We start from the raw sequence: 71,898 nt of genomic DNA, 5'->3' as shown, positions 1-71,898 counted from the left end.
GAAAGTATATAAATCCATCCAAAAACACTCCTCGGTTGAAAGGGCAAATTATTACGACATTAGTTCAGGCATCTGTTTATTGTTCCATTGTTTAGATGTTTTGTGTCATTCCTGCACTCTCCTCATCTCGTGCTTCATTCACTTGATACAGGACAGCTGTAGATTTCAGCATTAAAATGCCATTGACGGTTTTCACATTGTACATTTTTCACAATGTACAGTATGTCCATGAACTTATTGACTCCTGAGCCGAGGGGGATCCAGTCATTGTATTGCAAGTCACAAGTAAGTCTCAAGTGTACACACTGTACAAAGTAGAGTCCTAAACGTTGAGTTTTGAGTCCTTAGTCTTACTACTTGTTGCTTACAAGTATTGCTCTTTTCACAAAGTGTAATGCCATTTTTCGACCCGCACACATTGCATATTCTATTAGTATTCGCTCTGCGGCAGGAATCAAGTATTTTCATGTCAAAAAGCGAGGTCTAAATAAAGCCACAAGTCATGGTGATAAAAATCAAGACAATTTCTCGACTCCAAAGTCTCTGCTATCTGCTTCTGAGATAATTAACAAGGAAACATAGTTTGTAGTCTTGTTGAGTAATTAAAACTGTTTCAATTATTTTTTATATAAATGTCATTTTGTGGTCACACCTCTAAAAATGTCTTGCTTCTGGAGGATCTGACCGAAAAGGTAATTCCTTTGTAAACTGTAGGATGACAAATCCCAGTGTTTTTAGCACTTAAACAAGTGTGGCTCCTTGAAAGCTAATGTACTTGCAGGATTCTTGTTCTGAGTTTGTTTTGTTCGTGGTTCAATGCAGCTTTTATCAATCACTTTGGAAAAAAACGTCCACTAAATAAAAAGTGATTTAAAATTGTGCGTATAAAAAGCTGATAAAAAAAGAACAAATATCTGCAGAAAACATCCTTCAGTGCATCCTGGCAGCTTTTACTTAAATGTTTCTGGTATCAGTACTTTACTCCACTACTTATTTTTCTGACAACTTTTTACTTTTACTTCTTACATTTTGAACCCAAATACCTGTACTTTCTACTTCTTACATTTTCCAAACAGGCTGGTTCCTTTAGTTTGAATGTGTGTTTGGTGGCGTGATCATTATTATTTAGAGTCATTGCGTGCCTATTGATTTGAACACGATCCGTGTATCCATCACTTCCTGGTCTTCTCTAAAGAAGAGGGACCAATGAGAACGTTGTCATGTTGCCGTTGTTCAGCATGGAAACATTCATTAGCTAACAATGACATTATTGTTCTATTAATATAAAGGGAGGTCAGGTACTCTTTAAAACAGTTGGTAGTTATGCGTACTTTTTACTTAAGTACATTTCAAGTAAAATGTTCTTAAGTACCACCCGACGCGAAAGGAGCCAGTTGAGGTGGTTCGGGCACCTAGTAAGGATGCCACCAGGGCGCCTCCCTAGGGAGGTGTTCCAGGCACGTCCAGCTGGGAAGAGACCGAGGGGTAGACCAAGGACCAGGTGGAGGATTATATCTCTTCGCTGGCCTGGGAGCGCCTTGGGATCCCCCAGTCAGAGCTGGTTGATGTGGCCAGGGAAAGGAACGTTTGGGGCTCTCTGCTGGAACTGCTACCTCCGCAACCCGACCAGGGATAAGCGGGAGAAGATGGATGGATGGATGGACATTTCAAAGCCCATACTTATTTACTTTTACTTGAGTAAAGAAGTTTAGTCAGTACTTCTACTTTTACCAGAGTATTTTTAAACACGAGTATCTGTACTTCTACTTGAGTAAAGGATGCGTGTACTTTTGCCATCTCTGCACAGGCAACAGTTTTATCTCTCTTTACGTAGACACTGCTCTGGTGCACAGTATGTCCCGAAGAGGAGGTCCCAGTGGGTGAAGTAGGGGGCGTAGTTGACGTTGTGCAGAGCATGGTGGGCCTGGTGGGAGGGGGCTCCTCCCAGGCAGGGCAGCAGGCGGTGCAGAGCCCACGGCAGGTCGTATCCGCAGTGGTCCTCCACCGCCAGCCAGCTGTTGAGCAGGTGGAAGACGGCATCGCTGAGCGGGTGGCAGCCGACCAACCAGGAGCTGCACAGGGCCAGCAGCAGCAGGGACAGGAGCTCCAGAGAAGAGCTGTCCTGAGCAGCCAGGGCGAAGGGGAGGTGGTGCCGGTGGTGGTGCCGGTGGATCCTGCGGTACAGCCAGGGCACCCTGACGAGAAACACACAAACACATTCAACTCTCACTGCTGGGGAAAATCTGTACAAAAATGGGGCGAAGCTACTTCAGGCGCACCTCGTCCCTCTTACAACCAACCAAACACATTCTCCTAAACTTGCCGCTCTATTTAAAGGTCACCTATTATGCAAAATCCACTTTTTCATGTCTTTTATACATAAATATGTTCAACTCTCACTGCTGGGGATAATCAGCACAAAACTTGTCGTGGATCCGAAGTAACACTCACAACATTAAAGAATAAGACAAAGAGGAATCGATAAAACACAGACACAGAGATGGTTGAAGTCAAATACATAAGAGACACATTACCTTGCACCAAAGCAGTCAATAATGTAATGCCCTATAGACCAAGAGAATCTTACAGCTTACTGTATATACAATTCAAACTCCATGCGTAGTTGAACTCTTCCTTACCTGATACAGTATTATATTGGTTTTTCTATCCCCCCAGACTTTAAATAATCCTAAATTAAATTACCCTTTTCTGCTTCTCACAGAAATAGGTAGGTCGCATGAAACTAAATGAATACTCACTAGTATGGCTTAAAACACATGATTATATAAAACAGATTCTACAAACTCCCATAATGTCAGTGTATCTAGACTTCTCAATTAAGTTTATTTGTCTCCACTGTTTCTTATTTTTTATTTTCTTTAAATACTTAAAATAACAATACATGTGGCCGGACATGGGACAAAACGGATTCACTGTTTACATCAATATATATATGAATAATTATGAATAGGCTATGTAAAATAAATATACATGTAAAAGAGAAAGTCCAAGTTTGTACAATAGGCTACAGGGCAAGTTACATTAGGTGCAGGTTGTTAAAAAAAATCATTATTGATTAACTACGTAGACTTACTTAAGTATTGTACTCGAATATAATGTTTACTAGATATTTCCATGTTATGCTCCATATATGTTTCTACTCTACTACATCTAAGAGGCACATGTTGTATCCAGGTACAACAGCATCACTGATCAACATTGGAATAACTGACAAGATGTTGCAGACTGCTCACCTGTGCATGGCCACGTGACATATGAAGAAGAGCGTGTCAAAAACCAGCAGACACGCGAACACCTCCACGCACAGCTCCCAGCAGGAGGGCGCGAGCAGGGGGAGCACCGCGGGGCTGCACAGCGCGTGCAGCAGCGCGGTGGCGGGCAGCACGGAGCTCAGGTATCTGCTCAGCACGCGGAGGAAACACTCCCCCCAGCGGCGGAGCGAGGGCGGGGGGCCAGAGCCTGCAGACACTCTCCACGAGCGTACCCGCTGACACACGCTGCCCAGCGCGTCCAGCGCGAGGAAAGGTGTGCAGAGGAGCACGTGCGTCAGGAAGGCGTAGGAGGCGGGCAGGTAAGGGGAGAGCAGCACCTCGCGCTGCCCAGCCTGCACCGCCTCCCACAGACCCTGCAGCACGGGAGCCTCCGGGGGGGGGACGAGCATTACGGAGTTATTTCCCCAGCTGCTGCATCTCCAGCGTCCTCCAAGTCTTATACAAGGGTCCCTTTGAAACAATCTTTTACAAATCCGTTTATAGACGATATCCTCAAGAGGTATCCACCTTTAAAGTACCTGCAGAAAGATCAGTCCTTTGTAAAATCTCTGCCATACATGTTTTATTAAAAGGTAAGTTAAGGATAACTTTTAAAACAAGCTGTTTTTATATCCTTTACAATTCTGTATCCTCACATCTCTTTTTTGATGTCCTCCCATAAAGATGAGTCCTTGATAACATCTAATTTATCGCCATATATTTTTATAAAAAGGTGAGTGAGGTGTCTCTCCTCGGGTGCTGCCTCTCACCTCTTCCTGAAGGAGCTGCTGCTGGAAGTCTTTACTCTCACTTATGGAGGAGGAGGAGGGGGAGGAGGAGGAGGAGGAAGAGGAGGAGGAGGAGCCCCACCTCCACATGAACACATATAAGGCTTGTTTGAGACAAGCGAGACCTGCGCAGACCTGCGCAATTGCGATCAACGTCTTGCTAGTGCGTTGCATGATGGTTAGTCATTTTGTCCGACTTGCTCTGGAGGCTCGCCTACATGAGACGTTGAAATCTCGCGGGACAAAGACGCCCGCAGACTTGAGAGCGAGGCGCGGCGAGGCGGGGCTGCGGAAGCGAAATGCTTGATGGGAAACGACTCGCTGGTATCTCGAGCTGAGCGCTCATTGGTGGTTTGCTGGTGATGAAACTCTCCATTGGCTCGGCAAAAGTGTGTTGTTGTTTTGTGTCAGTTTTACGTCGCCACTTCCATTCACATTTTTCATCATTGTTCCACAATGTTTATCATCATTAAATTAATATCTATATATTTGTATACTATACTTGCACTGCTTACCGTTGTCATACTTTATATATCTTAGCATATTCATACAACACACTGTTCATACTAGGCTAGGCTACTGTGTATATAGTGTATTCATACCCCTCACTGTTTATTCATCATTCAATTCATTCTATATTTTATTCTGTAGATTGTGTACATTACTTTTCACTTTACTGCTTTATGCACTCCTGGTTAGAAGCTAAACTGCATTTCGTTGTCACAGTACCTGTAATCTGTGCAATAACAATAAAGTTGAATCTAATCTTGAGCAGGAACAAATGTATTTACTTAGTACATATCTGACATTAACGATTAAACACATTTGTCCATTCTTTATCAATCAATCAATATGTTTATTTATATAGCCCAATATCACAAATGTTACATTTGTCTCAGTGGACTTCACAGTTTGTACAGAATATCAGTATGACAATACGACACCCTCTGTCCTTACGTTTCACATCATACAAGGAAACACTTCCAGAGAAAAACCCACAGTTTAAAGGGGAAATGGGAGAAACCTCAGGGAGAGCAACAGAGGAGGGACCCCTCTCCCAGGACGGACAGACGTGCAATAGATGCCGTGTGTATTTATAAATGCAAACCGAGTCAAGCCGACTCCAGAGGTGGCAGTATGCACCTTAAAGTTGTTTGAAATCCGCCAAAAAACCGAGAGAAGAAGAAGAAGAAGAAGAAGCCGACTCCGAGCTGTCCGACTTCAGGCGAGCTTTTTGAGACCTCCCCCGGCTGCAATCGGCTATTCTCGTCTACTTTCGAGGCGAGCCGCAGCTCGTCTCAAACAAGCCTAGTGGCTGCGTTTCACTTCGGTTAAATGGATTCCTTGCGTCCCTCACTTGCGTCGTTTCCCTGCGTCTAGTCCCTCCCACCAGGGAAGCATGGAGAGACGCAAGGAAACAACGAGAAGCAGGGAAATGAGTTTTAAGAGCAATGGGACGTCCTTTCCTCCGGAGCGTCACGTGAAGCGATGTCCGTTTGTGATGACGCTGCACAGCTGATCGTCTGACAGCAGCCAGCTCTAGTACACATTTACTGACACAAACATTTGTATCATCTGTTGTAGACCCAAATAAATCAAATCAAATAAGAACTCATTCTCAAAAAAGATAAACGCCATTCTTAAAATGTATAAACGAACAATAGTTAGATTAATATTGATTAGAGTGCACAATAGAAATAAAATAATTGAGAGAAGAAAAAGAGATATGTTATCTATCAAAACCCAGTTAGATTAACATTCATTGGATTGCACACTTTGTCTGTTTGTGTGGATATGTAGCAAATTAACATGTTAAATAGCACTTAATGACTGACTGAATGGAAATGACAATAAATGAAGGACTGAGGAGTGAGTCCCGTGAGCAGGGGCGGACTGGGACTACAAATCAGCCCAGGACTCTCGACCGGCCCACTTCGGTACCGCCGGCCCACCTCGGTAAACCATCAACACGGGGGGGGCACCCCGGTGCCGCAAGTACATACCGCGAGCAAATTGTCGACGGGGGGGGGGTGCTAGTGAGTTATCCGAGCGGCCCACATCGGGATTCGTCCCGAACGTCCCGATGGCCAGTCCGCCCCTGCCCGTGAGTTTCATGTGTTTTCTTCACTCCGCTGGGAAACTGCTCTCATGTCAAGACGCATCAGATCAGTGCATGCGCTGCATCGTCCAATCAGTGAGCGATACACAGTAAGGGGGCGGGGCGAGTGTCTGAGGATTTCATCGAAGGATGGTCTGGTGGTTCCTCGATTATAGCTCCTCCATTATCACTCCTCGCTCCTCGCTCCTCGGTCCTCCGGCATTCTCAAGATGGCACTCCGACGCTACTCAAGATGGCGCAGACAAATCAACTTCCGGTGAGACAGAGACCGAGGAGCGAGGAAATGAAAAATAAGAGAAGTGAAACGCAGCCATACAAAGCGATTTATGAGTGACTTGCTCGCCCACGTCTTGTATGCAGTGTGTTACACAGTAGGTACATTTACTCAAGAACTTCACTTGAGCACCATTTAAGGGACCTGTAGCCTAAATTCACTTTTTTCCTTTTATACTACTTTGTAGTCCTGTACTTTTACTCCACTAAATTCACTTGACAGCTTTAGCACCCCCTTAACCAGATGTGATGAACACATTAATGCATAAATAATACAGTAATATAATTTAAATGATTAGATTTTAAATGGGCCATTACACATCATTTACTTTTTAAGTAGTTTTGAAGCCAATACTTGTTTTACTTTTACTAAGACTTTGAATGCAGGACTGTCACTTGTAACAGAGTATTTTTTACAATTTAATATATTTACTAAATTAAAACATTTGAGTCCACTTGTTCAAATATACAAAGCACATTTTAAGTGTTCAGCTCGCCTATGTCTTGTTCGCAGTCGTACACAAAGTACATTTACTCAATTACTGTACTGCATTACAGATTAAGATTATTATCTTAAACAAAAAAGAAATGAACAATAAATAAACATTTATGGGTTAAAATATCCCACAGCAGTTTAAAATGACCTTTTGTAAACACGTTATTGAATTAATAATCATAATTTGTATATCATAAATGATTGTGAAATGTTCCATTATGCGTAAGGAAATTAGTACTTTTGGTACTTAAAGGGGACCTATCATGCTAAATGCACTTTTGTACGTCTTTTATAGATGAATATGTGTCCCTGGTGTTCCAGGGAACTCACCAAGTGTCAGAAAACACAACCCTCTCTATTTTCCTCCATACCCAAATCTCTAAAAAAGGGGCTGCAACGGATCTGATAAAAACTGATCCAGATTTGAACACTGTCCTGACGTCAGGACGGTGGCGCTACGGCTATTGGGCCAACTCCACCAATCAGGAGGAGACAGCCACGGCCATTGCCGTTCGAAAGCGCTGGAGACGATGTAGTACATATGCCAGGCCTGTAGATGGTGCTGTTCTCACTGAATCTGCCCAGAGCTAGAAATGGTCAAATTGAGCAAAATGAGGCATGGCTAAAATGCATGATCTGTTTGGTATTTTGAAAAAAAGAAAGTATAAATATGCCTTATATAGGTATGGTCCGACACTATATTATTCAAATATAGCATGATAGGTCCACTTTAAATATGTTTTGACGCCAATACTTCCGTACTTTTACTTCATTAACGTTTTGCATGCAGGACTTTAACCTGAAACAGAGTACTTTAACAATTTAGATGGCCAGGTTTACTTGATTAAGAAAATTGATTCCACATTTACTTGTGCAAATAATCAAAGCAAATCTTAAGTGTCTTTTGCTCTCCTATTTCTTTGTAATGTTGACTCTAAGTAACTAAATACATGAAGGAATCCCCTGACGCCAGAACCAGCTTCACGCTCCACTTCCATGCCACGCTGCTGGAAACACAGGGGCTTTCTGGGAGCTTTTCTCTCAGTGATGGTGAGCTCTGATTACACTGCAGGTTGCAGATAGTGGCAACTTAGATTTGGATAATGTCTCAAGGGAAAATAGACAGAAGAGGATTGGTTCTCAAACTGTCAGAATATGAATGAATGATGCAGAGGGATAATACACATTTTAACATCTCAATGATCTTATCATCATTGTTCTTTCGTTTCTTTTGATTTCACAGCTGGGTATTTGTTCTCCTTGTACTACATCTTGTTCTTATGATGACAAGTACAAAAATAAAAATAAATCAAGATGCCAGAAAGGATTCCTTCAATACCTACTCTCAATATGAATCTAGAAAAGCAAGCGAAAGCTTAAATTCGTTCAGAGTTTCCTGGAAAACAACCATTTGAAAATGAAATGAGACAGTAACTCCTGTATGCCATGGACAAAAGTCCTCAAAAAAACAAATGTTCAACACCTAAGGGTACAACTCTACAAAATAGCTTCAGTAAAGTTACAATAATGATATATGATAATAATAATAATGAAGTAATGAGGGTTTCATTAAGATTCAATAATGCCATTAATGATTGAATTTTGAAACTCTTGTTGCACTTGCCTTCATACACAAGTTTCAAGGAGAAAAATAAACAAAAGTGAAATAAAAATGACTGAAACTGCCATTAAAAAGAAAAACTCTTTATTCCAAGGTATTATTTATCGTGGAAAGGTATATTTTAAGTGTCATTCAGTTCTATGTAAACTTGACTTTGTTGTGGTTGCACGGCTTTGTTTCAAACCTTTAATACTGGCTAACTTCTGTTCTATAGCATTTGACAGAGAAGTGTGCCACTGTGACAAATTATTATACGGATGTTGCTTGTTACAATTAACATGTATACTTCCCCACCATTTCAATAGAGTCTGTCTAGACTGTAATGTGATCACGCTTTGATTTGCTGTTCCCCTTCCCGTCCTTTGTTTTCTTCCCTTTAAGAGTTTTGTCATTTGTTTGATCGAGGTTCAGATTTCTTTAGCACTCACTTAACTGGCCTTCCAGCTGGAAATAGATAACATTTTTTTAATGATTTAACTCTTTATTAAACAACACAACTTTGCTTTAAACTTGTAGACGTGTTCATTTCTTACAACAAGGTGATTAAGTGTGGAATCTCCACCACATTATCAAAATGTACACATAGTATTATCAAGTGATATTAACATCAAGGCTGGATTAGCACTCAGTTAAAGGTGGGGTAGGTAATTCACTTCAGAAACACTTTTTGTTATATTCCATGGAATGCTCTTAACATCCCGATAGCAATATTAAATGCTTTGACAATAAATACATTTAATCTGTGGAAGCCGCTGTAAAAAGCACGACCAATCATCTGAGCCGGCCCGGCTAAAATAACTGGATGGCCTACCTGCCTGTCAGCCTTCCATCTGTGCACAAACTTATCTCGTGCCCTCATTGGTCATGTGCGCGTTCGTGTGTGTTGGAGGAGGGGCTCTGTAAGGAAGTCTGAAGGAAGGGGCAGATTTTTTTTTTTTCAAATTCTAGCGCACCCGAGCTGGTTTCTCCATTCTTACCCCAGGGCCCCACATTCCCAATCAGTTGACTGTAAATAATGAGTTAAACTGTGGGATCGGTGCAGCAATAAAAAGGTGTGAAGTGGAGTAATCCCCCATGAATAATAATCCTCTCTGCCCTGAGTCAAACAGTAGTAAAGACTTTAAAGCAGCTATAAGCAAAACTCTTATATTGACAATGAACCAAATGAAAAAGGAGGTTGCTCCGGCTCCTATCCTCTCAGGAGCTTCATATTGAGTTTCAGCTCATTGTTTATCTGTCGACTGCAGCTGTTGTGAATTAAAAAGCTCTAAAACGGCCAGTTAGCAAATAGCTGGTGAACATGGTGGAGCATTTTGCAGCTAAAGAGATGTTTCCTGTAAAGAGAGACACATACTATATTGATCAAAAGTGGAGAAATGCGTGTGCTTCTTGGTAGAAAGAAAAACACAAAGCAATCCCTCTGACCTGCAGGATAAAGGTTGAGGACAGTGAAGAGTTTTCCCTTACTGGTGCCCTTGAGCAAGGCTCCTAACCCAAAACGCTTCATTTGTGCACACATTAAAGTAATTGCTTAAACAATTTAAAGCAAAATAAGTTCTGCAATTAATCGTTTATTACAAATGACAAATTAAAGCCATGTTTTGGCTCTATGGGACTTTCTTTTAACATCTTTAAGTTGAGTTTACGCACTTTCTCTAGTCCTTCAAAATTAATTTGTTTTGGTTCTTTTTTCGTACAAAATATTCTTTATTTTGTTAGTTTTATGATGTATAAGTAAATCAGTTAAATGTCATAAATACTGGCAAGATTAAAACCACCTGCATGTTCTAATCTAAAATCATCATCACATCAACACTTACATTATGAATCTTAACAGATAAAAATCGTAAAAGTAAAATCGGAACAATAACTCCCATATTTGTTATAAAGGTTTCAATATACAATATATATAATTAAGGTTACAGGGTACAACTTTGCAAAGAAGCGAATAGTTATTTGATGGGAGTATCTAGGAACTCCTCAATATGATCATTTACTTGAGCGGGCTCAGACGTTTTTACCCAGTAATTCATGAGTAACTATTAGTTGTGGGCCCGAGCGCAAAAGGTTGGAAACAGTCAGAAGCAACTCATAGAAAGAGGGACATCTAAATCCAATGACCCAATAACGAACTCCAAATATGTCCGCATCCGTCTCTGTGACTCATGGATATAGTATTACCCGGTCTCTTTTCCTACTTATCGTAAATGGAAATGCAGTGATGCATGTTGATTGGAAACACATGTGAAATAAAGCATGACTGAAGTCGGTACCCTGATATGTTCGATCAGATCAAGGTGTGGACAATATGTTTAACTAGCAGTATACTCTTTAGTCTTCAATGTAAATATCGTTTACTGTTTTAAAGTGTGTGTCAGATAAGAGTTGCCACACCTTCACAACCTGAATCCTGTTCAAAAAAAGTTAATATTGATTTGTGTTGCTCAAAAGAACAGTTTTTCTCAACATGTTAAATAATCTAATAGGATTATTACTGTGTATAAAACTTAAATTCAAACTGGTTCAATTATTACTCCAAACTACTTTTTTCAGATTTATTTTTAAAGGGGCTTTATTATGCTAATGTTCAGCTTTCATTATTGTATTTCGTCCCTCTGGCTCTAGAGGGAACTTTGGGATTTTAGGCTTTGCAGACCATTTACATGCACACAATCCTACAGGAGAGGGAAAACCCCAAAAAGCACACCAGGGCCTCTTTATAAATCTGACTCGCAATTACAACACTTCTTTAGATACAAAATGTTTGTGTTTGAATACACTTTTAATGACACACATCCTACAAGTCCCATTTGACCTGCATTGTAAATACAACTCTTAATAATGCCATTAATTAGTCAAAGTATAACCCACAGTTCTTTATTGCCAAATGACAATATCTTGATTGCATATTTACAATTGAAATCAGTGCAAATACCTTTGCGTTTCAAGTCATTGTTAAATCTCAATCAATTAGAGACATTTGTATTAAAATAAAAACGGAAAGGGACTTTAAGACTAGCTTCAAACGACAACAAAGAGCAGGGTCAATAACACATAACATAATCACTGTTTGTTTAGAAGTTGGGTGTAGGTTAATTTTGGACACAGGACATTTAGCTTCAAACTCCAAAATGTTTTCTCTCGTGTGAAAGTGTGTGCCCAACAAACTAAGTGGCAGCCTCGATGTCTGAACACGCAGCTTCCCACAAAGCCTGAATCCACATTCTACTACTTTGAAGCTAATTTGTTTCTGTGAACGCATTACTTGGTCGTAACTCACAACCATGTGTTCTTGGTTGTGCAATGCCACAACACTCAGTATAAACATTCAAACTTAACATTTGCTAAATGCTGGGAGACAAAATGATATTGTCAACATTTGCATTTTAGTAATCTAAGACTGAGAACATGTTTGGTCCTGATCAAGCCAAGATTTCTATACAAAAGATTATGAGTTTTCCAAAACTGACAAATGACAGACGATTTCGACGTACTATTTCTACATACTATTTCTACATCAAGTCCCTCAGTATACATCTAATTATAAGCCGATTCACTAGTGTAAATATCCTGTAACTACTCCTACAGGATATACGTTAAATAGTTATTTTAAATCATCCAAAATGCTGAAAATTACCCTTTGAGAAAAGCTTATGTCACGTCTGTAAAACTAGAGTACAAAAGTTGTTTAATTGTTTTTGTCATAACACAACATAAATCGTTTAAAGTGGGCGCTGATTTGAATAAAACTGATGCAAAATAGATATGAACAGTGAACATAAGCAGCCACACAGATGTCTTCTCCCCTCTGAATGCACGGAGAGAAAAACAAAGTGCTACACACACACATACAGCAGACTTCAGACAGCTGCACAAACTCAGTTAATATTCACCAGATTAAACAAACAAAAGGAGCGATGACGTGACATCTGACAGGCAGCAGCGATTAGCTCCTTCGTCCTCTCGTCTACTGTGAGGTTACTTGGAGAGGGCCCGTATTTTTCAAGCAGTTCAGAATAGGAAGTCTAAAATCCTCAGAGAGACAAACATGTGGTCCTTCCTTTGAGCAGCAGGGACCAGTATTTTAATAACTTTCTTGATCTTGACAATTACTGTTTAGGATTTAATGTATAGATTTAGTATATCTGCTAATTATTAATGTAACTAAAGGACAGGGGTTAGCAAATGGCAAATGCATGCAACAAGAACAATTACTGATTAGATTCATTGCACCTAAAATAATTCCTACATGACAAATATCCCAGCTTCAAATTAATGCCCTGGACACATGCATGTGGGTGCATGACAAATATAAACTGGACATGAAGAGTCACTATTTGTCTAAATATAGCCAATCAATAGAAAGTCTACAATCTACAGAAATAACTTGTATCCATTTTGATCTATTAATAATACCAGTCAACTGTAATGTTTTTTATTCCAGCTTCTAAATTGAAAAGATTCCCTGCTTGTAATGAATCATTGTAAACTAATATTTATGGGTATTTTGGTCAAACAAAACAAGTAATTTGAGTATGCTTTTTTGACTTAACAAAACTTGATAAATTGAGAAAAATATTGGCAGATGAATTGATCATTTAAGAATCAGCAGTTGCAGCCAAAAAAACACATAAGTAGTTTTGCATTTCAGATTGTTGTCATTTCCTGATAGATGAACTGTGTACACTAGATGCACATATGAAAAGATTTTTGCTAAACAGAGCTAATTAGACACGTACAGTTGATGCTATCTCATCCGCTTTATCTGCAACCCAATTGACTGATTCCAGACCATCTCTAAGAACTATGCAGAAGTGTATGCAAACCTCAATAACTCAAGTCCTGTGCTCTGCTGTAGGAGAATAATATCAAATCCTTGTAAAACCTTCAGTGTGATATCTAGCAGTTATTCTGAGGTGTTTGAGAAATACGGGCTCTGTTCAGCAGGAGTTCTCTGGGTCAGGGGGTCAGGCTCCTGCCCCCCTCCCCTCCCCCTGCAGACAGACCTCCACCTCCTCCTGAGGGCTTCGGTACTTCTTCTTTAGTGATCCAGGTCCATGATCTGCTCGGCTACAATGTCCATGGCTGCAGACGCCTTCACTGACCCCCCCGCGGAGCCCGAGTCCACGAACATGTGTGGGATCTCGGACCCAAAGTAGATCTTACTGTTGGCGGAGATGGCCTTGAACTTCATGAGCTTCAGGTACTCCGGGGTGAGCTTCAGCTGCGGGAGAGAAACACCATTTTATTTACAGAAGAGCAGGCTGGACTTTCCGGTTCCAGTCTCAAAGTCAAGTCAAAGTCAACTATATTGTCAATCTTTCAGTTTGTGTGTACAGACAGAGAGATTGAAATGAAGCTTAGCGCAAGTTCAACCAGGAAGACCGTCTTGAGTCATTCATTCACATATTCCCAGTTTACTGGAACACTGATCTCTCAATCAGTGATCGGGGGCGTCACTCCTCAGCTAAACCTATCACTTCGCTTCTATTCCCACAAGCCTATCATAGTACGTTGCTAAACCTTTAAATCTGCTCTCTCCCCTTCCTCACAGTTGTCATTTCAGGTGACTCAACGCAGCCCTCCTCCCCTCCTTTCTTCCAAATCCAGGGTCAAGCTTAAACCACTACTCTTCAGACCTCCATCAATCCCTTCATGCCTCCACCACCTCCAGTGTCTAGACCCCAGGGGGGGATTCATCGGCTCGGTTTTCCCCCTCCCGAATGACATTCCAGCACAACGGGGTCTAATCGCCAAACACCATTACATGCATCTGTGTATTCCCGGCAATAAATATATATCGTTACATCAAAAGAAAACTTGTCTCTCCTGATTGAAATACCGTTTCCCACAATCCCGAATACAAACATATATTAAAATATGTATAAAATATGTATATCCTATATATGCACAATCAACAGACACATGTATACACACACATTAAGACATAAATAAAAGCACAACAATCAATATATACAAAATAACAGTCACTTCAATATCTTTGGGAAATGTACATTAGTGCAAGATTGTCCGTAGCAGAGTCTGTCCTGGATGAGGAGGGGGGGGGGGGGGGTTTGAGGGGTTTTCTGCAGCCTAATTCCCCTAAAACAAGCGTGGGTAGAGAATAATCTCATGCGGTGCACAAGATAAGAGGATGTTTTTAAAAACCTCTCCTGGAGCTATTCATTGTTTTCTAAAACGTAATAGTTAAGCATTAGTTGTATTTCTGTTTTGTACGGATTACTTTGATCATTCTTTTAGTGTCAATATTTAAGCAGATGTCAGCAGTTCTCAATGTTTTTGCTTTGCAGGGAGCTTCTTGATTTGAGCATCTATTGGTGGAAAGGTGGAGGCGGATTTTGGCACCAGAAAGGTTTTTTTTTTTTACCAGGGCAAGAGAGGATGTAAAAGCCATTGTTCCTTGTTTTGCTTTAGTTGAAACCTGAGAAAATAAATGTACAAAAGTAAATCTTGCCTGGAGAATGAACGTCATTGTGCTTCAGCGGCAGTTTGAGATTGTTTTCTGTTGTGTTTGTTATTGGTTTGAGGACAAATACCCGCAGCACTCTCTTACAAATGTACATTTCCCCTCTGTGGGATGAATAAAGGTATTCTGATTCTGATTGTGTTCAGCTCTCAGTATTTTTGCAGCTTTTAACTGAATCTGCATAGTTTGGAGTTTAGGCTGCGTTCCAAATAACACACTTGTTATTTTCACTTATTGTATGTCCTGCCGCTGCCCTTATTAAGTATGCACGCTTCCATGGAGTATGCATGCTTTTGGTACTAGGGATGCCAGAAACTGACCATGATCAAATTCGAAAATCGGACAGCCCTGGCGAATATTAATCGATTATTCGACTGATTGACCCCCCCCCCGCGGGAGAGAAAAAAAAAAGTATTTTCGCAGAGCTTGCATTTTACTCCACTTGTCAGTTCGAAGTAGTTCCACGAGGAACGAACACTTCTTTGTTCATCTTTAGTTGTGTTGTTCTCACTGTTCTGTATATCGCCAATAAATCAATCGCACGTGTGACGGAGAAGGGGGGGGGGGGGGGGGGGGGGGGGGGGGGGGGGGGGGGTCGGTGTGTAGCAGGCTGCAGCAGGCAGCAGCAGTCTGCACTCTGCGCAGCCTGCGCTGCTGGCTTCCTCCAAGTTTACAGTAAAACTGTCTAGTCTCCTGCATGAGAGAAACAAGGCCTGGGCAAAGGCTAGGAAATCAGGCTCAGAGGTACAATGGCTGCGTTTTAGGCAGCTAAGGAATAGCTTCACTTCACATGTCAAAAGTGCTAAGTCGAAGTACTATTTGTCAGTTACTACAGAAAACCTAAATAATCCTAGGAAATGTTAGAAAGCCATAAAATCGATATCCACCGGTGATATCCGTAATGAGCTACCTCCGTGCATTACCACAGCATCTGGCTCGATATCGGACAGGGCCACTATGTTAAATTGCTTTAATAAGCATTTTGTGTCCTGTGGCTCTCTGTTTGATTCTGTTTTCTAACTCTGCTTCTGTGAACACCCCAATCCGTGACTCTGAACAATGTGGTCTGGAAAACCCTTTCAGTTTTACTCCTTTTACTGTTAATGTTGTTCATGAAGCATTATCTAAGTTAGACCCTAAGAAACCGGCCGGCCCGGACAACGTAGAACCTTTCTTTTTAAAGATAGCTGCAGATTTTATTGCTCCACCTCTCACTTCTCTTTTTAACCTCTCCCTCAGCACAAATGCAATTCCAAAAGTATGGAAGTCAGCTTGTGTCTTGCCTTTGCTAAAAGGAGGGGAAGCAACGATTTTAAATAATTATAGGCCCATCTCTAAATTGTCAGTTCTGGCTAAGGTTCTTGAACGCCTAGTGAGTGAACAGGTAAAGGAGTTTTTATGTAAAAATTATATCCTGTCTAAACATCAGTCAGGTTTCAGAAAGAAACATAGCACCATCACTGCGACAATGAAAGTGGTGAATAACATTACAAGTATTTTAGATAATAAGCAGAGTTGTGCAGCTCTATTTATTGACCTTTCTAAAGCGTTTGATACCGTCGATCATCGCATCTTGAAGCAGAGGCTACTCAGTATTGGCATATCCAGCCATGCAGTAGGGTGGTTTGTGAACTACCTCTCTGAAAGGTCCCAATGTGTTCACTTTGATGGGCTGTCATCTGAGTGGTTGAACATTGCTAATGGTGTTCCTCAAGGTTCTGTTTTAGGTCCACTTTTATTCTCCATAGATATCAACAGTTTAGATAGATATCAACTGTGCAGGTCCCTCCATTAAGGAGGCGGTTGTTAAATTACAGGCTCTCTGAACTTAAGCTTCTTTTAAATGTTGATAAATGTTTTCAAAAGCTAAAAAGACACCAGAGACTGCTTTGGATATTGTTACTATGCAAGGACAAGTACTAGAAGTGGTTGCCTGTTACAAATACCTAGGTATCTGGCTTGATGATTGTCTTACTTTTAAACTTCATGTCAATAACCTGCTTAAAAAGCTGAGGGTTAGGCTAGGTTTCTTTTTCAGAAACAAGTCCTGTTTCTCGCTTGAGGCCAGGAAAAGGCTAGTCACTGTGACCTTTTTACCTGTGCTGGACTATGGTGATTTGTTGTATATGAATGCACCTGCCCATTGCCTGAACAAGTTAGATGCCGCCTATCACAGCGCACTGAGATTTGTCACAAATTGTAAAGCACTTACACATCACTGTACCCTGTATGCCAAGGCAGGTTTGCCATCACTTACTGTACGGAGGCTCAGTCATTGGTACACGTTTATTTATAAAGCTTTGTTGGGTAAACTCCCGTATTATATCTGTTCTCTGATAACACAGAGAGTTGCAAGCAGCTATTGTCTGAGATCGCATGATGTAGTCTTGTTAGATGTGCCAAGAGCAAGGACTGTCTTAGGTAAGACAGCTTTTATGTGCGCAGCTCCACTTGCTTGGAACAAGCAACTTGCTCCTCCTGATTGGTGGAGTTGGCCCAATAGCCGTAGCGCCACTGTCCTGACGTCAGGACAGTGTTCAAATCTGGATCAGTTTTTATCAGATCCGTTGCAGCCCCTTTTTTAGAGATTTGGGTATGGAGGAAAATAGAGAGGGTTGTGTTTTCTGACACTTGGTGAGTTCCCTGGAACACCGGGGACACATATTCATGTATAAAAGACGTACAAAAGTGCATTTTGCATGATAGGTCCCCTTTAAATAAGGTTAGTTAGACCATGAGTTAGACCCTAGTCTTCCTGACAGTTCAGTGTGCCGCTGGCCCGGTGTAATTCAAATGTACCACCGCACAGACACACAGCTGCTGCCCAGCCGCAGCACCGGAAATGGAACTGCTGGGAGAAAGACTGACTATCATGTAACGTTATCTTTGACAATATTTCGTGCTTTTGTGTAATCTATTTACCTTATTGGCTTCTGCTGTTCTCTGTGACGTATAAAACTCTGCATCAGCTCGGGCTCTCATCCGGGCGAGGAAAGCACCATCTGTGAATCAGAAACAAACAGTCTGAGTTCTGTGTAATAAAAAAAGTCCAAGCTGCTTCGCCGCTCAGAGAGGAGGGAGCTGGTGTAAATACTGCAACCTACAAACATGAGCCCATCTAAACAAATGGTTTCCCAGACTTGAAAACTGAAAACAAACACACTCGGAAAGAAGCGGTTCTGATTGTACACAGCTGCTGAAAACCACATGAGGTTTTACTCATAATCCCAACAGGTTTTCTTTGCATTGAATTCTGACGCACTCTTTCACATCTCTACTTTGTCTTTATTCAAGTAAGAATGTAAACAAGCTATAGTGTGGTTTGCAGACGTCCACGGGTTTGACTTCAGATTAAGTCTGAAGTCATAGACGGTTTATATGTGTCTGTCTTAAAAAAACACATGCAAACAAAATATGTAAAAACGATGGCATGTTTGTAAACCAAACGGGGGTCTCGGGGCAAGAAAATAAAGCAAACCACAAAAAACTTTTTCCAAATTGAGTTGTCTTTTGGCCTGTACAATAAAATCTTCTACTTAATACATAATAATACATTTGATTTATATAGCACACTTTAAAGACAACGTCATCTCAAGGTGCTTCACAAAGCTATAAGGAGAAAAACATATAAATATATATATATATATCTAAAGGAGCATATTGGATAAAATATGGCAATATAAAAAATTAAAATAAAAGGTTAAGAGCATAAAAGGTTTAAAAATAAATAAATAAATAAAAGGACAGTCAGTAAAATGCGGTGTGGAACAGGTGGGTCTTGAGGCATTTCCTAAAAACTGAGAGTGATGCCGAGGTCCGTATGTTCTCTGGAAGCTGATTCCACAGACCCAGGGAGGAGAAAGCACGGTCTCCCATGGTGACCAGTTTGGTCCGCGGAACAGCCAGGAGATTGGAGCTGGCTGACCTGAGTGTGCGTGAGGTATGGGAATGTTTTCTGATTAGCAGTTCCTGTGGGTAGGTGGGGCCAGTGTGGTTGATGGCATTGAAGACCATTATGAGGACTTTGTAGTTGATCCGGTGTGTTACAGGGAGCCAGTGGAGTGAGTGAAGGATGGGGGTGATGTGCTCTGATTTGCGTGTTTTTGTGAGTATCCGGGCGGCACAGTTTTGTACATATTGTAGTCTCTTGAGTGGTTTTTGCTGGAATGCCTGCAAGCAGAGAATTGCAGTAATCAATGCGGGAGGTGATGAAGGCATGGACCAGTTTTTCTGCATCCGGTTTGGTGAGGGAGTGTCGCATTTTGGAGATGTTCCTCAGTTGGTAGTATGAGGCTTGGCAGACCATCTTTATGTGTGCTTGGAATGAAAGGGATGAGTCCAGTTTGACACCTAGGCTCGTTACAAGTGGGGAGAGGCGAATGGAGTGGCCATTGATGCGGATATGAGGGATATCAGTTTTTTGTGTTTGATGTGGTGTTCCAATCAGAATGGCCTCTGATTTGCTGCTATTCAGTTGGAGGGAGTTGTTGCTCATCCAGTGGTGTATGTGTTCCAGGCATCTTGAGACATTTGAAAGTGCCATATGTTTATCCGGGGCAGTTTGGAAATAAATCTGTGTGTCATCGGCATATGTGTGGAAGCTGATGTTACTTCCAGTCTAGAAGTTCATGTGCTGGCCACTTGCAAGCCCCGCCCCTCTAAAAAGATTCGCTGACATATTTCGATTCAAAATGGTGAATTTTGCAGATAAGCGACTAGTTTGCAGGTATGTAATATAACATGTCAAAGCTTGAATATACTAAACAGCTGGGGTCTTCTAAACATGATACTCTACTCTGAAATGCATTTCATTTGTACCATTGCTTTCCCCTTACATAAATGTTTATCATATCTTATCTATATTAAAACCAATGTTTAAGGAAAATTCAGTCGTTCGGGTTAGATTCATTTAGATCTGGTTAGTATAACACATATTTTTAAATACTTCTGTTCAGTGTCTTACCCCCTATTCTCACGCCTCAGATAGTTTGATGGAAATTGCCACATCGCTGAGCATGTTTGCTTCTTTGTCTTAAAAGGATTTTGACTTGCCCTGGCAGGAAATGCACATGTTGTGATAAACTGTTTCATATCCCTCTGACCTTTTCAGCGAGTCAACATGATGACAGGAATAATTGCTGTTTGCTAATCCTCTAATCCTGTTAGAACATGTGAAGACTGACTGGGGTACTTTAGGAAAGTGTTTTTACGTTATGGAAACAATGTTGAGTCAGCTGCTGCTGGTAGTGCCCAAGACCAGGCTTAAAACCCGAGGGCACCGAGCATTCGCAGCAGCTGGCCCTAGGCTCTGGAACACTCTGCCCCTCCATGTGAGGTCGGCCCAGACCCTAGGGGTTTTTAAATCTACTCTTAAGACACACTTCTTCTCTCTGGCCTTCTAGTCAGAGCGGAGCGCGACTCCTGACATTTCCCTGTGAGTGATTTTTAATTTTTGCTGTTGTAATTTGTTGTCTTCTGTTTGCTATTGTTGTAAAGTGTTTTTATTGCATGTACAGCACTTTGACTCGACCAAAAATCGTTTTAAAAATGTGCTATATAAATAAAACTTGATTTGATTTGAACGCATTGTTTAGATAAAGCCATGTCTTTCACTTTTGTTGATTTGTGGCCCTAGTTGCTCAGTCTTTGGCTCTAACTTACTTTAAACTGATTATTTTTTCAGGCTGTGTTTAGATCATTTGGTACCACCCCTGACTCTTCAAAGTTTATTCAAATCGAAGTGTATTTATACAGCCCAATATCTCAAAATTGTCAGTGGGCTTTACAGATTAACAAACACGAATGAGAATGCTCAAAGATAAATATTAGTCGGTATTAAAAACTAATTTAAGTTAGATTGGGTATTTCTTTTACTTAAGATCATTTAAGAATATTTAGCTGATAAAACTTTTGTTCTGGATACAAACCTTCAATTTCAGAGATCCTTTTCTCCGTGTTCTTCTCCATGACTTTCTGTCCGTATTTGATCTCTGCCACTTGTGCCACTTTCTCAGCCTCTATAACACAAATAAGCACCTTTTTGTATAACAATATTTTGTATAATGAACTTCTCTTCATTGTTTTCTTTGTCTTTGTCTCACCTATTATAGCTTTGATCCTTTCTGTCTCCGCCTCCTTCTCCACCACCTTCTGTGTCTGCTGAGAGATCAGCAGCTTCGTCTTCTCGCTCTCCCTAAAACACAAACACACACTTTACATTAAAACACACACATCTAGGCATGTACAGAGCAGGCTTTATACTGTTTAGGTGGGATATCTAACACTTGTATTATCCTGCGTGTGTTAACATTTATAGAATAATTCCCCCCAACCTCGACATGTGCAGAGGCGTCACCTTTGTGGGTCTGCACATTTTCCATGCATCCTTAGAAGCACAATTAGTATTTTAGTTGGATGTTATGGGTCTTTATTTTAAATTTCTGGACCAACTTCAGGAATCAGTGCTTCTATAGTTTACTTTAACGAGACATTCATGCTTGGCTTGTAGGTTAAAAGTGTTTACCCTGCATAGCAGCTGGATTCCATAAAACAAGTTTACACAAGAAATGCAGAATCACAAGATAACATGGACATCCATCTTGTCATGCTTCAAGTAATGCATTTGTATTCAAAAAAGGCCCCCTATTATGCAAAATGCACTTTTTGATGTCTTTTATACATACATTTGTGTCCCCGGTGTGTCGGGTAACTCACAAAGTGTCCGAAAATACAACCCTCTCTCTTTTCCTCCGTACCCACATCTCTGAAAACGGGCTGATCCAGATTTGCTGCCGATATGACGTAATATGTGAAATGTGGGCTGGCTTTACGCCCACGGCCCTATCAGAAACGTCGGTGTATCAGAAACAATGCGTTTTGGAAGTAATATGGTCTTTGTTTACATTAGCTACGGACCCAGAATCAGCAGTTCTCTAACAGGGCTGAAACAGAGGGGATGGAGGCTAGAATGGGTGATCTGTTTGGTATTTTGAGCAAAACACTTCATAGACGTTTTTTTATATATCTGAGACCTATAATATATGCCTAAAAATAGTACAATAGGAGACCTTTAAACCAAACGGCACACTGTGAGGAACTACTGGGTTTATGTGTGTGAGGACACAGGAAGACGACTGTTTGTTCAAAACAACAATGGTGTCTCCTAAAGAGGTAGGCCTAAATACTTCAAAAGCATCAGATATTTAATAACTTGACTGTTCGTTAGAAGAACAGTAAGTAAACGGCATCATTTTGTGGGCAACATTTTGATTGACTGATGATTTTTCCAATTCCCTGCGAACACATTTTTGAACAGTATGTGCCTGCCTTTTTCTAGGGTTCCCACACCTTCTTAAATACATTCGAGTACTTTTCAGGCTTAATTTCCTCAATTAAAAGGACCCAACACTTGAGCCAGGTTGCATTTTCAAACAATGATCCAACTGCAGGAAAGAAACATGCAAGAGAGAGTGGGACATAGCCAATTTAGAAAATGTTAAATAGCAAAGCCCTTGATTTTTTCCCCTTAAAACTCACACATTTCAAGGATTTCAAAGAGCTTGTGCAACCTGTTAACCGTAAACAACTAACTATTCAATTAAATTGACAATTGGACTTGTGCTGTTTAGGATACATATTAATACATCATAGAAATGTGGATGCATCACAGATTTCATAAACATCTAAGTCCTTTGTAATTATGAAGTGAATGGTACTTATTCATAGGCAATAAAACAATATATTGTCATAAAATAAACATAGAACAAGCCAACACACTTCACTTTGACATCACAGGCGTTTCTTTGGAGGTGATCAGGACTTGGTTTTTTACAGATTTGCATGAAAACTTGGTCTCTGAAGCTTTTTTCGTGTTTCTTTTAGGATTCCTGGTTTCTGACATAATTCTCAACTCTCAAACAGAAAGAGAAAGAAAAACCTTCAGACTTTTAACAAGTGAGCAGAAAGATGCAGAAACATAAACATGAGACAGCCCGGAGACTTGGAAAGCGTTTGGGAAAGTCTGAGCCTGTCAGAGCAGGCATTTGGAGTGGGCATAACATTTCAAAGAATGACATCCAAACCCTGTGCCATCAGGACACATTGACAACAAATGCTCTACTTGTGTTTTCAATCTTGGCTTTGCATCTTCGAGTCTTTGCCTCATTGGGAAGACTTCCTATTACTTAACGAACCACATCAATCAGTGTCTGTTCATCCCTCAAGTAATCCTTTTAAAGTTAGAACAATACAACTGCTGGTTTGAAGGGAAATTGGCTTAATTTAATAACCTGGGGCTTATTTCCATAACCAGGGTAATCTACTCTCTCATCACATATTTGCTGGGATCTGTTTGTATTACTGGCTTTCAGTCAAGTAAGCCACACACTTTCTCACAGCCTGAAAAGACAAAGGTCAACATTTACTGAACCATTTATGAAAAAGTGAAACCAAAAGTATGTCTCATGGTCCAAAGCCTGTTAAATTAAAGGCAGTATTTGCAGTAGATAGAGATTAAGTGTAGCTTTGCTGAGTGGAAAGTTTTGCTGCCATAAAACATGAATTTTGAAAACTTTAGAAACTGGTCACAACCTCGTGCGGTCGTCTGACTGCTCATGCTGTGCCTCCATTTACAGTAAATGATGGCACTGCTTCCAAAGAGCTAGGAAATTGGGGTTAGTGAGTAATTGTTACCGTGAACCCTAGGTATGATGTCAAAATCCCCCCCCCCAAAAAAATCTTCAAAAGTGAGCGCTGCCTCACCGCCCCAATACCAACCAACAGAGCATGTATCCAAAGATAACAATTCTAATCAAGAGGCTACAATTCAAATGAACATTCAATTATATTATAGTGACAATAGCCATTGAACACAATAACCAAGAAGAAGAAAAGACTGAAATGTATGAGCAAAGAAAGACAGAAACATGGAGAAACTATGCATCAGCTGGTTGGTGTTTTGTTTAATCCTAGACTCCCTTGTCAAATACATTTTAAACTGTATTGTAAATACTCCTGGTAAACTCAAACAGATCTAAAACCCTAAGGTTCTCAATTTAAAGCAACTCAGCTTAAACACAATAAAGTAAGGCAGCGTTTTCAAGCAACTCATGGAAGCAAAGCAACGTTAGCTTCGATGGCTAGTTAGCTAACGTTACAAACGTCAACAAAACCTGTGTGCTTGCTAAATATAAGAAAGCCTGCTTTTTTTCTACCTTTGTCTGAAAACATGTAAACATTATTCAGAGCTTTAATGAGAACGTGCTACTATATTAATATTAAATCTGGCCCGTCTTATTCAATTTTTTCATTTACATTGTATATACACAAGGAGCGTATGGCACCTTATTCATGTATTTTCACCACACAACTGTCATAACATCCTGTCACTGCATCCCAAAATAAATTTGTTTTAGCAGATACTCCTTATAAAAAGGTGCTTCAGACGGTCTGAAGATGCTAATGATTTCTATGTTACTGTTTGGGGCTAAAACACTGATCTTTGTACATTTGCAATGAGGCTCATTTGCAAAAAAAAGGTGTTTTCCCAAAACGTCTGCTTAAAACATTCTTTAAATATATGCAAATGTCACAGGAGCACAAACACTGTGCTGTTATCTGCTTAACAACACAGATTATTACACAGGAGTATTTCAACATTTGCAGGTGCTTTCATTAGTTCTCGCTTCCTTTGTTTGCACAGGTTGCACAGGTTTAATAACTACAAAAGCCTCGCCCTTCTTTGGTTTAGTTACCTCTGCACCTCTGAAGTCCCAGTAGATTTAATCGGTAAACAGCGTATGTGCTGTGCAGGCAGCAACAGCTAGCTTTTGTGGAGGATTATGAAATGTTCCACTTAAAGTGGACCTATCATGCTATATTTGAATAATATAGTGTAGGACCATACCTATATAAGGCACATTTATACTTTTTTATTTTCAAAATACCAAACAGATCATGCATTTTAGCCATGCCTCATTTTGCTCAATTTGAAAAATGTTAGCTCTGTTTTTGCAAGGGCTGATTCTGTGAGAACAGCACCATCTACAGGCCTGGCATATGTACTACAGCGTCTCCAGCACTTTCGAACGGCAATGGCCGTGGCTGTCTCCTCCTGATTGGTGGAGTTGGCCCAATAGCCGTAGCGCCACCGTCCTGACGTCAGGACAGTGTTCAAATCTGGATCAGTTTTTATCAGATCTGTTGCAGCCCCTTTTTTAGAGATTTGGGTATGGAGGAAAATAGAGAGGGTTGTGTTTTCTGACACTTGGTGAGTTCCCTGGAACACCGGGGACACATATTCATGTATAAAAGACGTACAAAAGTGCATTTTGCATGATCGGTCCCCTTTAAAATATTTAAAATAACAGTAAGCTGTGATGCTTTTCTATAGTTGAACACATGTAATGCTGATGCCTGATAATGAACAGCTGAAAAGATACTCCTGGGAATGAAGACGCTATCTAATATGAAACAGACTATTCAACACATCTGTAGGGAGACATGTGTGTTGCATTAACTCGGCTTCGTGTGGGTTTCTGGCTAGAAGTCAGGCACGGTGCTTTACTTTTATACAACATCTAAATGATTTCCTTTGTCTTACTTGCAGACTGTGGCTGGTTCCCCGCTGTGCTTTTATGAACCTTACTACAACTTACTGTCGAAATGTTGCCTTTTAGTCAATCACATAACTTGGATATCAGGCACTGTTACTTTTATCCTAGAATTTGTACCCGTGCTACTCTATTTTACACACAGAGACAGACACACACATCCAGCACCAGCAGACACTTTCTACGCCGTTATGGGCACTCTTTTGCAATAATGAGCATTTTTTACTGTAATATATTCATCCACCTCCATTTTGAAGTGACTGTTATTTTGTATATATTGACTGTTGTGCCTTTTATTTATGCCTCTTAAAGGTGGGGTAGGTAAGTTTGAGAAACCGTTTCAAAATTTTGAAAATACACAACCGGAGAAAATCTGCCACTTCCTTACAGAGCCCCTCCTCCAACACACACGAACGCGCACATGACCAATGAGGGCACGAGATAAGTTTGTGCACAGATGGAAGGCTGACAGGCAGGTAGGCCATCCAGTTATTTTAGCCGGGCCGGCTAAAATGATTGGTCGTGCTTTTTACAGTATTACGGCTTCCACAGATGACATTTTTTTATGGATTTTTTGTCAAAGCACTTCAGATATTCATTGCTATCGGGATGTTAAGAGCATTCCATGGAATATAACAAAAAGTGTATCTCGCCGGTTTCTCAAACTTACCTACCCCACCTTTAATGTGTGCATATGTATATACGAGTCTATGTTGATTATGTGTGTATAGTGGGTGTACAGGTGTGTATGTATATGTATGTATGTATGTATATATTTTTATTTAAATATACAATTGCATTTTTTTTATCTTCGGGATTGTGGGAAACAGTATTTCGATCTCTTTCTGTACACAGAAACTGAAACATTTACAATAAAGTTGACTTTTAGCATGTTTTATTTCTGTTCTCTTAGCTCTTAAGGGGGCCCTTTTCTGGTTTTGGACAGGTATGAACCTGCAAATGAGAATTTGAGACCCTTAACATGCGCAACGTAATGTTTTTTCTGGCACTTTTCTTAAGTCTGTTCATGTTTTTTGTAAAGCATTTTGAATAGCCTTTTTGTTGAAATGTGTTTTATAATACACTTGCCTTGCCTTACTGGAAAGCCTCCTCTCTTTATCACAGTTGCTGTTACGGAGCACTGATAATATATGAGTGAGATGCTCACAGACCGACCGGAAACAGCAGAATCTTACAGGACTTGGCAGGGAGGAGGATCCACTTGGGAGGGAAATGATTGCACAACACAGGCAATGGGGGCCAGGGAACATTCCTCTGTTGGCAGGGGGACAACAAATAAAAACTCACATGAGCTCGTAGTTCCTGCGAATGCTCTCCGGGATGATAGGCTTTGTGACACGGACCGCCTGCGGATCAAAGACAAACAGAGAAAGAGAAAGAAAAAGTTTAGTCCGAAGCCGGCAAGAGGGACATTTATAGAAACATTAAACCCCCGGGGGAGATATCAGAAGAATGAGAAGCTGAGAGAAGCCAAATAACCTTTATTATCCCCAGTTGGGAATAGAAATGTTGAAACAGTTGCTTCAAATAAAATATATAGTATTATTGTTTTACTTATTTATTTCACCTATAACAACAAAATATTCCTTTGTCTTAAAATTACTTTCATTTTTTTGTTTGCTTTTATAATCACCTATACTTGTACTCTGAAAAACTGTTTTATGTTAGGATAAAGAAAAAAACAAAAACAATAAAACAACAGATAAAATATGTACAAATATGCATTTAACAATGTATAGAGTAGTGTATTCATATAAATAGTGATATCAATGCTTAAAATCAGATTAGAGCTCAAATGTCTTGTGTAATTCAGTAATAATGTTAAAGTATTATTGCCCAGTAAATGCTCTCTGACCTGTGCGCTTACTGGTTTCCCAGAAACAGCCATTGTTATTTTAACTGTACCTAGAGAGTTACAGGAAACATTAGCCAAGAGTATTAAAGCCCAGTGGAGCGTTTTAAACACTAAGCAGGGTAGGGATTTTATCTCTGTGGGAGGATTTAATGAGAGGGGGGGGGGCACTCAGGCTTCTTTTAAAGTCAGTCAAAATATTGTCTTTTATAAAAAGAGGTCTGGTGTTGTTATGATAAGCTCTGCAGGACAGGGGCTTTACAGAAGGTTGTGAACTGCTATAAAAAGACTTTTGAGAAGAAGAAGAAGAAGAAGAAGAAGAAGAAGAAGAAGAAGAAGAAGAAGAAGAAGAAGAAGAAGAAGAAGAAGAAGAAGAAGAAGAAACACTTTATTAATCCCTTACAGGGAAATTTCTTTCCCCACTCTGTTGTGTTTACACACATTACACACACAGGGGAGGATATACATGCACAAACACAGAGGATATACATGCACACACACACAACCACATGCAGATAGGAGAGGTGGCAGAGCAGAGAGGCTGCCAGGTACCCGGCGCCAAGGGAGCAGTTTCGAGGTTAGGTGCCTTGCTCAAGGGCACCTCGGCAGTGGCCTTGGAGGTGAACTGGCACCTCTCCAGCTACCAGCTCACTCCAACTTTGTTTGGTCCGATCGGGACGTGAACCGGCGACCCTTCGGTTCCAAGACCAAGTCCCTACAGACTAAGCCACTGCCGCCATCACTGCCGCTATCATCTCTTTATAAAGAGTTTCATTTTGTTTGTCGTTATTATTTATAACTTTAATACCCTGGTTCTGTACCGCAGTTCATTCTGAGTTTAGATGCCTTCAAGCTTTAAAGAGACTTTTTAAAGAGAGACGACACGGTAACCATCTTTTTAAGGTAAACCCAACGTTTGTTTAACACTTTGTCAGAGCAGCATGTCTGGATTAGAACACAAATTGTGCCTCAACAGTGAATCACCTCGAGTAGGACATTCCTGTAATACTCATCTTAGATAACGTAAATGATTGGTGAAGAGTGCTTTCCTTAGTATTTCTATGATGAAATCATGTAATTTTCTCACTCTTCGTGATAAATAGTTTTCCTCCAAAAACCCATGAACAAAGATCAGAAAATGCGCTTCCAGTCAAATGTTTCCTTATGAGGATACATATAAAGCTGTGATGAGAAATGTATCTTTTTGGTGTTATGACCCCGAGTCATTGGGTCCTGTGTGTTGTTGTTGTGTTATGTATTTTCTCTCCTCCTGTGTGTGTGTGTGTGTGTGTGTGTGTGTGTGTGTGTGTGTGTGTGTGTGTCAGCAGATTTGCTGTCTCCTAACTAGTCCACCCGAAGAGACAAGACTATTTGAGCTGCACCTCTCCTGCTCCCAACAGTGTGTCTGTGTGTGTGTGTGTGTGTGTGTGTGTGTGTGTGTCAGCAGATTTGCTGTCTCCTAACTGGTCCACCCGAAGAGACAAGACTATTTGAGCTGCACCTCTCCTGCTCCCAACAGTCTGTCTGTCTGTCTGTCTGCGTGTGCGTGTGCGTGTGCGTGTGCGTGTGCGTGTGTGTGTGTGTGTGTGCGTGTGTGTGTGCGTGCGTGCGGGTTCAGACCCCTGTAGTAGAGTTAGTAGATCTGTAGGCCTCTGTGGCAAATTAGATAGTAGCAGTATGTAGCAATCTTTTTGTCCCTTTTGTAAACATTCTTATAAGTATCAAGCCAGAAGTGTGAGTAAGAAGCCCTTTTGTTTAAACCCCGATTTCTCCTGTTTTGGGGTAGGAGCCCGGTAAGAAGCCTGTCTTCTGTTTGATTGGTTTCATTTAGTTAGGTAAGTTGAGGGTCCTTGTTGAACAGACGTTGTTGTTTGTTGTGTTGGCTATGTCTCACGTCCGAAGTAGTAATTACACTGCTAATGGTAATTTTCTTTGTCCCTGACCTTTTCTTGGGAGTGGGAAGATGGGGAGCGCGCATTTTAGTGCTATGCCTAGGTTTCCCTAGACAAAGGTGGCTCTATAAAGAAAGCTATTCATTTTGGTAGATGGCTGTTCCCACACTTTCCTTAAAAACACCATGTCAGATCACATGTGTTACAAGCACCATAAGCAAACCTTTGAGCTTATATGTTCATTAATATTGTCTTTTATAAAAAGAGGTCTGGTGTTGTTATGATAAGCTCTGCAGGACAGGGGCTTTACAGAAGGTTGTGAAAGTCAATACAAGGCTGTGAACTGCTATAAAAAGACTTTTGTTAAGAAGAAGAAGAAGAAGAAGAAGAAGAAGATACACTTTATTAATCCCTTACAGGGAAATTTCTTTCCCCACTCTGTTGTGTTTACACACATTACACACAGAGGGGAGGATATACATGCACAAACACAGAGGATATACATGCACACACACACAACCACATGCAGATAGGAGAGGTGGCAGAGCAGAGAGGCTGCCAGGTACCCGGCGCCAAGGGAGCAGTTTCGAGGTTAGGTGCCTTGCTCAAGGGCACCTCGGCAGTGGCCTTGGAGGTGAACTGGCACCTCTCCAGCTACCAGCTCACTCCAACTTTGTTTGGTCCGATCGGGACGTGAACCGGCGACCCTTCGGTTCCAAGACCAAGTCCCTACAGACTAAGCCACTGCCGCCATCACTGCCGCTATCATCTCTTTATAAAGAGTTTCATTTTGTTTGTCGTTATTATTTATAACTTTAATACCCTGGTTCTGTACCGCAGTTCATTCTGAGTTTAGATGCCTTCAAGCTTTAAAGAGACTTTTTAAAGAGAGACGACACGGTAACCATCTTTTTAAGGTAAACCCAACGTTTGTTTAACACTTTGTCAGAGCAGCATGTCTGGATTAGAACACAAATTGTGCCTCAACAGTGAATCACCTCGAGTAGGACATTCCTGTAATACGCATGCTTAGATAACGTAAATGATTGGTGAAGAGTGCTTTCCTTAGTATTTCTATGATGAAATCATGTAATTTTCTCACTCTTCGTGATAAATAGTTTTCCTCCAAAAACCCATGAACAAAGATCAGAAAATGCGCTTCCAGTCAAATGTTTCCTTATGAGGATACATATAAAGCTGTGATGAGAAATGTATCTTTTTGGTGTTATGACCCCGAGTCATTGGGTCCTGTGTGTTGTTGTTGTGTTATGTATTTTCTCTCCTCCTGTGTGTGTGTGTGTGTGTGTGTGTGTGTGTGTGTGTGTGTCAGCAGATTTGCTGTCTCCTAACTGGTCCACCCGAAGAGACAAGACTATTTGAGCTGCACCTCTCCTGCTCCCAACAGTGTGTGTGTGTGTGTGTGTGTGTGTGTGTGTGTGTGTGTGTGTGTGTGTGTGTGTGTGTGTGGGTTCAGACCCCTGTAGTAGAGTTAGTAGATCTGTAGGCCTCTGTGGCAAATTAGATAGTAGCAGTATGTAGCAATCTTTTTGTCCCTTTTGTAAACATTCTTATAAGTATCAAGCCAGAAGTGTGAGTAAGAAGCCCTTTTGTTTAAACCCCGATTTCTCCTGTTTTGGGGTAGGAGCCCGGTAAGAAGCCTGTCTTCTGTTTGATTGGTTTCATTTAATTAGGTAAGTTGAGGGTCCTTGTTGAACAGAAGTTGTTGTTTGTTGTGTTGGCTATGTCTCACGTCCGAAGTAGTAATTACACTGCTAATGGTAATTTTCTTTGTCCCTGACCTTTTCTTGGGAGTGGGAAGATGGGGAGCGCGCATTTTAGTGCTATGCCTAGGTTTCCCTAGACAAAGGTGGCTCTATAAAGAAAGCTATTCATTTTGGTAGATGGCTGTTCCCACACTTTCCTTAAAAACACCATGTCAGATCACATGTGTTACAAGCACCATAAGCAAACCTTTGAGCTTATATGTTCATTAATCAATGTATTAGTGCTGATGTGCAGCATCTTTCAAGATAAAGTCACATTAATCAGTTTTGCAGAGGAATAAAAAAACATGCCACCAATGTCCAAAACGTATCCGGGCTAGCTAGACATGAGACACTTGTAAAAAGGTACGTGACTTGACTGCAGCTTTTGTGGGTTTCAGTGTACCTGAATGATGAGTCCAGGGGCCATGGATGTTAGATCCTCCTGTAGAGTCAGCTTCAAGTTTTCATCGATTTGGTCTGTGGGGGAAAAGTACGAGAGACACAAGGCATGTAGGTGAGCTAGTGAGAATAACAATAAAGATATCCTAGTCACATTGGTTTAGTTTGATTTGAATGTCTCTACAGATGTCAGATTTGAGTCTAGCTCACCAAACATAAAATTCACTTCTAAAACGGTATGTTTCAAGTTATCTGACAAAGAGAGTACGAAGACATTTCATTTCAGACTTTAAATGAAAACATTTTTTGAGAAAAATCTGAGAATATTACAGTCAATGTATATCTGCCACAGCAGTTATAAACATCAATGTTAGTCAACTAGGCCTGTTAAAGAATATTTAACATGTCAATATATATTTTGAATAAGAAAACAAATAGACAGCCAGTGGAATATGAAAATCAAAGTTGGATTGTAAATTAAGTCAGACTAGTATTTATTTCCACCTGTTAACCTTAAAGTATTCATTTTGAAGAAAAGGTAGTTTTACCGTCTTAAGTGTTGTCTCATGTGATGCAAATACAAGAAGAACATAATTAAATGTGATGAAGTACAATATGGTTATTTTAAACCATGTATTAATCAAATTCAAGAACTTTGCATGGTATCTGAAAGACAAAACTACTGCTGACCAACTATCAGTATTTGAACATAAGTCACTTGAATGATCTGTAACACAACTTGAGTAAATGATAAATAAAGTGTTCTCTCCGTCATAATGAGGCCAGGTGTATGATGAGACACTTGCATACACATCCTGTGTTTACCCAGGTGTATGATGAGACACTTGCATACACATCCTGTGTTTACCTCGGTGGACATTTGTAAGATTGATAGTTGTAACAATGTGGTTTCACTTAAAGTGGACCTATCATGCTATATTTGAATAATATAGTGTAGGACCATACCTATATGAGGCATATTTATACTTTTTTTTTTTCAAAATACCAAACAGATCATGCATTTTAGCCATGCCTCATTTTGCTCAATTTGACATTTTTTAGATCTGTTTTAGCAAGGGCAGATTCTGTGAGAACAGCACTACCTACAGGCCTGGCATATGTACTACAGCGTCTCCAGCGCTTTCGAACGGCAATGGCCGTGGCTGTCTCCTCCTGATTGGTGGAGTTGGCCCAATAGCCGTAGCGCCACTGTCCTGACGTCAGGACAGTGTTCAAATCTGGATCAGTTTTTATCAGATCCGTTGCAGCCCCTTTTTTAGAGATTTGGGTATGGAGGAAAATAGAGAGGGTTGTGTTTTCTGACACTTGGTGAGTTCCCTGGAACACCGGGGACACATATTCATGTATAAAAGACGTACAAAAGTGCATTTTGCATGATAGGTCCCCTTTAAATTAAGTGCATATGCAGAGCAGGTGTTGTCTGTGGCACTCGTAACCTAGTTAGACGAGACATAAAGATGTAGGCTCTTTTGAACCCTTTCATGTAGGCTGATTACTAATGAAGATGTTTATGAAGATGGACCATTAAAAAGGAGGGGGAAGGTGTCTTAAATGAGCAGTTCGCTAACACCCAGAGTGCAGGACTCACCGAACAGCCCGATGTAAACCTCCTGCAGCGAGTGCACACTGCAGAACTGGTTGAGCTCGTGGTGAACTTTGTTGAATATCAAAGCTTTGTCGTAGTCCGCCGTGAAGTTCTTCACTATGTCGAAAACTGCAGAGACAGAAAATGAGGGCTCGCTCAATTTAGGAAATACAGCACAGAACACACACACAGTCTGCAGGTGGGCTGGAGCCGGCTGCAACCCAAGCACGTCTAATGTGTCAGTCAGTGCCAAGATGTGTTCAGACGTGAGAAGAAATCACAGGGAGTTTAGGATTACATTATGAAATCTACAATTAGACTTCACATTATTATTATTAATAATGTTCTACGTGCAATTACGTATCTGCCACTACGTGTTTTTGCACTACTAAATACTGTTAATATTTACATTAATGATGAGACCGTCTATGTTTCCTGTAGATATTTAATTGCTCTTTTTACTGCACTGTTAGTGTACAGTTTTATTATTATAATGCTGCTGTGTTTAATGTATTTTTGTAACTCTGGCACAACAATTTCCTTCGGGATGAATAAAGTCCTATCTTATCTTATTGCCAGCGCTCTGTAACGATTTCTGAGTACAGAGCGCTGGCGTTCCTTTCTTCCTTACTTAGTTAGTTTATTGTCCAATTCCTTGTTTACATTCTCCTTACTTCGTCCCACAGCGAGGAAAATGACATCGCTACAGCAAAGGGGACTGTGCAGACTAAAAGCTAAATGAAAGAGTAAGAGGTTAAATAAAGATTCACTTAGACAACGGACTGAACTGGAAGACCAACGCAGTTACCTTTCACATTTAACAACCATAATTCATCTGTATATAATGTCTTCACACTGTACCTTGTACATTTATATTTAAAATACAATTTCCTTGGGGGGTGGTGATGGTTTGTTCTAAAAAATTGAAAATGGATGAAGATCATTGTCTCAATTGTGACCCTGTATGATTGTGCCTGCTCTTCAATAACAAAACATTACACAAATTAAATATATATACAATTTCTTGCACCCTTAATGTTTATTGCCCTTCATGGTGTATACTCGACAGTACATATCTTTCACTGTCACAATGTAGATATTTTACTCTTATTTTTGTTTTATATTCTCATTTTTACACGTTTATATTTACTGCTTATGTTTTGTTTTCACATCATGTGCAACGCCTTGTTTGCATGCTGTTGTGACCGAAGATTGTCCCTCAATAAAGTGAATCCTATCTTTATCTTAAAGTGGACCTATCATGCTATATTTGAATAATATAGTGTAGGACCATACCTATATAAGGCATATTTATACTTTTTTATTTTCAAAATACCAAACAGATCATGCATTTTAGCCATGCCTCATTTTGCTCAATTTGACAATTTCTAGCTCTGTTTTTGCAAGTGCTGATTCAGTGAGAACAGCACCATCTACAGGCCTGGCATATGTACTACAGCGTCTCCAGCACGGCAATGGCCGTGGTTGTCTCCTCCTGATTGGTGGAGTTGGCCCAATAGCCGTAGCGCCACTGTCCTGACGTCAGGACAGTGTTCAAATCTGGATCAGTTTTTATCAGATCCGTTGCAGCCCCTTTTTTAGAGATTTGGGTATGGAGGAAAATAGAGAGGGTTGTGTTTTCTGACACTTGGTGAGTTCCCTGGAACACCGGGGACACATATTCATGTATAAAAGACGTACAAAAGTGCATTTTGCATGATAGGTCCCCTTTAACAACTGCTGTTGTGTGGTCTGCTGGCGGAGCAGCATTGGAGCCGAATACATTAGCAGACTTAATAAACTCATAAAGAACACAGGCTCCATCATCGGCTGCAGACCGGACCCTATTAGATTTGTGGAGGAGAGTAAGGCCACTGAGTAAATTATCGTCCAATACGAACAATCCTGACCACCCTCTCCAGCAGATACTGTGTCTGTAACCGGAGCTCTTTCTGTACCAATGACCGAGACAGGAAGTCTTCCCTGACAGCAGCCATCAATCTGTACAACACCTGACCTCTGGCCTGTAGAAACCTCCCAGACTCACAGTTTTGTTTTTCAAATAACTCCACTCTGCTCTGCTCTTCTAAAACCCACCCACTTTGCACACACTCTATCTCATTGCAATTGACAATTGACAGTTAAGTTTCTTTCTGTCCTGTTGTACACTGGTGGGTTTACCTGCTGATTGATGAAGGTAGTTCACCACTTCTATACGGTCAAAGTAAATCATCACTCCTCCCCTGAAAGAAAGAAAATACATAACACTAATTAACTACACAAGATAAAGCGTTTGCATTTCATGGTGTAATACTCCCCCCAATGCATTGTGTGTGTGAAGGGTACATAATTCATGCTCGAGACCACACATGATACTACTAATAAATTAAACAACTGCAGACCTACCCTGTGCCGCATGGGACATTCTTCACCTCATCTGTCTGCAGCGTGGTCTGCAAAAACAACAAAATAAAACATTGAATTAGTATTGCACAAAACACACTCTTGAAATCGAGGTAGGACTGGGAATAAATCAATCAACACAATATGAAACCAAATTCAATATGTCAACTTGTTATTTTATTATTATGTTAAATATGTTCAGGGTAAGTGGTTAAGAAGTATATGATTGTTTTAAAGTTAATCATATCATGAGTATCTTTTGTTATACGTTTTTTTTTTTTATCATTACTATTATTTATGTACTTAAAAGGTTTATACAGTACATGTCCCTGTTTTGTGCCTGAAAATTACATCACAAGGGTTTTATCCTCTATTTAAAGTACATACAATCTTTACTAAATAGTAAGTACATGACAGAAACATGGATTTGACTTGCATACAGGATAAATGGTGTTACAGGAAATCCTGGCCAGTATCATTAATGCATTACAACATTAGAAATTGCTGAGTAAGTATCTCTGTAACTCAAACTCACATTACGTTACACACCTTCACAAAAGGTGCTTTATATCAAAGAGCTGAGTTTAGCGGATATGCTGATAGACCAGGAGATATTTAAGATAAGAGCTTTATTCATATTCCAGGATATTCAAACTAACATCACACTGGATATTCATTTTGTTTTATCTGGTGTTTAGATCAGCAGTGACCTGAATGAGCAGACTATAGTCATTGTTCACAAACATTTGATGTAATTTGACCAGAGTATAATACATTCCTGCAGCAGGTCTGAACTCAAATCTGGAAAAAAAATTCTTTTGCAAATCTATTGCATTATCTGTATGTACTTATTGTTCAGGATTCAGATTATTATGCATGTAGAATGGGCTGTTGTATGATTCAAGATTCAAGGCTTTTATTGTCATGTGTACATAGCTACAGTGTAGATACATCAATGAAAGTCTTAGGTCACAGGCTCCTCCAACAGAGCAACACAATAAAACAGACAAAATAGTTAAAATAGTGCAAGTAATACAAATAAAATAGAATATAAATAGTGCAAGGAGAGTCTATATACAAGTAATTGTAATATGATATATTAGATAAATAATTTGTAAGTTGCAAACAGATGAATGTTATGGATGTTCTTTGTACAGATTGGATTTGGGATTTTAGGCATTTTAAAAACTGAACTTCAGTTGACTCACCTGAACAGGCTTGTAGGTGGTGATGAAGGGAAGCATGAGATGGAAACCAGGACCGCTGGTGGTGGTCAGCAGAGCCCCTCCCCTGTAACACACACACACACACACACACACACACACACATTTCATCCATAACTTTCTTGTGAAAGTGAACCTCAATACGCTTTTATCCAAGTAAAAACATAAAAACATTCTGCATTGCTATCTCTTCAGGATCACCATGAGCCTGCATCTTAAAATACATATTTCCTACTGGAATGTTATCTTATAATAAATAAAACTGTATTCTCAAATGTGGTATGATGAATTACAGATCCGGGTCTTATCCAAAATGATAAAGCTTGTGGTAGCCTTAATTTAAGAGATAAAGTGGAGCAGTGAGTGCATTTAAGTCAGTTAGCACTGCTTCCATTGTGCTTTATGCTCCTGCTGATGTTAGTACAGATCTCGTTTACTGCGCCCACATACTCCAGCAACTCATTTATCAGTGGGAAAGATATTATAATTGACCCATGTCCACTCATAATAGAGATCTCTGTTCTTGGATGGCATCATAATGAGTCCACACTTTGTTTATAGAGCCCGGCTGGAAAGCAGAAGCTGATTTCTTTCTTGTTTGTTATGAAAACTCTGATATTTACTGCGTGTCAGTACAAGAAATTACACTTGAAATACTCTTACCAAGGCACAGAGGCACAGAACCACAGCTGGATTATTTGTGCAATCTTAACACCCAGGTATTTATAGTAGTCTCTGTTTAACAGTTTAAGGCGAACACATTTCAAGCAGATGCTCGTTTTTCTTTAGCCTCAGTTTTACAACAGAGAAATGTACCGCTTATGTCTGAGGTATTCAAATAAACAATGTGTGCTGCAGTCTCACCTGTAGTAAACTCCAGTGTGTCCCTCGTCAATTTTGTGCACAGAGGATAACAGCGCCGCTCCTCCGAGGGCAGCGATTATCGAGAATATGGCCCCCCACTGTGCCATCCTGCTGACAGGTGGAAAAGGAGACCGCATGTAAAATGAGCAGGCGGGAATAAAGTTTCCCTTTTACTGTCTACACTATATCCTGCTTTAATTACAAGCAAATGCTCCCAACTACAAGCACTAATTAACGGTGGCTATGCCCTCAGATGGCACTAGTTTATAGTATTACAATTTAAATAGTTTTTTGTATCTATATTTGTTTACTTTTGCACTTTTTTATTTTGTATTTCCTTTTATGTCTTAATACGTAATTTGTCATTTTAAATACTGGATATTTTGATATTGGAGGAATTGATCATTTTTGCGTGATTATTCTCATTATTATTGAAAATACATTAAAAGGACCATAGTGTGATTTATGAATCAACAATAAGGGGATTTGCAATAAACAAACATTACAATACTTTTTCAAAATGGCACTCCAACACATATTTTGCCTGCACAAATATTGTGGTTCGTGCAATTTGAATATTACACTAGTCCATATTGCCATTGCGATAAATTGTTAATTGCATTGTTGGAGGGGCATTGGACTTTTATGGCCACATTTTGTATATAGATCTGTATATTGTGCATATGCAAATGTAGGAATGCAGGAACAGGTGCAGTTGGCTCCTCGCTCTCTTTATGTCCTCTCAGCACAGGCTTAGGCAGCCATCAGCTGGGACTTAGTGACCTTAAAGAGGATTGAGGCTGCAGTGTGAAGACGTTGTAACCTCACGTCAGACATTAAGTGACATTTGCTGGTATCATGTACAAAATAATGTACATTCACATAAACGTGATCATGTTAATTTAAGCTAAAAGATAAGTTGCTTTGGTTGGGAAGGATTTGCAAAGATATAAGCTGGTGACCTTCAGAGACAGCAGTGTTTTTACAACCTCTCTTTGTATGTTTGAGTCAATTTAATACAGATATTTTAGTTTTTATAAATAACATTTTTGTGAAATGTGGCTTTTTTCTTCTTAAGACACTGGTCTGCAACTATTTGGGTTGATGCTGGTCATATGTTTCTTCGGATGTCTAAATAAACAGAAATAAACAAAGATAGAGTGGCATTTTAACTTATAATCTACTCGTTTGCAACATGAGATGCATGCTATGATAGTCAAACGTTAGATAATCTTTAAAATGCATGTAGCTTTGCAGCAGTGACTTCCTGCTTGGACAAAACGGGAGGAAGTGATTACTCAGAAATCCGGTACGATATCGCTACAAAAGGCACAAAAGGGTTAAGTTAGAAAAGTTAAATCTTGTACGAGAAGAAATTATCTTCATGTATTTTCAGAATATAACTCATCGATCAAACAGAAGCCTTGCAGTTTCTAAAAACAAAGCTTCCCCTGCTTCACGGAAACGAAAGCTACAACAGATCAAAGTCCAACGTTATTAAAAAAACACTCAATTCAAAGGCATCCCGGGTATGCCGAATGACAAAGGGGAATTTAAAGATGTGTATACAGTCGTACAATTATAGGATTAACAAAGATATGGATCACTTATCCGAAAAAGAACTTTAAATATACAAACCTGTGAGGGGAGTTTGGTTGTGTGGCGTTGGGAGGAGGCTCTGATATCATAATGTGAATTATGTTAGTCCTGCTTAAAACAGGAAGTATTTTCCAACTGCAGACAGTTGGAAAATATTATCAGTTACTTATATTTCACAACAAAGCTTACTTTACATTTCACTGTCGCCGTAAAAGCTGTACAATCAGCGGTAAATATCGATCATCCCATGTACTATTAATCAGAAGGGATGAAACCAGAGTCTTTGTTTATAAAGATGGTAAAACAGTGTTGTTTTTTATTAGAAGGTCTTACCTGTAATTTCAGCAGAGAGGACACGAACAAACAGAAAACAAGCAGGCACCTCCACAGGCACCTGCAACCGTCTTCTTCTAAGGTGGACTTTGACCGTTGGCGTAACACGTGTGGCGTTAGCGCCCCCTTGTGTGTGGAAGACCTCTCAATTTCTATTTCATTTAATTTATTTCTTTAATTTATTTATTTTATTTATTTTATTTATTTTATTTATTTTATTTATTTTATTTATTTTATTTATTTTATTTATTTATTTTATTTTTATTTTTATTTTTTTTATTTTTTTTTTTGCGTTTGCCAGTGTAATATTTTTCACATTGCAATTACATGCACACTAATGAGCAGATGCTAGACATGCATGACAACATTACCCAGGCTATTTCATGTGAGAGCTCTAGCAGCTGCATGTGAACAAGAAAAGGCTCATGTGACTGTGCTTAAAACAAATCTAAAGAAATGAAGTACAGTATGAAAAAACTGCAAACCAAATTAGATCTGTCGCAGGGCAAATGCAGAGCAGCTGGTTACGGGGCGGAAAGCCAACAGGAGCACAGAGGAACACAAAAAAGAACACGGCATACTTTGTTCAACAAATTAAGTTGAGGATGACATATGTTGACCATGAACGCAGCACCGACCGTGGTTTGAGTTCAGCTGGGGATCTTTGTTGCATCACTCTTTATCATTTCCTGCCATCTCTCAGCTGCTTATAATGAAGGCTCGAAATCCCAAGGATAAAATCCACAGAATATAATTGAAAAAATAAGGAAAGACACCCTCTTGGATTCAGTTACCCTGAAATGTTGCATTCATGTCCTCACAACAGGAGTCTGTTCACAGCAAAACTGGAGTTTGTTTTGTTGCAACTGTTTGTTGTCGTTGCTACAGCCTAATTTTCCTCTTGAGTATTTTGTCTGGAAGTCAAAAACACAATCTGGAATTCTCTCGTTAATGAACCTCATAGCATTTGCATCGCTGGTATTTCCTTTCAGTGTGTTTAACCTCGCTTGACATTGAAGTAATTCCACTCTTTTTATTGATAAAACTTACTTTACAGTTTTGTTATAGTGGCATTCAAATGTTGATTGTGTGTATAGCTAATGTAGTATTTAAATCAACAACTTTAATACAATATTAAACAGTGTTTCATTAGTCTTTAACATGTCTGTCAGCTAACTTAAAGGTCACCTATCATGCTATTTTTAGGCAATAGCATAGGTCTCAGATATATACAAATATATAAAAAACATGTCTATGAAGTGTTTTGCTCAAAATACCAAACAAATCACCCATTCTAGCCATGCCTCATATCCTTCCATTTCACTTCCTTTTTCAAAAGTGCTGATTTGGGGTATAAAGCTTTAAAAACAAAAGATTTGATAAAAAACGAGGGGGCTGAGCTCATGCGGGACCCGGCAGCTACTGTCTAAACTAAATACTGCGGTGATGAAACGCCATATCATGGATTATCAAGGATTATTTCTGAAACAGTATGGAGCTCAAAGGCTTTCTCTCTTGCCGGTTATACCACAAGGTGAGTTCCTTTTTATTTCCTGCTTCTTCACACACATGCTCTGTGCAGTACAGGTTAGCTCTGAGTGTTAGCGATGCTAATGTAAACACCGACCATATTACGTCCAAAACAGTCGGGCATTGTTTCTGATAGCAACGTTTCTGATAGGGCCGTGGGTGTAAAGCCAGCCTACATTTCCGATATTACGTCATATCGGACGCAAATCTGGATCAGCTCCGTCGTTACCCCGTTTTTAGAGATTTGGGTACAGAGGAAAAGAGAGAGGGTTTTATTTTCTGACGCTGCGTGAGTTCCCCGACACACCGGGGACACATCTTTATGTATAAAAGATATCAAAAAGTGCATTTTGCATGATAGGTCCCCTTTAAAGACTTGTTTGAAGTATTAAGAAATGTAACACTAACACTCTAAAAATACTGTTACAAGTAAAAGACCTGCATATATTTAAATACATACTAATACAATATATTAACATATATGTAAAGTACAAAAAGTACTCATTCTGCACATGGCAATATAAATTACATTATAATATTATAATAGTAGATGCATAAATGTGTTCCTCATTTTAATGTTGCAGCTCATAAAGGAGTAGTTTTAAAAAATACATATATTTTGCAATCGGCTAATAATACCAGCATGTGAATTTTGAATAAAGAGATGAATAAAGTTTAAAAACAATGTTTGTTTATTTCTTTTTATTAATCTGAATCATTAAAGTAGGACCTTACTAAAGCTAAGAGTAAAAAGAACAATATTTGCCTTTGAATTGAAGGAGAGTAGATATATAAAGCAGTATATGTGGAAATATTTAATTTGTACTTAAAGGTAGGGTAGGTACGTTTGAGAAACCGGCTCGAGATACACTTTTTGTTATATTCCATGGAATGCTCTTAACATCCCGATAGCAATGAATATCTTAAGTGCTTTGACAAAGAATCCATAAAAAATGTCATATGTGGAAGCCGTAGTACTGTAAAAAGCACGACCAATCATCTGAGCCGGCCCGGCTAAAATAACTGGATGGCCTACCTGCCTGTCAGCCTTCCATCTGTGCACAAACTTATCTCGTGCCCTCAATGGTCATGTGCGCGTTCGTGTGTGTTGGAGGAGGGGCTCTGTAAGGAAGTGGCAGATTTTCTCCGGTTGTGTATTTTCAAATTCTAGCGATCTCGAGCCGGTTTCTCAAATGTACCTACCCTACCTTTAAGTATAATACTTGACTAAATGTACCCTTCTGTTACTGTAACCTATAAACTCTAATCTGTAAAATGCAACACTGTTAATTTCAGGCGATATTTGCAGTCGTTTCCACTGATTTAATTTAGTGTGATATTAATTCAATGTTTAGTTGAACTATAAAGTATAATGCATGTTCTTGAATCTTGATCTTATTCACTTTTGAATGGACAGTGAGAATATTGTTTCACACACTTCCTTAATGTGAACAGCAGAGGGCGTCACAGACCAGCTGAGTTTCACTGCTTCATTTTCAGAAAGAAGAAAACTAAAATAGGCTCGATTATTCAACTAATTAAGTCCGCCATTATTTCAACATTTAAAATGATTTATTCTGCTATTTTGCAGCTGATATTTATTTCAATAATTTGCTGGAGATGGGTTTGACTGTTAGTATTAGCAACGAACATAAACTTTGGCATTTGGGTGAAGATTTAGCCAAAAATGGTACATTTGGAACAAACAAAAAAGGAATATAATACATTGTGAATAAACAAAACTCATCTGGAAGTGATACACAACTAAGGGTCTTGACACTAAAATGGCTGAGGCCCTTTATTTTTAGACGCTGGTCTCTTGAGAGATCTGGAAAGGACCAGAGCTAACCCCAAGGTGCTGCAGTGGCATGTCTGTGCTGTGCATTTTAAACAGGGAGGGTGGAGGGGAGGAACAACAGAGCGAGGGAAAAGAAGTTTGTCAGAGTTCATTAAGTATCAAGGGAACATCGCTGGAACTGGCAGCGTAAGCCGCGCCGGGGCCCTAGTGCCATTAATCACGACTGACAAGAAACCAGGGGCCGTGGGAGGAGGTGGGGGGGGGGGGGGGGGGAGAGAGAGGGAGTGAGGAGAGAGTAGAGAGAGGAGAGAGAGGAGAGAGAAGAGAGAGATAAGAGGAGAGAGGAGAGAGGAGAGAGGAGAGAGGAGAGAGGAGAGAGGTAAAACACACCAAGGCCGAGGCTTTTAAAGGTCACCTATTATGCAAAATCCACTTCTTCATGTATTTTCTACATCAACATGTGTCCCCTCTGTGTAAAGAGATTCTGAAAGTTTCAGGAAAAAAGATTCTCTCTCCTTTTGTCCTGATCCATTTCTATAAAAACCTGTCTGAAAATGAACTGATCAGATTTTGCCCACTTTATGATGTCATAACGATTGTTTGGCTTGTGTAACCATTAGCCAATCACCAACAACCCCCCCCCCCCCCCCCCCCCCCCCCCCCCCCCCCCCCCCCCCCCCCCCCCCCCCACCTTATCACCTGAATCTCCTCCTAGAGCACCAAATATCTCTCTTGCCCCTTTCACACCGGCGCTTTTCCAGCTCCTGCTCGGAGCTGGAGCTGGAAAAGCGCCGGTTTTTCCTGTTCACACCGCAGCGGCGGCGCGTCATAGCTCCGGAATGCGGTTCACTTCCAGCTCCAAAAAATTGTCGGTCCAGAGGCAAGAGCTTTGGAGCTATGACGCGGCGTCGCTTACGTCTCTCTTACGTCGAGGCGTGCAGGAAACCTTACTTTGACCATCCGTTCGCTGTTATTGATCATTGTGGAGAGCAGGCAGACGTTTTGTTTGTTATTATAGCAGCTATCGGATGGAATTAATACATGGGCTGCACAGGTTGTCATGTCCGACTATGAGTAGAATCATAATGAAAAATACGCCGGTAAAATGTGCCTGTAGAAAACGGCTTAGCAAGTAGTCAGTTTAGCTTCGGTTGCTATGCTAACATCACCCATGTTATACCAGAGAAACTTTCATAACAGCGTTGTGATGCCAAACAGCGTCAATTCAGACTGACACACATTCACTTAAGGGGAACTGGGGATATGTATCAGCTGCTTGTGTGACAGTCAGACAGTGAATACTTTAGAGCCGTGTGAGCTAACCCGGAGCTAACGGGAGAATAAACTCCCGTGGAAGAGCAGTCAGCACTGCAGCGGTCGGTAAATGCCGCTGAAACACATTAATAAACAATGAACCACGGCACTCTGGAGAAAAGTATAAGGTTGGAGAAGTCGTTATTTAATTTAATCTGGCTTCGTATGATTAAAAGCAACACGATCATCGACCCGACGCAGTCCCCGGCCCGTTGTTGTTGTGGGAGAAAATCAGCGATGTAAACTGTGACGTCATGACGCAGCAGCGGCAGCTCTGGGCGGTGTGAACAGAGCGGGAGCTGAAAAGGGAAACGGGAGCTGAACCAGAAAAGCTCTCGCTAGGAGCTAGAAAGGGAAAAGCGCTGGTGTGAAAGCCGCATCTGATGCCCCTTTCACACCGGCGCTTTTCCAGCTCCGGCTCGGAAAAAAAAACACACTTTATAAAGTCAGGCAACACTAACCAGGCTTCGTGTGATTCTGTTTATTTGTACCTTACTTTGACCATCCGTTCGCTGTTATTGATCATTGTGGAGAGCAGGCAGACGTTTTGTTTGTTATTATAGCAGCTATCGGATGGAATCAATACATGGGCTGCACAGGTTGTCATGTCCGACTATCACAAGTAGAATCATAATGAAAAATACGCCGGTAAAAAGTGCCTGTAGAAAACAGCTTAGCAAGTAGTCAGTTTAGCTTCGGTTGCTATGCTAACATCACCCATTTTATATCAGAGACACTTTCATAACAGCGTTGTGATGCCAAACAGCGTCAATTCAGACTGACACACATTCACTTAAGGGGAACTGGGGATATGTATCAGCTGCTTGTGTGACAGTCAGACAGTGAATACTTTAGAGCCGTGTGAGCTAACCCGGAGCTAACGGGAGAATAAACTCCCGTGGAAGAGCAGCCAGCACTGCAGCGGTCGGTAAATGCCGCTGAAACACATTAATAAACAATGAACCACGGCACTCTGGAGAAAAGTATAAGGTTGGAGAAGTCGTTATTTAATTTAATCTGGCTTCGTATGATTAAAAGCAACACGATCATCGACCCGACGCAGTCACCCCCGTTGTTGTTGTTGTGAGCTCCGTTGGGGAGAAAATCAGCGATGTAAACGGTGACGTCATGACGCAGCAGCGGCAGCTGGGCGGTGTGAACAGAGCGGGAGCTGAAAAGGGAAACCGGAGCTGAACCAGAAAAGCTCTAGCTAGGAGCTAGAAAGGGAAAAGCGCTGGTGTGAAAGCCGCAAGAGGGGCGTGGGGAGTGGCTCCTTATTTTCATCTAAAGTAACAGACAGAGAATCAGCACTTTTGAAACAGGGCTGAAACAGAGGGGATTATGGGATGCTGCAATGATCTGTTTGGTGTTTGGAGCCAAACACTTCAGAGACATGTTTTGTATATATCTGAGACCTATAATATGTTGATGATAAACAGTATAATAGGGGACCTTTAAAGTTCAGCTATACTCACAGATCTCACTCACAAAACCACAGAAGAAGACAATACATTTGTACATAGTACAGTCATTTTGAGGTATTTTTACTTTTACTTGAGCATTTCCATTTTATACTACTTTATACTTCTACTTCATTGAAATTTGGAAGCAAATAATGTCCTTTTTACTACAAAAACCAGAATGAATTATGATGTACTATTATGGATTAATATACAGGGCAGTATAAAAGTCATAAAAGCTCATATGTGTATACGTATAAAAAGGCTATTTGTGTAGGAGATATTTTGAATGACAGAAATAGAGTATTGTTTTTGGTTTTCCCCTTTTCCATGTAAATTAATAATGATTTGTTTTGCATAATGTAGTTTCTCCGTGACAGTTCATTCACATGCAACGACTATTGCTGCACGACCCATAAAACGTATCTTCATTACATCATAAAACATCAGGTATGAGTTTAAATGAATAAAAGATGACGTTACTGGTTTGTTTTGATTGTTGTTCACTATAGGGAGTGTAATCCTGATCAATCAGGTTTTTCGACAGGCATACCAGACTCCAAAAATATTAGATTCAAGATTCAAAGGTTTTATTGTCATATGCACAAAGCTGCAGTGTAGAAATGGCAATGACAATCTTCTGACCTGAGCTCGTCCAACAATGCAACATATATAATAAAGTACAAAAGTAGTGCAAAAGGACTATATACATTAGTTAGTTATAGTATTAGTTCAAAAGATTTGTTCTGTCATTTCTGACCATCACTACCAGAGCCGAGCTTCTGGGCTAATAGCAAGCAGGAGAAAGGAGAGTGGAAGTGCGGCAGAAACAGAGCGTCGCCCATATATCTCTGTCGCCTGCCTCATTTTCTCCACTCTGCACCCCACAGGAACCTCGCCACACTGCTGCCACCCTGGAAGAAGAAATAAATGGGAGAAGGGGGGAGAGAAAAGAGAGAGGAGAGCTCGTGACTCCTGAAGATGGAGGCCTCTGTTAAGTGCTGTGCTTGAAAGCCCGTCCGGCCTCATTAGCTGTCAGTTGTAACAATACTGAGCTGGCAGAGAAGACTGCTCCCAGTCTCGGTGCCATAAATCACCGGCTGACAGGCCCTGACAGGCTGGGAACCGACACACATGCAACACTCGCTTTCTGCGGCTCCCTTTTCTCTTTCCACTGCTCCTTCCTTTATCTCCCTCTCTCTCTCTCTCTCCAGTCTTTCTTTGTCAGTAGCACTCCCTTTTCCTTCTCTTAGCGTCTCTCACACACACTTGCAGCATGTCAGCACACAGGCCAGGACACATGTGCTCACACCAACACACACACTGGCCTTTTTGCAGCACGTTTTTCTTTGGCGTTCAGAGTGTGTTTGACAGGACTGGGTTTTTGGAAAAGTCTGATGAAGTTTGATAGATGAGATGTGTTCACTGCGGCTTTGTGTTTTTCGCTCGTACAACTTCTTCTTGGTTTCTTTACCTTTTCTAACTGGTTTGAAAACAGCTCACCAAATGACAAAATGTTTTTACCAGCTGGCTGACACTGGCCCATTTACAAGAAAAGTCGATTAATGTGGGTTACCCTTTCAAAAACATGATAAAAAAGGTATTTTGTTAAGCCTACATGACCCCTTACAGGGATATATTATTACATACCATTGTATTGAAGGTCTGACACTAGCCGTCTAATTTTCATTGGTTGCAATTTAGCAATTTAAATGCATTCGTTGGAATTTTCAGAGGATAACGGCATTGTAAAAGCGTACTTTAAAGGTAGAGATTTAAACAAACTTTAATGTATAAATAATCTTCTATGCGGTTTTGTTTAAGTAAGACTATTTCTGAACATCTCAAACACTTCTGTGAGTGTTGACATTAATCGAAAATACATTTCTCATCAATCTACGGAAGTCCATGTAGGGTCAATGATGTGGTCGATCGATGGGTCTAACACAGGACTTTCACCCAGGATGCTGATGTTTTTGAACTTGTATTTTTTATTTAGGAAACATTTTCTTATTTTAGGGCCAAGCCATGATCTTTTTTTAAACCTAACCAAGTAGTTTTGTCGCTTTAACCTCAAGTAATATTGCGCAATTGTCTTTTTAACCACACATTTAAAGTTGTGTGGTTAAAATGTTTCCCTCATTGAATTAAGAATGCAGTCTATTGCAGAAACCTAATTTAGTTTGAGACAGGGTTCATACTCACTAGCACTTACTTTAACAACATTAAGTTACAAATCCTCTCTTGAAACAGAAGTCAGGCATCATGAAGCTGACCTCCACGTCAGTTCAGAGGAGGTCTCAGCCTTCTGAGGTCACATTATGGGTCTCCCCGTGCAGCTTTAGATGTATGTAAATGTATGGCTGTGTTTGCATGTGCAGGATGTTATGGTCTGTTTGTAACCATGAGGCCGAGCAGGAGCCTCTGCAGCCGGCGTCCATTACTGTGACGTGTGATGATGTGTGTGACACCACTGGAGAGGAAGGAAGTGGAAGAAAAGCAGGGCGGCGGGTCATTAATCACTGGCTGGTGACACATGAACACACACACATATTTCTACACACACACAAACACGTAGTGTTGAGGCTTGGTGCTGAGTTTGCAGCTGAAGTGAACCCAACTGAACACATGTATACACACAGTATATCAATATATCCAGTGCAACTAAGTACATTTACTCAATTACTCATTGTCCTTAAGTGTAAATTTGAGGTGCTTTTTCTTTGCATGTCACTTTATACTTCTATATCACTACAATAGTTATTATCTAATAATTTAGATGTATGCATAAAAATTGTATATGATGTTTTGTTATACATTTAAACAATACAAAACAATAATACCGTTTAGGAAATTGAGGGAAAATGATCAGCAACTAACATTTAAACAAATAATTAAGTGTTTTAGGTTTTTTTTTTAAAACTCTGCATTGGCTTCTTTTAAGTTTAATAGTATAACGAACTTCTGCAAATTGTAAATACTTACTTTTAACTAAGTACGATTTCTGTCATAGAGAATTTTTACAGTGTGGTATTAAGTAAATTAAGGATCTGAATACCTTGTCCACCGCTGTGATTGTGTGTGTGTGTGTGTGTGTGTGCGTGCGTGCGTGCGTGCGTGTGTGTGTGTGTGTGTGTATGTGTGTGTGTGTGTATGTGTGTGTGTGTGTGTGTGTGTGTGTGTGTGTGTGTGTGTGTGTGTGTGTGTGATGTATGTACAATGAGCTCACAGCTGGACTACATGCCTCAGATTTAGATGGACTTCCTCTCCCAGCTCCCACACTCCTCCATTCCTAAGCTGCATATTTTAACCCAACAGGACTCAGCTGGACCTCAAAGGCCCGGGTCAGCTCCGGCTGGGCTTTACACTTAAATGCTTTACATAAAACCATGCTGTTTTAAGGTCTGTTAAATCAATTAGGCAATTTTGGTTTGACGTGTATTTCAGTTCCAAAAAACGTCCTAAAGTTTAGTTCTGAATTTAGTGTTGACACCAGGATGTTGTTTAGCCTGCTTCAAAGTGAATTATGTATACCAGTATTGCTTATGTGTTGTTGTTGTTGTTGAAAAGGTCTTAAAAATCTGAAATATGTCAAATCGCTTTTGGGGGACAGGCGTAACTACATGTTCTGGGTAAGCCTTTCGGACGATTGTGAAGCAAACTATATAGAGTCATCTTTTTAATCAATTTATCAACATAATCTTACAGATAAAGACTGGAGTGAAGGTAATAAAGACTGTCATGAAAGATAGAGTTTTAAAGGGTGGGCGGCATTTGCATTCACACATGACTGTATTGTCTCACGGAGAAACTGTCATCAACTAAAACAAAAAGTATCTAAACTCAAAAACTCTATACATCTATTCTACATAAACCAACTCAAAGGTATTGATACTGTGGAAACAGTCATTTGACAGTGATTTAGAGTAACTTTTAGACAAAGAAATATCAATATTTACTCTCCTTGTAGCTCTGTTTTGGTCTCCTCCTCCTGAGTTAAATGCTAAATGCTAGCCCTATTCCAGCTAGTCGCTAACTTCGTCTGCTGTTTGTTGTTTTTGCTGAAAACAGATGCCTTGGTCAAAGCTGGGTATTAACTCTACTTCACTACATGCGACCAGATATGATATGTATATATATATATATTAAAGAAATATTGATTATAGCAACTTCAAGTGACCGATGCATCCCGTCTGTTGCACCCCACACACAAGTCACGACACCAATAAGTCATGATTTAGCTTTAAAGGTTTGGACTCCCGCTCTCCTTGGGCTCTCCTCTCAGTATCATCTGTTACCGTCACTGTGTGAGGGGTTAGGATGTCCCGCACAAAGACACACAACTGGCCTCTCCCTCTCTGCAGCGCTACATTAATCTTCCACTGGTTACAGGAATCTCCATTTAACATCTTCCTCATGGGTGTCCGCCTGCTTTGCTTCATGGGGACATTTATTAGAGGATGTGTGTGTGTGATTACGGGCATGCATGTGTGGGTGGACAGGGTAATTGGCACTGTGCATGTGCTCGGTCCAAGCGATGCTGCCGTGTACGTACAGTGTGGAGCTGTGTGGAGCTGTGGGGGTGTGGGAAAGCCATCAGAGTGGACTTCAGAGGAAGAGTGAGGAAATTGCAGACAGATAGGACTAATGGCTGTGCTGAGAGAAGAGGTTGCAGGGCCAGCAGCTGCTAGACATTCATCTGGACCGCTCCACACTGACATATACGCCTTCTGGGGAGAAGTGCAATGGGGCTTTCCGTCAGCAGAGTCAATATGTATTTGCAATAAATTCATGGTGTTTGTTTTAATATCCCTAGAAAGGACAATTTTGTGCAATAAGGAAAAACTTCAGTTACGGCTGAAGAGAATTTGGATTGTTATAGAAACTCTCTACTCCCTAATCATTAGTTAGGGAGTAGTTATGATGCAAAACTAGATTTATGAGTGTAGTTAGATGGAGCATATTTTTTTCAGAACTTCCTTTTCTAATAGAAAAATCAAGGCAAGGAAAGGCATTATTTGAACGTGTGTCTTAAAGAACCCTGTCTCCAATACAATTACATTCACAAACATTTAAACTGCATTCTCAAAAACAGTTTTGAGTAAAATAAATGTTCTTCTGGATTACTATCGCAGTTTGGTTTGGCTCAATTAAGTTTTTGTCTGACCTACAGAAGTACACTTTTCTTTGTAAAAGTTATTGACAATGCAGTTACATTGAATGGGAATGTCCTTTTTCGGAGACCATGCTGTGGTCTTTATGCTTAAAATGTTATTTTTAATTTAACAATAAAGTAAAAATACAACAATTCAATGAACACACTAAATGCCACATCCCCCTGATAAGCTAAGCTTAGGGGCAGCAGGCTGTATTTAGCACTAAGAATCAGGACAACAATGATATCAATCTTTTCATCTTCCCCTCAGAAAAAGTGCCAAACTATTTCTGTAAGATGCCTTGCAGATTAAAAACAAGTCATGACAACGAGCTGTTTATTAAATTCTAACTGACTCTTGCCCTTGCCCGTACAAAGAGGTGCTGTTAGGCATCCGCAACACAATCCAGATAAGCATCAGTTTCTGCAGAGCAAGGAGAGGAATATTACTCATTCTGTTCCTCTCATCTGTGAGGGGGGATATTGGCGAGTGACAGATGAAAGTGTAAGTACCTCTGGACAGCTGTTTGATTCATTCTGGATGTAATATCGATCCTGTTGTTGATGTTCAATCATGAAATACAAAATAAAAAAGGGCTCAGCTAACCTCCTCTGGGTTGTGGAGCTGATTCGTCAGAGAGGGGGGTTGAAAGCTGATGAGGAGAATTTACTCACTGCTCTCCTCTGTTTCCTCCTCAGCTCCTCAACACATATGCATACATGCACACAAACCCGCAGTTTAACACGAACACGCACGTGCACTCGCACAACAAGCAGGCGTCCACACACACAAACACACACCCTCTAACCTCACTATGGTCTCACACAGCAGGCCTGCCATAAATCAATGGGCAGGATCGTGTCTGCCAGTTAGACTAAACAAGAGCATTTGTGAGGATTTGCTCTCACCCATTAATCATCTTGACAGCTTGAAAAACACATTTCCCCTTTAATGACTGTATTTGGATAATCAGCTCTGTTTCCCTTCCCACCCTCTCCCTGGCTCTCCCTCCTGTCCCCTCCCCATTTTCTTCTCTTTTTCGCCCCAAGCGCCATCACTGACATAAGGCTAACTCACTACTAGAGGAGGGGAAGGTGGAGGAGGGGCTGTGGAGGTGAGGGAGGGGTCTTTCAACGTCCAAACGGGCTCTCCGAAAAAAGTTAAAATAAGCATGGAAAAAAAAAGTGTTTTCACCCTCACTCAACAAACCGCAAGGCCTCTGCTAATATAAACTTGTGTATGTGAGTGCACGCTCTAAATTAAACACAGAGAGCTCATGCATCTGCAAACATTAACCATGGACGTCTTAATGTGCAGAGGTTGTCAGGAACTTAAAAACATAAACCAACCGTGCGCTTTGAAAATGTGATACAAAATACGTGTTGTGTGAAAGTTGTTAGTTTGACCATTTGCTCCAACATGTTGCAATCAACAGAGCCACCTATATGCAAAGCCACAATGCTGTTTCCAAAAATAACATTGCTTATTTTCATTTTCATTTCAATCTTTATTTCGAACAAAAATTTAATTTTGTTAAAAAAATAACAAATAAAAAATAACAAATGTGAAAAACAGAATACCGTGTTGTTAAAATACAGTATTTATCCACATTCATGATAATATTTATATATTCAACAAAAAAAAGTCTTCATATTAATAATAATAATAAAAATAATTATTATTATTTAAAAAATGTTTTAAATGTTATTAAAATGAATTAGAAAGACTGACTTTACATAACATCCAGTGCTTTCCTGATAAGTTTAGGCAAGACTAAAACTTCAGGAAACACATAAAGTCAAAATACGTTGTTGGCTTAAAAACAACATTATATTCTTATCGAAGATTTCAAGCAACAAGCAGACATTTTGAAATGGTTGCAGTGGTTATGTGTGAATTGATAAAAACAAGGTATTTAGGTTCAGGATGCAAAACAATGTGGTTTAAACAACACAAATACTTGGTTATAGGCTTTGGCAACAACATGGATGAGTAAAGCAACAAATCTAAGGGGTTGGGTGAAGGCAACACATGTACTTGGTAGTTTCCAGCAACAAACTTAAGTGTTTAGGTTAAAGCCACAAAACGATTTGGTTAAGTTAAGGCAATACAAGTATTCGGTGAGGAATTATTAGATTTAAAAACAAAGCGTTTGGCCATGGATGGTTGGATAATTTGGTAAGCGTTGGTTCTGTTCAGGCAAAACAACTTTGGGGAGGGGGGGGGGGGTAAGGAAACAAAACTACTTGGTTAGTGTCTGGCAAAAAAGTGGTTAAGTTTATGCAAAAACAAAACTTAGTGAGGTTAAGGGAACAAAACTACTTCAGTAGGTTCATGGAACAAAACAATTAAATATGTTATGTTAGTTAACTGACATCTGTAAGTGAAATAAGTCACAATTCACGCGCAACACGAGCAGCCAATACAGAAGTTCTTGGGGGTTAGTACACTTTATTCCTTTATAAAGGTAACTTTAGGTGAGTAGTCAAGACACATACTGCACGTTTAACATAGTAAGTACAAATTGTTAACAGATGCACCAGAGGTTTCCCACAACAGGTCAAAATGTCTGTTGTGAAATTTGCACATTTCAGTTTTTTAGATGCTGTTTTTCTTTCAAAATGGGAAGATACAAAAACAAGATTACTTAAACAAACATATCATTCGTACACAAATATTGGCTAGCAATAGTTTATGTAAAAGAAATCACAAGTCATTGCTTGTCCCAAGTGTAAATAACCATTGTTTTTGTTGATACAATATTCCCAATTATACGAAGTTTTAATGCACCATGACACAGGCTGAGAAACAGGATGACATTACCCACATTATTGAGTGAATGTGTATACAGCAAGTGTGTGTATGGGTTGGGCTCCTGCAATGTGTTGACATGTGGAATAATGAATCTATTTGAACAGTTGTGAGACAACTCTGTCTGAATACCACACAGCTGAGTGATGCTGGCACACACACACTGAACACAAACACACACTGAGCACAGTTTGGCAGCTGAAGTCACACACCACTGTCACTCAGCTACAAAACATCTCATGTGTGTTAAAGACAGGGTAGACAACTTTGGCAAAAACCAGCAACAGTAAAGTAGATATTTACCGAAAAAACGAAATAATCCACTTCCTTCAGGACTCTCTCCAAAGCCACTCCCCAAACAAATCACGAGTGCTGCAATGGGAGTACACAAGCTAACAATTGAGTGAGGAAGTAGGTGATTTGATGACTTATTACAGGCCTGCAAAGCCACATAAACCAGATATCCATACATTTGATATGTTTATTTTTGTCGTGATATAAAGAGAATTAAGAAAAATATATAACAAAAATAGTTTCTTAACTACATCGCCTTAGCGTTTTGTGACCGGAGAGAGTATGACTTCTGCAATTCATTTAATTACCCTTGGCTAGGACTTCAATTTGATCTATTACACAGTCAAACTCACATAGTTATACATGGGTAAATCATTCCTACTAATATTGTCCTGAGTCCCCAGTAGGTTTGTTGCATTTTAACCACCTTCCCATGTTGTTTTTTGCACTATTTATAATCTGCCTTAAGGTGACTTTAATAGTCTGGTAAGAAATATTAAAGTGCATTTTAAGAAATACAGCCAGTATTTCAATTGAAAACACATTCAAATGTAATTTTTGACAGCACGCTGAGAGGTTACAGTTCTGTTCTGAAATTATCATGTTAACTGACTTTTTTTAAATAATTGATGACTGTAGATTTAGATGCAGTTAAATGCTTCCCTAATTTCTTTGGAGCAGAAGGCTAAGGCATCACACAGTGCACCTTTAGGCAGCAGATATAAAAGTGAATCTGTGTATCCCGGCCTGCAGTAAAAAAAAAATTAGTATATTAAACATAATGGCACCCTCTGAGTCTGGATGCTTTTCCAGGGAAGACATACACCAGACATAAGACCTGTGTTGCTTATAGAGAGTACACTATTACCACAAGACAACCCCAAGTGGAAGAAAGCACCAATCTGTCCATCAGACCATCAGAAATTCCCCTCATTCGTCGCCAAGGCACGTTCGATGCCGACTTTCGTGACATCTTCGGCATCTTCCACAAAATGGCATCCAGCTGGAGACTCGGTCCAAGTGCTATTAGCAGCGCACCGGGCTGTAATTGAAACGTTCATTTCTCCACTGGTGGTTAGAGGCGGTTTGTGTATTAACGGAGACGGACCACAGCAGCTCCGGGCAGTTCTCCATGTCCAGGGTCAGGGCCGGATGAAAATGAAATCAGAAGCACTATTTCTTTATCTGATTGTCTGTGCTGACAGTTGCTGTTTTCTTTTAACAATCAATACATGAATCATATAAAAAGCAGGACTTATTCAGAACATGTTTAGGTGCACTACAGCTTCTACCACTCAGAGTTGTGTTTTATTATTCTATTATTTTATTATGGGAGGCGTGTGGTGCAGTGGGTTGTGCGTTGGTGTTCGGATCAGGGGGTCACAGGTTCAAACCCCACTGCAGTCAGCATGTCGTTGTGTCCCTGAGACACTTCACCCCAAATTGCTCCTGTGGGGATTGCCCACAGTATTGAGTATGTAAGTCGCTTTGGATAAAAGCGTCTAACAAGTGACATGTAATGTAATGTAATTATTCACCGATAATAACTTAAGTATTTGACACTGGTGCAAAAAGTACTTGTATCCTTTGCTTAAGAAAAGCCCAGTCTCAAATACTCATTTTACAAGCAAAACTCCTATGTTCAAAATGACACTTAACTAAAAGTACTGAAGTATTATTACAAAAAGCATGAAGGAACAAAAATAAAAGTACTCATTATGCAGAATGGCTTTTTTGTAACTGTTGAATTATAATATATTATTATCATAAGCTGTTTTTATTTCTAACAAATACATACAGTATTTTTATACTTTGTTACATTCTACCAATGGTGTTTTAAATGTTACAATTGGATGTCAGTATAAAATGTATTCAACTTTTACTGATTCACATCACTAAATAAATACTGAATATTTATTTAAGGATCAGTGCCAATGATGTGTCAAGAGCTGTTGTCATAAACTGGTTCCAGGTGTAATGAAAACGAGAATTATCTCACACGGAAACTGGTGTTGCAACAGGCCGGGCGCCAGGAGGAAACAACTGAGGGGGCTGGTAAATGTGGCGAGGGAAAATCTTTTTTTAAGGAAATATAATGAATTTATTGAAGCCCGATCTCGTTTACCACTGCAAACACACACACACACACACACACACACACACACACACACACACACACACACACACACACACACACACACACACACACACACACACACACACACACACACACACACACACACATGCGCACACACAAAACATACAACTGAAGGACACTAAGCCCCCTAATAACCTGAAGGTTAAAGGTTGAAAGGCCTAATTTTAAGGCATTTAAACATGTTATTGTAAACCTCAGCACCATCATTTATTGCCCGTTCAATAATTGCAGGCGGGGTTTACTGCCTCAAAGTGCTGGCAATGTTCATGTTTACCGACAACGGCATTACAGATTTTTAGATCAGGTCATGGCTGTTACCCTATCATTAGAAACCACAGGCAGAGAAGCCGTGTGTGTGTGGCAGCTAAACTTAACCAGGAAGTACTCATTAGTAAGTGTTGTAGTGAAATGATTGCTTAAATAATGACAGAATGTGTTGCCGCCTGATTGATACTGAACTATACCAAGGATTATATTTCATAGTCATGGTATGTGGCTATGTTTAATAATGTGCTAGTAGCTGTTTCTGCCTTTTTCTAAGCTAAGCTAAGCTAACAAGCTGTAGCTTTGTTTATAAAACATAATTATTTCCCAAAATGTTCACCGCTGCTTGGAATGATTATAAGGTGATCTTTTCTTTTACTTTTCTCCCTTTATAGAATCAGGAGGAGTCCATAGACCCCTTATGAGTCAGCATTTTAGCACTTACGGTCATTCGCGTCTCATAAATGTATTGATTTCTGGTTAGGCCTGAACAAATCCACACAAGCACAAAACAAGCTTTAAATATTTTTAAATATAGTATGTCAGTAAATACCACACTGGTGAAGTACTGAAGCTTTGATTTGTCCAAAAATCGGCGATTGCTAACAAGTGACTAAAGAGACTACTAAATGTTATCACAGAAAACATTAGCCACATTTAGCTTAGCGGGAGTGACGTGTAGTTATGCGACCATGATAGTTTGTTTATAGCCTAATGTTGTAAATGATTTTTTACTTCTGACTATTTACGCTTTAACTGTTATAAAAGTGATGTTAAGAGTATCCTGATAAACAGAAAGTGTAAGTAGTAAATGTGTGTTCGTCACACATCTTGTTTTCATCAATACTCAGAACTCAAATGGACATTTTTTCGTTGAGGGAGCCCAAGGGAGATTTCGCGTTGGTCTCCAAAAACCCATCATCACTACTTAGAAGGAAACTTTTTCAAGTGAAATGCAACTTTCTGCTGTTTTTGTGCATATTGTTTTCCCAGCGAGCGTTACAGCATGGCTGCCTGCCGACGTGAATGAGCAGAGGAGCCGGAGCAGGCATGTAAAACACTCACTCTTAGGGTTTATGTGGAGAAATAAAGCAGAGATTGTGTGACAGGCCCTGATGAAGGATGTGTTCACGCCATCTGGGTTGCTTTAACACTGCGGTCACTGTTGGACGCCGAGGGCTCTGCATTGTGTCCTGATGTTAAACACAGAGGTGGTAGTCATGGAGTTGAGGTTAATGTTTTGTTCTGGAGACACAGAGAGAGAGAGACTGAGTACCCCCTCTCTCTCTCTCTATGTGTCGTGGCTGTCAGCGGGATGGTGAGCCGGGTAGAGCTGGCGTCTAATTGAAGAGCAGCTCCACACCCTGTCGTCATTAATCACGGGGCCTGTCAGCCGGCTGCTCAGGACCTCACAGTGGCACTCTGCTCTGCTCTGAGGGGAAATATTAGTCCCCTCCATCAACATCACCATCACCATCACCATCACTAGCTCCACTGATACCACTTCTTTGATTACTGCTATCATTCGCGTACCTTTGCTGTTTTTATGATTGCCTCCACCATAACTCTAACTGACTTTTTACACCAGGGGAGAGCAACCTTTTCGTAACTTAAGGCCCACTTCTGATTGTTGGCAAAAAGTAAAATAAACTTGGCTGTAAATATTTGTTGGCTGTAATGATCGAATTAAATACTCTGCTTAAGCTCACCCGTCATTGCATGCAACTTTGAATACAAATATAATTTATTCAGCATAATATTTACTCACCACACGCTCAGCAGCTTTTCTGGCATTTGTCTCCCACATGATTTTTTTTTTTAAACAACCCAGTTTGTGCAAGCGAGGGGAATGTTAGCTAGTGAACGGCGAAAACACGTTTGTCTCTTAATACATGAAACATAATGTTTACCAGAATTATGGATTTTAAATTGGTATTTTTATTACATTACCCAAAACTATATTAATAAACATTACTGCTACACTAAAGGAATAATTCATCATTTTGGGAGATATGTGAATTCACATTCTTGATGAAGCTATGTTCTTATATTTAACAGTTTTTGTAACTTTAACAAGCAAGATATAACACATTAGGTGAGATTTACACATCTTTGAACAGAGCCAGGCGAGCTGTTTTCCCCTTTTATTTTGAGTCTTTACGCTAAGCTAAGCTGACAGATTTTAGATATCAATCTTCTAATCTAGTGCTTAGTGAAAAAGCACAAGACAGTAATAGGGAATATAATATTTTCTATATTATCTGTTACATTGATTCAAGATGATTTTCGTAAACTAAAGGAGTTAAAGAAATGTGACCTATAGACCTTTACATTAATATCCATTACTGGTGTGATTATTTTCAAAAATGTTAAACTTTTTCCTTTAAAATGTTTAAGGGGTGAACACTTTTGTTCTATTTTGTGAGCTTTATCGTAAAAAAACATTGAAAACTTTCCCAAGTGAAATGCAATTTTCTTGCTGTGTTTGTAGATATAGGAAAGTCATTTATTTGGATAAAAAAGTACTGCATTAGAATACTATATAACATAATCCCTCTGTGGTTATTTAGTATATTTGCAGTGTATTTTTTCACTATATTTTTTGAGTCAAGCTGTTGTTAAGAAATATTTTGAGATGTTAATATTAATTCAAAAAATTGCAGTTATGCTCTCTAAAAATGTGTTGCTGCTTGTTTGCACTTGCAACGACTGGATGTAACAGTTAAATATGAAAGCAGTTGCATTTTTGGAGAAAAAAACCCAGGGTTACACAACTCGAGACAGGAATTACAGACTCAGAATTCAGTCTCTGGACAAAGGATTGCTGAATACACATACTTACACACACACACAGCCTCACACAGGCGACATAAATGGAGTGTGTGGGTGTTGACTCAGCTGCCAGTGTGTGTGTTTGAGTGTGTGTGGGGGAAGATAGATGGAGGAGATTGATGAGCGTGGGGAAAGGGAGAATAGTGAGGCATTTGATGAACGAGTGTAAACTGGCAACAGAGGAATTAATTCCACCTCCCCGTCAAGATTGAAAGTTTTCCCCTCTGCGTGACCTCCACTGTGAATCATCCTCACACACAAGCCAATGTAACCAACTCTCTATCTACAGTTTATAAAAACAGCAAACCAAAATACACATTTAGACATCTTAAATGCACTACAAATGTGTATTCTTTCTCAGAGAGCACCTTGCCTTCTTGCACTGATTTCATCTGTGCTTCACCAACAAAACTATAGGGGGCAACGCAATCCAGTGCATCTCTCTTTGCTGCAAGTTACAAATAAATATGTTGCACTAAAGTGAAAAACAGCAATAAAACCAGATATCCTTGACCTATTTTGTCTAGGTTACTTTATAAGCTCTGCAACAGCAATGTAAGTCAGTCCAATTCAGAGAAGTGCAAGGCTCCACTTTCTAAAGAAGAAAAATAAGTGCATAGTCCCACAGAGATCCCCACAGCGGTGATCAGGGCGCCGTGACCTTGCCTGTGTGTCAGGGGCTGGATGTGGTTTTGGAGGGTCATCCATTTTGTTAATGGTGCTGTCAAGTGACACCTGTGCTCGCCTTTCCCTGTCTGGAGTGCTAATGAAGCGCGAGAGTAGAGGAGTCTGGGAGTCGGGGTCAATAGCCGCCTTGGAGACTGCAGCCTCTTCACTCTGCGCCACCTACAACCTGACAGCCAAATAGAGTGGAGACACGGACGCATTATCGAGGCCGAGGCACTCTAATGGCAGTGCTGTGGCTTTAAGATAGACCGACTCCTTCCCCTTGGATTAGTATCTAACTGCCCGAGATGCTGACTGCACTAAAAATCACGGCAAGGAAGAAAATGGCTCTTCGCATGAGGACGCCCTGTTTGTGGTTTTCTGTAAAGAGAGCCTGCTCTCCTCAGGGGAGATGTCAGTGACTTTGATGAATATTTCTCTATTAACCCGCCTCCCCATTGTCAGCTCTGGCCTTTGTGTTGCAGACCAATCCGTCAGAGCACGAGGAGGTCCTGGGTGGACACCTCCCTCAGGTCATTATTGAAGTCCCAGTGACCCAGTGGCCACTGCACTCTGCTGAGGAGGCTGTTTTCAGGCCCCACAAACAAGAATCAGCAATTAAAAGCTGCACTCGCAACAACAAAAGCAATGTGGGTGATGGAGAGCGGAGGAGGGTTGGAAGTCCTCAGAGACGAGCTAACAGGGTTAATGTGACCCGGGCTGCCCTCCTTGGGACAGCCCTGTCAACTGTTATGAGCCATGAGTTATTACACATAGCCACATATAGCGTGGCAGTAACTGCCGTAATGATAGATAGACCTAGATAAGTGCAGTGCAGCAAGATTTACTCCATCGTCATGACAAAAGCTACTATATATAGCGAAGAATGAGGAAAAAAACAAGATAAATGCAATCATTGATCATTTATTTAACAAAATAAGACCTTTATTCTGTTGTTTTGATAGCACAGCCATCATTAATTGTTTTATTTATGTCATTTTGTCTTATTTTTGTACCATTTGCATCAGTGACCCCAAGTAAGCTTGAAAAAATATTACATCTTTGCATATATACAAATAAAAATAATGGCATTGTTCAAGATAATTCTCACGGACATGCAATTCTCCAGAGTCTGAATGAGATGCAGGAAAAAAAAACAACAGCAGAGAGGAGAGGAGATAAAAAGAAGTCCCCAGAATAAAGCTTCACAGTCCATCTTCATCATGGTGCAAGGTTTTTATTTTTAGAGTGTATGATAGGCATAAGGATACTATACTTAAATCTTTTTCAGTTAGAATATGTCAGAACAATTTATTTGGACAGCAACATTTCCCCCTTAGAGTTGAATACCAAGCGCTTTGAGTGAAAAATAAATACAGACTTTCAGTTCTGGGAGACAAGATATAGAAAAAACAAAAAACAAAATCAAGACTCTTGTAATAATCCCACTTTTCCATCATTTTCAAGCTCTGTGTCCCGCCATGTTAATCACGAAAGTCTGTTGAGTTCTGCAGACAATCCGTCAAAGGGCCTTTCGCCTTCGGATGCACAATCCTGAGGCTAAAACAGGTGGTGTTCCTGGCAGGTGCTGGTGCTGACACCTCGGGCATCCATCTTGTGGAGAGTCCAAACTGGTGCCTGCAGTCTGTGGGTGTCAACACTATTTCTGATATCACTGGTATCCCAGGGCGGAGGCTGAGGCCAGTCTCTGGCTGTAGAGGGCGTAGGGGGAGTAATACGCTGAGGAGGGGATGGACGGCATAGGAAGTCCTGGTGCTCCGGGCATGTGGGATTTGCTGTACGGGTGGTAGCGAGCCAGGCTTAAACCAGGGGAGCCTCTGAGGGAGAAGGAGCCGGGAATGGACCCCGGGCTGCCCTGATGGGGCAGGTGGAGGTGGCAAGAGGCCGTCGACATCGATGAAGGGTATCCCGACAACAGCTTACTGTCCACCATCCCGTGCAGGGAGGTGTGGGTGCGCAGGTGGGCGAGGAGCTCCTCTGACGTGGAGAATCTCTTGTCACATGGACCCCCGACGGACACCCAGTTGCAGGCGTGAGGCTGGGGCTCGTTGGGCATCATGAAGCCGTAGGTGTAGAGGGGATGGGACATGGAGGCGGCCGTGCTGGAAGACAAGGAGCTGGGGTGCAGGGAGTGGAGGTGGTGGGAGGGGTAAACCAGGGGGAAACCGGCCTTAAGGCTGGACGGGTCGTGGACGCAGGGGGAGCAGTTGCTTCCTCCGAGGTGGGGGGCGTTGGAGTAAGTCAGACAGTACGGGTCCCGACATAGACCCTGCATCAGGGACGGAGGGGACGCTCCAGTGAGAGGGCTGGAGCTGGGGTGCTTTCCCGGAAACCCCAAACCAGACTTTGTGTGATCCAAACCAGGCACAAACTGGGAGGGGTAGCCAGCGTAGGCCCCCACGATGGAGCCGTGGTAGCCCATGGAGGCAGGGGGCAAAGGATAGACAGAATGTCCGGGTTTGAAAGGGGAGACGGGGGCGATGTGGCCGGAACTCAGGCCCGACTGCGAGGAGGCCTGGGGGTCCGCCTTGCTCTCCGGCCGCGGGCTGCTGGCAGAGCTGGCGTTGCTGGAGTTGGCGCTGGCCCGTACGTGGCTGGAGTTGGCTAACTGTGCCCCATCCATCCCCGACTTAGCTGCATCTGAGTCTTTTTTGCTGCCATTACTGTCCGAGTTTGTCTGCTCTGAGCTCCCCGATTTGTTGTCCTTGTCCGTGTGCGGGGCCTGGGAGTGTGACTGTGTGGTCGGGGAATGGCTCTGTTTGTGCAGGGGAGGAGGGCTGGAGCTGGGGGACCGGGAATGGGGAGGAAAAGACGAACATGAAGCAGCGCCACTGCTGGAGCTGCCACTCGGCACCCTAAAAGCGGCTTTATCCGAAGACCCCTTTGTCAGGGCATCTTTCCGACAGTCGCCGGATGACTTGGCGTAAGGCTTGAAGCTGGACTTGTCATCCTGGTGATGATCTCCAGACTTTGAAGATCTACTCGAGGATTCCTTGTCTCCCAGACTGCCTGAGGAAAGGGAGGCCAGCTTGGAAGAGGAGGGGGGGTCTGGTTTGCCAATTTGAGAGCAGGTCTGGGCCAGCAGAGCCAAAGGACTCTTCTTGGCATCCAACTGAGGAGGAAAAAAAGAGAGCAAGAGGGTGAACAAACTGTTTGCTTTGATTTTAAGGATCATAAGGCATATCCACTTGATTATAATTATATTCAGAAATTAAAGTAAATATAGTTTCTTACGGTGTTAAAGTATATTTCCCACCACTGGTGATATAACTATATTCTTCATCTTTGTTTTATGAATCCCTGTCTTTTATACATTTCTCATGTGCTAAATAAAAAAATATATAGAGACCTCAGCATAGTCCACATCAGCTTTAAATGTTGTATTAATATATTGGATGAATAGACAAAGTCACAAGAAGTAGCCTTAGTCAAAGTTCAAGAAAGATAGAGAAAAATAAATGGATCCCATTACAATTTGGAAAATGAAACGCGTAATTATAAATTATTAATAAAAAATAAACCAGTTATATTACTTTTAAACAATAATCGTGTACATGTAATAATTCTACATTACTGAAGTCTGGTGCCTGGCGAACTTGCCAACAGATCGCTGTGCGTAAAATGGCGCATATGCTGGCATATTTGTCAGAATAAGACTCGTAACAAGCTACGCCGTGCATTACATATTATCAGATCATTATTAGAAGGAAAAACAACATCAGAATATAATAACAGATCTGTAAGAGCATCTAATTTGTTCTTTTAAACTTACTTCAATACTGACTGGTGCGGATGTGAGTGGCTGGAGATACTCCGGGTGCAGCAAGTGGCCGCTGTGCGCCGTCAACATCTTTACGATCCGGATGGGAAGCCTTTTAGCTTGACGAAAGGGATCCGTAGGAGGACAAGAAGCAGGTAAAACGCACGCTCCTGTCCGGTGATGATCCCTGCTGAGCTCCGGGGACTGTCTGCGTAAAAGCGGTTCAGGTCCACCGGGGGGATCTCTCATCTGGATCGGGGCTCGGAGAGGAACGTTGGCATATAACGAGTGGACGCAGGGTAAAAAAATCAATCACCAGCACCTTTCATGATGATAAATTAAACAGAAAAGAGTGCGGTAATCCGGAAGGGCATATACGCAGCAGTGCGCGTCCTCCGTGTCAGACCCAAAGCTGTCTCTAAAGAACAATAAATTGCCCAAATGTCATCCTCTATCGGGCTCTTCAATGTCTAAATACTCCTAAATAAATCCAGTGTTGGTAAAGAGAGGAAAAAAACACCATATGAAGTCGCTGCTCGTGAAGAATATTACGGAGTGCAAGTGAAGGAATATCCCGCAGAGGTTGGTGTGTGACAGTCCTTCGGCGTGTGTTTCTGTGTCCCTCTGCAGTGCCTCACTTCCTCCACATACTAACGACGGGAGGGGAGGGCTTTAAGAGCAAAGAGCTGCCGTCCAATCACAAGTTCCCGCATCTATAAGCAGGGGCGGGAAAAAGGGGAGGGGGCGAGGTTTGTATTCCTGGCCTCACCCTCATACCGGGGCTGTGTGTACTGTAAGCATGGAAATCTGTGTCACTGACCTCCATGAGCACCATGCAAAATACTGTATCCAACATTTGAGATGATACACTATGTGTAAAAGACTAATATGCCAAGTATGGGTGAACCATGGAGAACTGTATTCCCAATTGATTTGTAAATAGGTGAAGAAACAGCTGAATAGGTTAAAAATGTTATCAGATATCTCCATCGAACGTCCCCATTTGAATAATAACATTGAGACCATTATTTTTTTCAAAAGTGAAGTAAAGATCTTGAGGCATTATGTTATTAAAAAAAATGTTTTGCCATGTTTTCAGGAATGCACAGTTATATAAAATCAGGCTATAATTATATCTCAACAATTACAAGTTTTATGAAATGTGAATTAAGACGAAATCTACTGACGCAGATAGACAAAGTTAGTATTGTAAACACCTGAACATTTATTTTTGATGTTATCTTGTAACCAGTCTGAAAGAAGCCATGTTGAAGCAAAATATCCCAACATCTTTTCTTATATTCCAAAATAACCCTACTGTCTTCGATCATTTCTGGTATGTTAACCACTTTATTGTTGGTTTGGGAAACCAAATAACTTCATTAAATGTTCCATGAAGACCAACTAGCTTTGCTTTAGGGGGATTTCCACCCTGCTTCAGATCATCAGATGGCATGATCCAAAATCCAAAATATTACAACACTGTGCAGTGTTTTCAAAGTATGTCATAGATCATTGATTATTGGCTATAGAAAACCAGAACAAGCCTTTCTTCTGAGCTTTAATAGGTAAACTTGTTTACATCTCCCAACACAAGCAAGCTTTATCAGACTGTACTTCCATCCGCTTGCTTCTTGGTTATGATGGCTGCAGCTGAGAGGAGGATGAAGTCACGTTGGCATCTTTCAACAGCGTCACTGTTTGACCTGTCATCATTAGGCTTAGCCGTCACTCATCACCCGCGCTCTGCCACTCACGCTTCAATGACCTGCGGAGATCTAGGAATATGGGAACGTAGACGCGCGCACCGGCGAGCTAAGTGCGCTACAATCTTCTGTTGAATCCGCCTGTTTGTTTAAAAATGTCTGTCAGCACCTCGGGCCGAGACATATAAACAGGTGACGTGTAACAACTGTGAGATTTAAAGGTAACACCGAGAGCTTAAACAGGATTTCAAACATTTCTTTACAACGCTAGTTAAGTTTTGACATTTCCGATGGCGCTCTTGTTTATCACACAGTCATCCACTTGTTAAAAGGGTGAGTGGGTAAGTCAGCGTGGGTGGAGTTGCATAAGGAAGAGTGAGGGGGGGGTGTTTAAAAGGAGACCAAAGAGGAGGGCATTGGGAAAAGCCAGACAAAGGCAGCGAGAGAATGAAACAAGGGAGGGCTCAAACAACAGGGAGCAGCTCCTTTCATGTGCGCCCTTGATGTAGGCTGGTAACAGCTGTTTTGGCGTGTCGATGACTGATGGCTGTTTCCTGTTGTGGATATTTTAAGAGGACAGCTTTCCCCGTTAAAGAGGCTTCTCAGCATGGCCAGGTCCCGCTGGCCCTCGGGACATTTCCATGGCTGTATCAAAGCAGTGGGTTTGGCTGGAGCAGCAGCCAAACAAAACCCCCAGGATGGGGCTGATAGGGGCCGAGGTGGACCCCACATGCCCCTGTGATCCTGTGATTTATGGAGCCGTTGAGGCCTGTAATGGACGCCAAAGCTCTGTGGCGGGGGCTAATTCATCCCTGTGTTGAAAAGCTCCAGAGTCAATATATAACGCTGACATTAGGCAGCTGAATTCTTCAAACCCTGGCTCAAGCGAATCCTCATCTGCTCGTTTGTCTTCGGCTCTGTTTGGGAGTGCTGAGGTGTTTTGTGGCACACACGAGGATTAGCGTTGCGTAGATGCTCTGTGTGATTGTTTAATGAGGGGCTGACATTGATGTGAGCTCATAAGAGTCTTTTTTCATCTTATTATACTTCTACAGGCCTTCACTGGTGTCAGCCAGACTTTGACAAGGCCTGGCTGCGTGCAGCACTGTACAAAGAGAAGGAGAGAGAAATGATAAAAGCACCAGACAGGCAGAGGAGGGAAAACGAGTGTAAATAACTCCTATTTAATTATCTGTGACTGACTTATGGGGTGTGTGGAATGGGAATAGAGGCCTGAGGCTGGGGCTCTGCTTTACCCCTAGTGTTTTCTCCAGCAGTAATAAAACCAGGGGGAAAAAGAGTGGATTAAGACAGTTTCATGGGGTGTAGTCGACATGGCATTTAGACCCAAACACTTAAAAAGAGCCTCGCAGGCTACATTCCAGCCACGACCGAATGTTGAAACAAGGATTTCCTTGAGCTGAAAGGTCCACAAACAATATCTACACAGTGTACTTAATGTATTCACACTTCCTCGTTTATCTTTGTGTGGTTGCCTCTCCCTCTGTCTCTGACATACACATACTAATCCTTTCACAGTGTAACGTGCACATGCATGAAGAAACGCACAAACACAAACAGACAGAAATCTTGAAAGTGTGTTTTTGTAGTTGTTATACCATCTATCTGACTGTCAACATTATATGTGTGTGTGTCAGAGCTGCAGCTGACAACCTTATCTCTCCAGTTTAGGAGGGAGATTGTCTCTGTTGTCAGCTCATCACAAGCTAACGCTCTTATCCACTCTGCCTACCTGTCGTCTATCTGTCTGCATTATAATCACACCGGGATAATAGGCTTGCCTTCTCTGTTCGCAGATTGGCACTTTTATTTCCGAAACCTACACCGTGCAGGTTTCCACCTTGTCGTGCTCGCTACACCTGAAACGCATTCGCAGACAAGCACGTAGGCTGCACAACGCCCACACCCGTGCAACCTTGAGTTCTTGCTCCACACTCGGAAACAAAAGCCGCTTTTGTCCTCCACACGGAGAAGTTATCAGGAGCATGGAGAGAGGAGGGAGGACGGGCCTGAGCTGCCAGACAGCGTCTGCCTCAAATCAGATCGTCCTACATTGTTGTGTGAAATTTCAGATGACATCAAAAGATGTATTTTTTCTTTTCCTCATGACGAAGGGGGGTCATTTTGATAGAAGCACAATCAAGGTATTCACAAGCTTCAGCCGTGACAGGTCTGGTGAAAAGGACAACAACAGGCCGTGCAAAGAAAATCTTCCCAGCACATTCCTCACGCTTGTTAAAGTCAATGCTTCTTCCTGCACCCATGGCCACCGTCTGTGTCTTCATCACCAACCTTTGTTGCGGCTGGGAATGTACATGCTGTCTTCGAAATTCATTTCTCATCAGAATAATCAAGTTTTGTCAAAGAAAAGTGGCCCAATGTCGAAACAGGCTCCCACGATTTACTATGGTTAGACTGAAGCACTCTTTTGTGCACCAGTCAATCCTAAAGTGTGAGGGTTTAATGCATGTGGAAGGCTCTTGAGCACATTGTCTTGAGTCATTGCAATGTGTAATATCTTTGATCTGACAGTTAAGTGTTATCGTATCAAAGTAACGTCTCAAACACAGCCCCGCTAGCCTATTTAAATGAATCCCTCTGTTTGACATTCATGAGCTGATAATCAACAGAAGTCACTGGAGGTTGCAGTAGCCGCAAAGTTCCTGCCAAACATATCGGAGGATGACGCTGAAGGACGGGCGGGGCTCTGGGTGCACGTCAATCATCGCCACCCGCAGTGAGGCCCAGTCATGTCAGCTGCCACGGCTTTGATGTGACAAGGGATGGCATAGCTCAATTAAAAGCCTATCAATGTGTAAGTAAATCAGCGCCTTTCAGCCTTGACACATCAAACAAACGGTTATTGAAGCGGCCCGCCCATACCATTAATCTCTCTGCATGTGCTTGCCAACCCTGGGTCACCGCAGTAGCAGAAAAACCTGCAACAGAGAGAGAATTAAACCCAGGGAAAATGACAAAGTCAATTTATAAGACCCGTTTTAAGACATAATGGAAAACAACACATGCAGTATTGAATTGAGCTAAACTTGGTAAAGCAAAGGTTTGGGAACTACTTTAATGTATTCCCCTTAAATAAATAAAAAACAGGAGTTTTAAGCAGTAATGGAAAACACATTTGTTTGGCTCAGATGAATACAGGTGAGTTTTATCAAATGTTTACACCACACAATAGTTGTGAATGAGAAATGTAGCTATGGAGACTTAAACAATTTCTGTACCAGGCTGTAAACATGTTTGCTGTTAACTTCAGCATTTCACATGGAGCTCTATGGAGAATGACCATTCAATGAACCTTGAGTGAATATTGTTTTTTTTTGTTCTTACACATCAAGTCTTTAAATATGAGAGAGGCTTATAAAAGTCAGGCTAGGGATTTTCTTTGGAACAGGGTAACATACATATTGAACTTTGAAATGTTATTGTTATTTTAGCTGTGATAATTTTTCTGTTGTGGGAGTTATTTCAAATTCTTCTTGAATTGTGGTTACGTGTTTTTGGATTTCAAGTTTGTTATTGAATCTAACTTGTAAAGCAGAACTTTGGGAATTACTTTTATGATTTCTCATTTTAATTAAAAAAGCAGGAGTTTCAGAACAGGCAGTGATGGAAAACACAATCCAGACACAGAGCTCGCGTGGCCAAAATATTTCTCTCAACTGGGTCCTTGTGGTGACAAAGCACCCTGCTTGTCCCTGGCAGTAATTCACCGGCTCAGATGAATACATGAAAGTGAAGCACTGCCATATATCATGCACCCTCCCAACCCCCCTCTCCATGTGAGGCTCACAAAGTCACACACGGCCGTTTGTTATGCGACCGCGCATTCTCATTTCCAACTCTGCGTCGAGGGCTACGGGCCAAGCTGACACTTATGAAATATTTCCCTTGCTGACCTTAGCTACTGCCTCAGCTGGGGAGATTAATCCTCTGTCTGCACACACACACAAACACACACACTGGGAGCATACACACACAAACACACACTGGGAGCACACACACACAAACACACACACTGGTGACTACAACACAGCGCAGTAGCAACAGCACGGGCAACAACTCTGTGGTAATAATTACAGCTTGTGTTGATTTATTTCAGCTTTAATTGATAGAGTGCCAGGTAACTTATAGGCAAGGGTGGAAAAATAAATTATATGGCATGCAATGAAGGCTATGAGGCACGATCATGCAGCAAATATTGCACACACACCCAGATGAGTAAAGAGCAGACAGTAGAGGTATACAGCAGTCCCTGTGTAATTTAATATTCAATGCATCCACACATGGTATTTTTAGTATGGAATAAAAGCCACACACACTTTATCATAAAAAGTGCTTCAAATCACTATTTATTTATTTGAAGTTATCAAAAAGTAATCAAATATAAAAAGTTGCATGACTTTTATGAAGTACTAAAAAAGTGAAGTGAAAGTATTAGTAATCTGTGATCTATTACACTTCAAATGTAATTTTCCTAAATACTTTCATGAGAAATGTAAAGACTACATAGCAACAGATTTCAAATGTATGTGAACACACACACAACACTTCAAACTAAAAATCAAGATTTTGAAATGTTTGCAACCCTAACCCTAACCCCGAAAAAAACTTTTGTTGGGTCACAGTTCAGACAAATGATTAAAGTGTCCAAAATACAAAAATTGCCAAATAAGTAAATAATATATATTTTCAAATAGTAGTTTAAACACACTAGTCATATTCAGACAGCAGAATTTCGAACAAATATATAAACCTATATAAAAAGTTTTTATTTTCAAAACTTAAGATCACATTCTGTAAAAAGTAAATAAATTAAGTTCCTAATAATTGGAATTTTATAAACACAATTTGTTTATAAAACTGAAGCTACTATGGCCTTTCTTTGCTTCCATACAGTACAGCGGCATGATAGCCCAGAGAAAGCAGAGTGTGAAGGATCGTCTCCACATGTCCGGCTCGGTCCTGTTTAATGTGCAGCAGCAGATGACTTGGCCAAGTTTGGTCTTTTTATAAAAAGCTTCTTTAGTTGCCAGGAAGGAGAGCAAGCTGCTCCTGCAGTTCCTGCCAGAAGGTTGCACTGCCGGGGTGTCGTAAATTACTGGAGACAGCGTACAAGAACGGTGTCGGGGTGAGGAGTGGAGGGAAGATGGGAGAGAAGGGGTGAAAGAGTAAGTGCAGTTTTCTTTTTGGTCCATGGTGATGAATGAGTTTCTGAACAAGGCAGAAAATACATCATATCACCTTTAATGGGTACACATTTCTGCAGCCATAACTCAGCGTTTAAAAACAAGGAGGGAAAGGGTGAATTACGACATCATATATTCCTCCCAACGACACTTTTACGAGCCCTCCCTGCAGTATAAAGGCATTGATTGCTATTTCAAAGCTCCATGTTAGAGTCAGTGCTGAGTACCTCCAGCTGCCAGCAGAGAGAAAAGACAGAGAAACTCCTTTTGGAGCCCAAACTGCTGGCTGGATGTTTCTGTGGTTCAAACACACGTTTTCTATATGGAAAAACTCTCACTTGAGTCTTTTAACCCCAAAGTATGAGTGTTTCAGAGAGATTAGGTGCTGTTTTTATTCACCATGGGTGGTCAAAGAGTAGAAAAGCAGTTGGGGAAAAAGGAAAGAAGAAATACCTCTGATCTCTCACCAAGGCTGTTTAGGTGATGATGGATTCTTAAAAGTTATTTTGCATTTCACTCCATCTGTCAAAGTGTTCCTCTCAGGGGACTGACAGTATTGCAAAGTAGATTTTTGATATGAAAAGTTGAGATGAGGTACTAGAAACTATTGTAGATACTTGCAATAACTGCTCTCACTTTTTGTTGTTTGACTCAAAGTTCAGTAGCAAAGCTGCTAAACGCTAAGGTCAGCATAATAACATCCTCAGAATGACATGCTAACATGCTGAACAATGATTACCATTATCCCCTTTGTAGTTGACAGTGTAAGCATAGTCTCGTTTGATAATTACGAAACCAAACTACAACTTCTACAATGCACTAGGTCATACATTAAAACATTGGACAACATAACATTTTGATGTTCAGTAGGATTCCTCCTCTGGGGATTATGAATGTCTTATCAAAATGTCATGGCAAACCATCTGTAGGACACAAGGATTTTCTACTCCCAATCTATTCCTATAAAATGGACATTTAGAGTTATAACTTTTGAATTTTAGTATATTGAAAGTGAATAGATCCTTATTGATAAAAACATTTTTTTTTCTTTAAGTTTAATAATATATATTCTTCAAGTAAGCTGTCATTTTAGTTTTGTATCATCCAGCAAAGGAACTCTGGATTTGAAATGCTTGTGACCGATTTGGAATAAAAGTTGTTTGTGTTTTCCTAACTCTCCAACGGACATCAAGCCCTTTTTGGTAAAACTAGATATCAGATATATCAGTCTGAACCAATGTGGTGGCCCAACTAACATTGCCATCTCCAGAACCAAGCT

General features: G+C 40.7%; 3 protein-coding genes across 6 annotated transcripts; all 3 read right to left on the bottom strand.

The window, feature by feature from the left end:
• Positions 1-1,706: 1,706 nt before the first annotated feature.
• On the bottom strand, positions 1,707-4,145 carry ch25hl3 (cholesterol 25-hydroxylase like 3). Of its 2 annotated transcripts, none has more exons than XM_034148654.1 (3): positions 4,043-4,145; positions 3,255-3,811; positions 1,707-2,195 (listed from the first exon to the last, which is right to left on the bottom strand). In XM_034148654.1, the coding sequence occupies exons 2-3, from the start codon at positions 3,680-3,682 to the stop codon at positions 1,817-1,819; spliced, it is 807 nt and encodes a 268-aa protein (XP_034004545.1). In that variant the 5' UTR covers positions 3,683-3,811; positions 4,043-4,145; the 3' UTR covers positions 1,707-1,816. The 2 variants fall into 2 exon arrangements, with proteins under 2 accessions (XP_034004545.1, XP_034004544.1); XM_034148653.1 differs by having other exon boundaries at positions 3,929-4,071.
• A 7,191-nt stretch (positions 4,146-11,336) lies between these two features.
• Positions 11,337-39,761, bottom strand: erlin2 (ER lipid raft associated 2). 3 transcript variants are annotated; one of them, XM_034148579.1, is made up of 13 exons: positions 39,625-39,761; positions 39,331-39,426; positions 37,693-37,803; positions 36,814-36,895; positions 35,609-35,655; positions 35,384-35,445; positions 33,206-33,331; positions 31,601-31,674; positions 26,975-27,033; positions 21,158-21,249; positions 20,984-21,073; positions 17,979-18,058; positions 11,337-13,793 (listed from the first exon to the last, which is right to left on the bottom strand). In XM_034148579.1, the coding sequence occupies exons 2-13, from the start codon at positions 39,378-39,380 to the stop codon at positions 13,611-13,613; spliced, it is 1,056 nt and encodes a 351-aa protein (XP_034004470.1). In that variant the 5' UTR covers positions 39,381-39,426; positions 39,625-39,761; the 3' UTR covers positions 11,337-13,610. The 3 variants fall into 3 exon arrangements, with proteins under 3 accessions (XP_034004470.1, XP_034004471.1, XP_034004472.1); XM_034148580.1 differs by having other exon boundaries at positions 37,693-37,800; XM_034148581.1 differs by lacking the exon at positions 39,331-39,426 and having other exon boundaries at positions 39,625-39,700.
• A 21,367-nt stretch (positions 39,762-61,128) lies between these two features.
• On the bottom strand, positions 61,129-64,317 carry znf703 (zinc finger protein 703). Its single transcript, XM_034148778.1, has 2 exons — positions 63,701-64,317; positions 61,129-63,040 (listed from the first exon to the last, which is right to left on the bottom strand). The coding sequence occupies exons 1-2, from the start codon at positions 63,935-63,937 to the stop codon at positions 61,580-61,582; spliced, it is 1,698 nt and encodes a 565-aa protein (XP_034004669.1). The 5' UTR covers positions 63,938-64,317; the 3' UTR covers positions 61,129-61,579.
• Positions 64,318-71,898: the final 7,581 nt, after the last annotated feature.

The sequence above is a fragment of the Trematomus bernacchii genome, unplaced genomic scaffold (genome assembly GCF_902827165.1).
Source record: "Trematomus bernacchii unplaced genomic scaffold, fTreBer1.1, whole genome shotgun sequence".
Classification (NCBI taxonomy): domain Eukaryota; kingdom Metazoa; phylum Chordata; class Actinopteri; order Perciformes; family Nototheniidae; genus Trematomus; species Trematomus bernacchii.
The sequence above is the reverse complement of the archived record's forward strand: the minus strand, read 5'-3'. Positions and strand labels throughout refer to the sequence as shown.

What these genes read in the sequence shown, in the direction of transcription:
- ch25hl3 (XM_034148654.1), bottom strand. Translation starts at nt 3,682, where the DNA reads ATGCTCGTCCCCCCCCCGGAGGCTCCCGTGCTGCAGGGTCTGTGGGAG. An exon ending in TGTCACGTGGCCATGCACAG is followed by an intron (nt 2,196 to 3,254) that starts GTGAGCAGTCTG and finishes GTTTCTCGTCAG; the next exon opens with GGTGCCCTGGCTGTACCGCA.
- erlin2 (XM_034148579.1), bottom strand. Translation starts at nt 39,380, where the DNA reads ATGATATCAGAGCCTCCTCCCAACGCCACACAACCAAACTCCCCTCAC. An exon ending in CGCAGGAACTACGAGCTCAT is followed by an intron (nt 21,250 to 26,974) that starts GTGAGTTTTTAT and finishes TTTGTGTTTTAG; the next exon opens with GGAGAGCGAGAAGACGAAGC. An exon ending in AAGGATCTCTGAAATTGAAG is followed by an intron (nt 18,059 to 20,983) that starts GTTTGTATCCAG and finishes TCTGATTCACAG; the next exon opens with ATGGTGCTTTCCTCGCCCGG.
- znf703 (XM_034148778.1), bottom strand. Translation starts at nt 63,937, where the DNA reads ATGAGAGATCCCCCCGGTGGACCTGAACCGCTTTTACGCAGACAGTCC. An exon ending in CCGCACCAGTCAGTATTGAA is followed by an intron (nt 63,041 to 63,700) that starts GTAAGTTTAAAA and finishes TTTCCTCCTCAG; the next exon opens with TTGGATGCCAAGAAGAGTCC.